At 44.0% G+C, this 72,089-nt stretch overlaps 1 protein-coding gene across 3 annotated transcripts; it reads right to left on the reverse strand.

Annotated features, from left to right (window-relative positions):
• Window positions 1-7,998: 7,998 nt before the first annotated feature.
• Window positions 7,999-48,171, reverse strand: LAMP2 (lysosomal associated membrane protein 2). Of its 3 annotated transcripts, none has more exons than XM_045994941.1 (9): window positions 47,947-48,171; window positions 36,343-36,461; window positions 35,475-35,688; window positions 30,696-30,854; window positions 29,400-29,587; window positions 28,285-28,407; window positions 24,050-24,113; window positions 23,374-23,538; window positions 7,999-10,362 (listed from the first exon to the last, which is right to left on the reverse strand). In XM_045994941.1, the coding sequence occupies exons 1-9, from the start codon at window positions 48,008-48,010 to the stop codon at window positions 10,220-10,222; spliced, it is 1,239 nt and encodes a 412-aa protein (XP_045850897.1). In that variant the 5' UTR covers window positions 48,011-48,171; the 3' UTR covers window positions 7,999-10,219. The 3 variants fall into 3 exon arrangements, with proteins under 3 accessions (XP_045850897.1, XP_045850898.1, XP_045850899.1); XM_045994942.1 differs by lacking the exon at window positions 7,999-10,362 and adding an exon at window positions 11,665-13,116 and having other exon boundaries at window positions 47,947-48,170; XM_045994943.1 differs by lacking the exon at window positions 7,999-10,362 and adding an exon at window positions 17,692-20,153 and having other exon boundaries at window positions 47,947-48,170.
• Window positions 48,172-72,089: the final 23,918 nt, after the last annotated feature.

Raw genomic sequence — 72,089 nt, forward strand, 5'->3', positions numbered from 1 at the left:
GTGGTTTCTGGATCAGCAGCAGCAGGATGACCTGGGAACTTGTTACAAATGCAGAAGTCCAGGGAGTGAAGCCTAACAGGTGTTTCTGATGCCCACTGAAGTTCAAGAACCTTTGCTTGTAATCCATACTGCAACGTGAATAAATCACCCAAGATTTCATTATGGTTGGTACATTTAGGGCTTCACAACTCACTCTGATGTCCACTGGAATGTCTCTAGGTCTGCCTGAAGGCAGACTCATCCTTGGGCATAGCTTTTCCATAGCCCAGTGTGATTACCCAATATCACAAGACTGACTTTTTTCATAAAAACCTTCATAAATCTTTGGCCAGAATTACTGAGGTTGGTTCTCAATGATCCCTTCATTCTGGTCTTGGCACATTGTGTAAAGCCAGTAAGTCTGGTTTAAGGGAAGAGCCTGGGCTTTGGGGCCAGAGACACCTTGGTTCATGTATACCCGTTCTGCCATTCACTAGCTGTGTGACCTTGAACAAACTACTGAATTTCTCGGATCCCCAAAAAGTGTTGTCTCCCTTTCCTACCCTCATCGTTCTGCTCTGTGATGATGGGGTAATGGGTACAACAGATACCCACCGAGTACCTCCGAGTACCGCTGAGTGCCTACCATGTGACACTTCACGGCCATTATCCCACTGTGACTGTCACAGTTCTGTGACGTAATAGATTCCTCTACTAATAGTTCTTCAAGGAGCATATTGTATTCCCATTTTACAGATGTGGCAACTCAATAACTTACCCCAAATCATTCAGCTGGGAGTTGGTGAAGCCTCGGTTCTCACTCCAATCTGCCTGGCACCAAATTCCATGTTTTTCCTACTGTAATACTTCAGTGCCTCAAACTTCTACCCTTCCCAGTCAACAGCAGTTAAGAGGGTCTGTCAATGCTTGGACTGACAGAATTAACTACAATGAAAGGACTCAAAGTCACAAAGGCAGTCTGGAGGGGAAGGAAGTGGGTGGAGACGGCAAGAGTCCAGCTTTGGTGGCCAGGAGTGTTGGTGAAGGAAAAGAAGGTACTGGAAGAAAAGGATTGTGGACATACCTCCTAGAGGCGTCAGCCTGGTGGAACCTGCAGAGACAGAAGTCCGGAAGATGGAGCAGCATGCAGTGGAGACTTGTCCCCAGCGCCACCTGCACAGAGCCCCTGGCCAGCTACACTTCTACCCCCGTTCACCTTTGCTGCAGAAGGAATGGCTCCAATCCCACCCTTTCTGGTGGCGGCGTCTGCAGGCAGCATGTAGAAAAGTGTAGAGATGGGGAGAAGCAGCTTTCGGATACCACAGGAGGCAACGACAGCCTCATGAGAAACATGCCTCTGCATTGCCCTGGAGGGTGACAGAGCTGTGCACGGAGCGCAGTTACAGGCCAGGTGCCCAGACTCAGGAACAGGGTGAAATAAATGCATTTTTCTTTGAGTTAAATATGCTCTAAGGGGCACCTTGGTGGCTCAGTCGGTGAAGCTTAGTCCCTAAGCGTCTGCCTTCAGCTCAGGTCATGTCATCCTGGGGTCCTGGGATCGAGCCCCACATCAGGCTCCCTGCTTAGTGGGGAGTCGGCTTCTCTCTCTCCATCTCCCTCTCCCCCTGCTTGTGCACTCTCGCTCTCTCAAACAAATAAAATCTTTTTAAAAAAATAAACGTGCTACAAATGAGGGGAAAGTCCTGGTAGGAGTGGAGGCTTTGTCCTCTCATCTAACTTTCACCTCTCTCACATGAACTGCGCTCGGCTCGGAGCAGAATGCCAGAGAGCACCATGGAGATCCCAGACCCACCACCCTCTCGGGGAATTATCTTCCTGAGGCCCTTTTCTGATTATCAAAGCAAACTCGGCTGACCCAAAAAGAAGCATCAAAAGCTGTTAAAACTGCCCACAATCCCCAAACCTGGAGGTGACTGCTGGTTATACTTCAATGTCTTTGTTTTATAGCCACGTAGGCATATGTACACGTCTGCACATACAGACCTACCCAACAGGATAGGGTACATGCTTTTTTCTGGAGCCACCTTAGCTACAGAAGTAGTAGTTCCAATCCGGACCCTTCTTGCAGGGGACTCTACACTCAGCGTGGGGGAAGGTGGAAGAAAAGGGAGAAGCACATATTGGGGGGCAGGGGAGCAGTGATAGATACAGATAGATAGATAGAGATTTATTTACTAAAGCAGAATCGTGGCACATCTTTTTTTCCAACATTTGTTTTTTTTACTTTACAGTGGTTAAGACCTGAGCTGTCTCATATTCATGTTGAGAATGTGATTTCAAATGACCATGAAACATTCTGTCACGTCAACATTTCAATTGACTTAACTAGTCCTTCTATCTCACTGGGCATTTAGATTATTTTCAAATTTTTATTATCACATTCAACATGATATCAGTATGCACAGGCTTCTGAACCACGTCCAAGAGTGAATGTCACCGTTAAAAATATCCTAACTGGGGGCGCCTGGGTAGCTCAGTGGATTAAGCTGCTGCCTTCGGCTCAGGTCATGATCTCAGGGTCCTGGGATCGAGCCCCGCATCGGGCTCTCTGCTCCGCAGGGAGCCTGCTTCCTCCTCTCTCTCTGCCTCTATCTCTGCCTACTTGTGATCTCTCTCTCTGTCAAATAAATAAAAATAAAATCTTAAAAAAAAAAAATATCCTAACTGGTTTGAAGATCTATTTCTTTGCCTACCTGGACAATGGAACCTTTTTTCAAGTTCCTTATTCAGTTTGTGTTTCTTCTATCATGATTTAGCTATTCACATTCTTATTCAAGTTCACTCGTGGAATATTCCTCTTATCTTGTTTTGTGTTTGATAGTAAGGATAGTAACCCAACCCTTTGTCATACTTATGATCTAGAGTATTTTGCCTTGTTTGTAGTTTCTCTTTAAATTTGTGCTAGGTGGTATTTTGATGATCAGAAATATTATGTTTTTATATATATATATTTTTTATGTTTTTATATATTGAGATCTTTTCCACTGCATGTTTTCTTTCTCCTTTATTCTCAAGAACGTCTTCTTTATTTTGAGGTAAGATCTACAGCCATCTGTATTGGATTCTATATCTTTTATAGTTTTCAAAAATTTAAGTCTTTAATCAACCTTGAATTAATTTTGGTACGTATCGTGAGGTAGGTGTTTAAGTGTAATTAACCTTGTGTCTCAGCTTCAATGTTTACTCCTTCCCCACTGATCTGAAAAGAACACCTTTATCAAACACACACACATACACACACACACACACACACACAGTTTGTATGTTACCTGTTAAAACTGCTGGTCTATTCTTATTCCCATCTAACATTTTTTTTAATTAATTAATTTATTTTTATTTGTTTATTTACAGCATAACAGTGTTCATTGTTTTGGCATCACACCCAGTGCTCCATGCAGTACGTGCCCTCCCTATTACCCACCACCTGGTTCCTCAACCTCCCACCCCACCCCCCCCCCACCCCACCCCCGCCGCCCCTTCATAACCCTCTGGTTGTTTTTCAGAGTCCATAGTCTCTCATGGTTCATCTCCCCTTCCAGTTTCCCTCAACTCCCTCTCCTCTCCATCTCCCCATGTCCTCCATGTTATTTGTTATGCTCCACAAATAAGTGAGACCATATGATACTTGACTCTCTCTGCTTGACTTATTTCGCCCATCTAACATTTGATTCTGGCCTTTTAACACATTAATAAATGCAGTGCAAGTTATCACTCATCTTTTTCTAAACTTTCCAGGGAGTCTTCACCTGTGTATTTTCTCAGTTGAAACGTCGTAATTTAACACTCTGTTCCTTTGAGTCCCGGATGTACTCCCCTCACTGGATTCTGAGAGACTTACCCTGTCACTTCGTAATTCACTCCTCTTTTTTAAAACCTAGTTTGAGTGAATTTCCATTCCTAAGGTTTTCTCTTAGCCCTAATCTTTACTTCCTGTGTCTGTGATCTTGTCTAAACCTTCAACATCTATCATCTTTAGAAAAACCTTGCTCTGCATCATTAAACAAAAAGTCCATGTTTACTGCCTTACTCTTTATTTGGGGGCATCGTGCTATTTAGCTCTCTTTAAAGCCCGACAAGATGGGGGCACCTGGGGGCTCAGTCAGTTAAGTGACCCGGGGTCCTGGGATGGAGCCCCATGTCGAGCTCTCTCCTCAGCAGGGAGCTTGCTTCTCCCTCTCCCTCTGCCTGTTGCTCTACCTGCTTGTGCTCTCTCTTTCTCTGTCAATTCAATAAATAAAATCTTTAAAAAAAAAAACCTAAAAGATGGGTAACACTATCATCTCCATTTTACAGATGGAAAAACTTTGGCATAGAGGTTAAGTCCAAGGTCATACCGCCACTCTGTGGTAAGAGCCAGGATTCAAATTCTGTTCTCACACACCTACAATGCTCTACCATATAGCATTTAAACGAAACTGAAGGCTAAATATTGTTTCCTTTAAAAGTGAAAATTAGAGGGGTGCCTAGGTGACTCAGTCATTGGGTGTCTGCCTTCGGCTCAGGTCATGATCCCGGGATCATGGGATCAAGTCCCCCATCAGGCTCCCTGCTCAGCATGGAGGCTGCTTCTTCCTCTCCCATTCCCCCCCTCCCATTCCCCCTCTCTTGCTCTCTCTCTCTCCCTATCAAGTAAATAAATAAAATCTTTAAAAAAGAAAGTGAGGGGCGCCTGGGTGGCTCAGTGGGTTAAAGCCTCTGCCTTTCGCTCAGGTCATGATCCCAGGGTTCTGGGATCGAGCCCCGCATCGGGCTCTCTGCTTGGCAGGGAGCCTGCTTCCTCCTCTCTCTCTCTCTGCCTGCCTCTCTCCCTACTTGAGATCTCTATCTGTCAAGTAAATAAATAAAATCTTAAAAAAAAAAAAAAAGGAAAGAAAGTGAAAATTATAGCAACCAGAGACGGACTTCTGGTTTTGGAACTGAAAATGACACAAGAACCAGCAGGTCATGCCGAAGGGAGGCTGCTATGGCAGAGGACTGATGGGCTTCAACTACTTGGGTCTGAATCCCAGATGCGTTCAATGGATGAAAGGTAGAGGGTAGGGGCGCCTGGGTGGCTCAGTGGGTTAAAGCCTCTGCCTTCGGCTCAGGTCATGATCACAGGGTCCTGGGATCGAGCCCCGCATTGGGCTCTCTGCTCAGCGGGGAGCCTGCTTCCTTTCCTCTCTCTCTGCCTACTTGTGATCTCTGTCAAATAAATAAAATCTTTTAAAAAAAAAAGAAAGAAAGGTAGAGGGTAGAATCCATGTCCAGCACTCTTTCCCTGGCACGTGTCAAGTCTCATCTTCATCTGCATCTGTGCATTTTTATACCTTTGCTACCTTTTCTACCTTTGGCACCAATGGGGTCCTCACAACCAGTTTATTTTTTTATTTTTTGAGATTTTCATTTATTTATTTGAGAGAGAGAGAGCACAAACAGGGGGAGGGGCAGGGGGAGAGGGAGCAGCAGACTCCCCGCTGAGCAGAGAGCCCGATGCAGGACTCCATCCCAGGACCCTGGGATCATGACCTGAGCCAAAGGCAGACGCTTAATAGGCTGAGCCACCCAGGTGCCCCTCAAACCAGTTTAAGTGGCATATTTATCTTACAACGGACTGCATCTTAGAATTGATGAAATAAAATATTAAGTGCATAATAAATGTTTAGCTCGGACACAAGATGACCACTCATACACTCAAGAACTATTTATTCCATGTGAACTATGTGCCAGGCCCCATTCTCAGGACTGGGACAGAGTAGTAAACATAGCAAAAATTCCAGCTCTCGAAAGTTTCCCTTGTAGGGGTAGCCATCCATGAAACATAGATTCACAAGCAAAATGTGTGGTTTGCAGATGGTGACAGATGAGCGGTAAGTGATTCAGAGGAAGGGGAGCTATTTTTACGGTGGTCAGGGAATGCTGCACTGACTGGGGGACATTTGAAAAGAGAACTAAGTGGGATAGCAAGGTGAGCCTTGAGGGGAGCTAGGGGAAGATCTTTCCAGGTTAAGGCAGAACGGGTGCCGGGCGGTGGGGGGGGGGGGGTTGAGCACCCTTAGGGACTTTGAGGAATAGCCCGAGGGCCAGTCTGGCTGGAGCTGCGTGAGTACAGAAGAGCAGTGGATGAGCTGAGAAAGGGGGGCACTGCAGAGGCGGCTGGAAACTTGAAGCATGTGGGTACAGACTTCCTAAAATCCTCTCACAACGGCTCTGCATCTGCGAGCCAGAACCGCATATCGGAGCTCAGAACCACCTAGAAAGGACTGCTGGGTGTCATGGCTACAGGGCACTTAAAGCTGGGGGACGGCTTGGGGGAGGGATGGCATTAATTTAGGCAAAGCAAGGAGAGAGACAGTTCCATTTAATCTCTTAAACACACTAATGCACAGTCAAAATGATTCACGGTGCAGAACAGTTTGAGGGCAGAACGATGATACGTGATTAGAATAAACTAGACGAGGCTCCTCTGGAAGAAAGTGACATTCAAGGCTTCCCATCATTAAGGAGGCACAGCACAAACGGGCCTTGGCTTGATCTTTCAAAAGCCGTGTGGCCACAGCATCCGTCCGCCCCCTGAGTGGGCTGGACAAAACTCAAGTTATTTTAAGAATATTGAAGAACATTTCTAGGATGACCACACACAGGACAGGAGAGTACAGGAGCCAGATTTCTCTAACCATTTAATATAAGGCATATGGTGGTTGTTGTTTTTTAAAAATCTATCATTCCCTAGAAACCAGAATGCACAGTGGTTAAGAGCATGGTCTTTGAAGGCAGACAGAGCGGAGCTCAAATGTCAGGTTCGTCACTGACTTCCTGTGCGACTTTTGGTTAAGTAGCCAAGCTCGTCACGTCATCTGTGAACTGGGAACCACACTGCACCACCTCAGAGAGCGGCTTCGAGAATTAAACGCAGTAACATGTGTCAAGTGCACGGCTCCGTAACGGCTAAGAGCCACTACAGCTTTTTCCTACTACAAATGCGTCGTGTTCCAAGAGGCCTCCCGTACCTTACGCAGATCTCTTGTAACACAGGGACTCAAGTCTACGCCACCATCAAAATACACACAGAGAGTAAAAGCAAAGAGAAAAGAAAACATTTCCTCAGAGTCCTAAAGACAGTTCTAGACAGAGGAGACACACTGGGCTTAAAAAGATGAACCCCCATGTTGACTTTTTCTCCTCTGAGATACACAGTAACCCTCCCCGCCACGTAGGGAGAACCACTCTGCTGTCAGCCGCGTCCAAGAGCTTGGTTTTTTCCCGAGGTCCCACAAGGTGCAGAACTGTGAAGATGGCTTCTACCAAGAACACCCTTGCCAGTCCCTCAAATGCAGGTAAGGCCTTTCTCTTTTTTTAACTTAACAGCCATTAAACGTCTAACAGAAAGCAAAGCCCTATTACTCAGGAGCTACAGCTAGAACTAGTGTTCAATTCCATTTGCCACCCGCAACGCGCCCAATGTAAAAAGGAATGTGTTGTCATTTAACCCAACGATAGAACATGTGGGCATCAGACTGGGTCACAAGAAATTTAAAGGAATCTGTGGAAAATGGGTGGTTAGCTTCTCCTCTGCTGCCCCTGCCATATCCCCGAGGTACACCTTGCTCGGAATGGAATGAACTTCAAAATGAGTGCTGCTCGTTAAGGAAAAACAGAACATGCTGGAAGTCCATTTATTCAGAAGCTCTTACATTTGTTTGATTTCCACATTTTCTTTTCAGTGTTTTCTTGGAATTTTCATGACCACATAGGCCCCCATATTTGAAGTGTCTACACTAAGGGTACCTAATGCCTTCTTCCCGGTGGCACTGGGTTAATTAATTTGCAGACCTATGAAATCATAGGATTCCTACTGACAATCCCAGAGACTAGAACTTGAGGAACTTAGATCATGCAGATCAATCCAAGCTCTTAAGGCTGAGCACACGGAGTAGAAAGGAAGTTATCCGTAGTGATATGGATTGTGAAACCTTTATTATCTCTGAATCCACTGGTCTAAAAATCACACAAATCAGATTAAACAGGAATACCACAGTATGCTTTATTTTGCCAGTATCCATTAGTTCATTAAATTGATATAGCCAAAACTTTCGTTCACAGCAAACATCAGTTCTTCCAAAGAAACTTAGGCAAAAAACAATCCTTTTTGCCCGTGAGTTCCAAGTCCTACTGTGTGATCCACCGTCATACTGACGGAAAAATTAACTCAGTGAGCAAAACTAACTGAATCCTCAGTTCACAGATCTGGGGGCTTCCCATATTTTATTGGAATTAAAGCAGCTTTTGTTTCAACCTTTCACAAATATTTTGCATTTTAATCTTCATTCTCAAGCAAGAATTAAACACATCTGCTAATTACCTAAGATAAAGCCATGATACCTAATGAAGAATTAGTGCTCTTAGCCTCCTACCCAGAAGGTAGAAAACTTTTAAGTGAAGCCTTCATTTTCTATGTATCTGAATTTCCAGTTCATACACTTAGCAAGGTCACAAGCTGATTTACATAATCTGGCTTCCCAATCATCTCAAAAATATTTATTGAAATGAAGTTCTTTACGGTGCCATCATTTTGACCAAAGAACAAATAATCACAGGAGAACATTTTAAAAGAAAACTTTCTATACTTAGCAAAGAGAGGAGAGCTTGAATCTGCAAGTCAGAGCTGGAGCGTTCTAAGGGAGATGCAACTGAGCAGTCTAACCCTATGCCACATTGGAAGAGAAGATCTTGATGAAATCTCTTCCTTTTTAACCAAATTTTCTAATTCTAGTTATTGGCAAAGAGTTCTGGCATCAGTTAACAGCAACAACGCAGTGGCAAGCACTGCACTGGGCTGAGAGGTAGACTGGGACTTAATCCTTGGATTTAATAGCAAACTAACTTTATTTAAGGTTTAGGCTTTATTTTTTAATCCATGGAACACTTCCGAAGCAAAGGCAGATCTTTGGAGACTTCTGTTTTTAGTTAGAGAAAAAACAGCCCAGTAAAATCAACATCTGCCTTATACTAATAACAGGTATGCAAAGTAGCCATTTGGGCCCTAGAGAAATACAGCCCTGTGAAGGGCAATTCAACAGCCCAGCCAGCCAAGTGGCCCTGGGATGAACAGTCTCCAGTACCTTACTCCGGAAGCCAGAGCCATGAGAGGTCCCTATAGGGATAGAAGTCTCTATCAAGATCAACAAATTTACAGTGTAATCGCAGTCTAGCTTTGGCTAGGCAGCCATCTGACTGATGACACTTCAGGGCCCACTAGCCTCTAGAGTTAGCACTTGCTACTGCAAGAAAAAAAGAAATCAATACATTAAAAAAAAGTCAATTAGAACTTATTCATATAGGGAATGGGAGAGTGCAGGAGACCCACAAAGTATTGAAGTGTTTGGGGGGTTTTTTTTGGTGGAGTCGATGAATTCACTTTCTGAGTAAGTTAAGGCTCTAAGGGGAAAAAAATCTCAATTATAATCCTAAAAAACCATAATCCATCCTATAGCAACACTTAAAAAAAAAGCTGAGGATCTTACTTCATCCTTCAGCATAAATATCAAGTCTGAGATAATCAATATATTCCAAACTCCAGAAGGCAAAAAGAAAAAAAAAGACATCCTTATTGAAATATAGCTGCCACTAACGGTAATGAAGAAAAGAGGCAGACTGTTGCTATTAAGCACATTTTGTGAAGCCATTTCTTTCTCGCCTTTTTTAAACAGAAAAATACTAAACAGATTTAAATAATCCTGATAAGGAGGTGAGGAAAGGAAGTCTTATTATGAACCAAATTTTATGCTTGCCACCAATGAAAAGGAATTCATGATGTTCTTGAATTTACTTCCCCGAGCAAGTTAAATTCTCTAACAGCTTTGATTTTGTAAACACTGTCAACCCAAGTAGCAAAACACAAGTAGCTGCAACATATGAAACTGTTCTTCAGTCAAAATGCTTTCGTAATTGAATCCAGAGGCTTAAAATCATTATTTACTAAAAAACAAATTCCAAGCCACAACTTTTCTTCTGATAACACTTTAGCAAAGGAAGAAAAAAATAGAAAAAAAAAGAAGAAGAAATTGGTCCTAATACGTTTTTTTTTTTTTTCTTACGGAAGTGCTACTCATGCCCAAGTTAGCTAGCAATTCACTGAGGTCAATCAGATCTTAAACAATTGGCTGCACAGAATTTCCTGGCACCTAGCCAATGGAAATGTAACTTCTGATAGCAAAAAAACAGCACTAGATTTAATTGATTACACAGATTGATAACCAGTACGACTTTTCCTTCTTCCAATCATATAGGAGATAAAGACAACAATTATAAGGAAGCCCAAGGCCACACCCACTGCAACAGGAATAAGAAAGTTGAGGTCAGAGTCAGCAGAACATTCTTCAGCTGTTAGAAAAGAACAGAGAGCAAGGAAGTTAGTAAGGCAGGCAATTAAGCAAGCAAGAAACAAGCATTTCAAAAGTGAACACAGATTAGTCTTTAACAGCATTACCTCTATGTCCCTATTTTCTCATATCCACCCAAATATTTCTAAGGAAACAATCCTCCAGTATCTCCCATTATTACTACTTCATCTCAGATCACACCTAATTTCCTCAGTACAAAAAGCAGAAGTTAAGGGATGAACAAGATCCGTGCTCGCCTAACATGGGAAGATTGTTTTGTTGTCTAATGACACTGTGGAAAAGAGCCATCATCTACACTTAGCACCCGCCTGCAGGTTTTCCCACTCCATTCCTTCCTTGCCACAATTATCAACATATAAATAAGAATTCTGCAGGAGTAATAAAATTTAAGTTGAAAAGGACTCAGGATCAAGAAAATGCAGTATAGTTCCCCCCCTCCCCACAGGGGCATTAGGTTGCCAGCTTATACGTGATTATTTGTAGCTGAGCAGGGACCTAGAAGAGTAACAGAATCCAACACATTGTAGTCCATCCCGGGACTGCCAGGAAGGCAGTGTGTATGTAGATTTTGAGCTCTGGACTCAGACAGAACCAACTTTGCATCTCGACTACTTCAGTAACTAGCTAAAGGACTTTGGTCAAGTTACTGAAACCGGGCTTGTGCTCCTCATCTGTAAAAGCGGGATAATCATGCCTGTACTTAAGGTATTTGAGGACTAAAGACAATTCTATTTCTAAAGCATCTGTCACACACCAGGTGGTCAACAGGTGATCTTTCCCTTTTTCTTTCCTGCGGTGTCTGTGATCCCATCCAAGGGCTAGGTTTTGAAGTAGCAAACAGAGATCAAAAGCCAATATTCAGTACTTTCAAAAATTACTTAATTGACATCGTGTTAGTTACCAAAAGTAGTTAGTACAGAAGCTCAAAGCCCCCTTCTGATCTCCTAATTTCACATTTAAACTAGTTTTACTAGTGAATGACTAGATTTCCTTGGGATAATTGCTATCAAAATGCTAATATGGTGTTGCTGCCCACCAGACATGTAACCTCCATGAAGTCACTCCCTTTCCCGTGAAATTACAGGGTTAGAGTCAATAATCTTTAACACCCTTTCCAGTATAAGTCTAATGCGATGCACAAGATGTGGTATTTGGTGTGATTTATGACTGGGTGATAACTTGCGCTTTTTCCTCTAATTTTATCTTTTGTTCCTCCTGCACTTTTGTCCTTCATTAAAAACACAACACAAAACAAAAAAGAGTTGCTAAGGTTCCAAGTACATGAATTTCAGGAACGACCATAGCCTTTATTGGAAGGATTCACCGTATTTCACGGAAAGCCTTCAGAGAAAGATAGCTGGGTACCAAGATACTGTAATCAGTGGGTTACAGAAATTCTGAATAAGCCAATATATACACAAAAGGAATTAATAAAATAATCACTTCAATGTGAATGTCTGCTCCAATCCATTGATTAAGCTTCCTTCTCATTTGTCTATACATTCAGTATCTGAGCAGCCCTCATGGCAAGGAGGATGCTTCAACAGAGGCTGATTATCTAGCTCACTTTCATGCCAACAGCTTTTCTCTACCCCCCACCATCTACGCTCTGCCCCAGGGGGGCCTTCATGAAGAAGCAAGCGCCTAGTTGCTATGCTTCACTGCCTCCCTTCTGAGATTGCTGTTAGCTTACATTTCATAAGTAGCAGTCTGATGACAACACTAAATAGATTTTAATGCTCTAGAGATCAACAAGATGAGGTAGAGAAACACAACACAATCTGTCCTAATTAGTTCATAGAATATTTCTATCTTTCAATGCTAATCAGGCATCCAAAGAAAAACACAAGGGGGAAAAAGGCAAGTGGTTACATATGCTTGCATCTTCTCAGTCTCTACTGCTGAAAAAGAAACAATTTTTCTAAAACTCTAGTTCTGAAGCCAACTGAAGTTCTGCTGTGGCCCCTTGGGGTGTTTTTTACCTAGGGAGAAAATCACAAGCCTGAGATACTGACTCCATCCTTAAACTGAACTCAAAGGAAACAGCAAAAGTCATATAACCTAAAAAATATTGATGGTCCTGAGGACAGTCAACTGAAAACCAAGTCTGAGCATATCTGACGGGCACTTATGTCACATCGACATTTATTTAATGAACTCTATGCAAAAGTACTGTGGTGAGCTCAAATCAGCATAGTTCTCATACATTGAAACAGAACACCGGTGGTGAAACAGTATTTATTAATTCCATTGAGAGACAACTGCATATTTTCTTCTTGTAATGGTCATGTTTGTAACTTTAAGGCATCTTAGGATCAAAATCTGGCCGAGGCCTCTTAGGATAGACCTTAACACACTGCACACCGATGTGTTTTTAACCAGTTTGTCTTCAGGACCAGTGAATACAGTATTTAATTTTCAGCTGAGAAAAGAGAACAGTTTTTATTCATAGAGACTTCTCTCAAAATGCTGGGACTGATTTCAGAATCACCGTTTCAACATTATCAATCTTAAAGAGCAACGTGTTTCAAGATGGAGAGGCAAGAAAATCTCATGCGCGTGTTATTGTTATGTCATCAATGAGACTGCAGGCTCTAAAATTGCTCATATCCAGCGTGATGGCGCTTCAGACCAATAAAGTAAGCCAGCAACACTAGAATAAGTACTCCTGCCAAGGCTGCTCCCACCACAATGGGCACAAGGAAGCTGTCGTCATCTGCACTGCAGTCTTGAGCTAGACGTGGAGAAAGGACAATTGAGAACAGGAACAATGACACAATTTCAAAGCCGCAAATGTTACATTAACACACAACCTTGCCTTTGACACCACGGTCATCAGGCTTCGGCCTTCCTTACCAGCGAATGAAAGGTTCCACGAAAGTGATCCTCCAAGGAACCAAATTATACATTTTTAGGTACCCCCACTCCCCACCCCCCACAAAACACAGTCATTTGGGATGAAAGACAGATTTTCAATTGATCACCGACTTCCCGGATTCCTTAAACAAAAGAGAATGGGTCAATATAATGAATCTTTCCTTGATGATCGTCTGTGGGCTTTCAGGGGGCAAACTGTTGATCACGTAGCAGCAGCACAGCACCCAGAACACCGCCAATCGTGAGGTATTCGTGAAATGAACCAAACGAACGGAACACCACCAAGCGGACATGCGAACTCCGCGCCCCGCACTCGCGGGTCCTTCAGTGGAGAAAGGGCTAAGCCAGCGCGGCTGGAGTGACCGCTTGCATCCAGCATGAGTCAGACAAGAGAAGCAGTGGTTATGGTCTTGGAAAGGTGCTGTCACAGGGGAAGGCAAGGCGCAAAGCATCATGGAAGCATCTCGGAGAGACACTCGACTCAGCCTTGTTACACAAGACATACTTTGAGAGGGGACAGTGTAGCTGAGCTGTTGAAGACGAGCAGGAATTCACCACGCAGGTAATGGGGGAAGCACGTTCCAGGAACAGGAAATAGACAAAACTAGCCAGAGGGGAAATGCAGGCAGAGCTGGCATGGACCGAGGGGTACTCATGGCTGAAGAGGCAGGAAGAGGGTACTAGGACCAGCTCACAAAGGCACTGTAGGCTCTACATATGTCCGCCTTACACTGATGGAAGGAGAGTACGGTGGGATTTCAGGCAGGGTATTTGTTGCGGAAGTCATTCCAACAGGAGACTGGAAGCGGGGCGGTGCCTCTACTGCTAGCGGCCAGAAGACCAAGACTACGGTCCTGACCTGGGTGAACGAAGTGCAGATGCAGAAAGGGACAAACTAGATCCAATGAGAAGGCAGAACGGACCAGATGGATGTTGGAGGAGTGGTGCGAGGGGATACAATGGCTTCCAATTCCCCACTTGACTGACTGCATAGGTACCGGTGCCGTTCATCCCGATGGGGAGTACGGGACGGACAATGTATGGGTTCAGTTTTGTTGGTAGTTATTGGTGTGTAGGAAGGGTCAGGAGGGATAAGTGCAAGAGGGAGACGTTCAGTTTTGGACCTTCTGGGCTTCAGATGCCTGTGTCCCAACCAAGTGGTAGTGAAAAGATGATGAACCTGAGTGGTCGTAAAAACCAGGGACGCGTTTGTTTCTCAGCAAGGCCAAACAGAATCTAAAAAGGCTCAGAGACACAAGCCTCAGGGACACTCCTATCTGAGGAATAAAGGAGCAAGAAAAAGAAAAAGGCAAGTAGACAATAGTGCCACAGAAGCCAAGGAAGGGAGTTTCGATTAGTTCCGGGGGGAAGAGAGAGAGCTATTAGAGAGGCCACGGGGTCTGGCGATATGGAGGGTATTGGCTGTGAGGCAGATCGCTGCTGGTTTAGGAGCAAATGGGAAGCGATCGTTTAGGAGACCAAGAACTTGGGCTGGGGAACATCCAGTGGTCATCCCGAGAAGTTTAGAAGAGAGGGCACGAGGGAGGGAGTCAGAAGGTGAACAACAGGGTCTAGAAAGGATATCTTCAGGGTGAAAGAGATTCAGATGCGTTTGCAGAACGAGGGCAAGAGCCACAAACAACGGACCGAAGCCAACAGTACGAGGTCTCCCGGGAGGTTGGTGATACGGGGCCCCAGTAGCAAAGCCAGGGAGAGTGGAGAGGAGGAAGGGCTGGCACCTGCAGATGGAAGGCAGCTGGGATGTTGAACCCCCACTTCTGATTCCCACGTGCTTGCCTCTCATTGCCCTAGTTCTCCTCCTAGCTCACAATCTACCAGGGGTGGATAAATCAGATAATTATGCTTATTAGAACTGTGTCAAAGAAAGAATGAATAGGCTGCCAGGCAATCCTGATTGTGCCCGCATTTAAGAAATGTGCCAGGCTTTTGCTAGCCTCTGCATAATAATTGGGAACAAGATGCAATCCTGGAGTTTATGGACTTTATGATAATCGGCTTTGGCTGACAGCTCAGTGAGCTTTTTTGCTTGCTTCTTGGTTCTTTTAGAAATCCAGCTAGCGGAGACTGCCAGATGTGACTTGGGAATACTTGGTGTTAAGAGGACCCAGTTAGCGGACTCCTCCCCTTCAATTTCCCAAATTACCACCCACCACATAAACCGTTAGGTGACACGAACCATAAAGTATTATGCCTTGGATTTAATGTAACTTGGTTTTTAAAAAATTCATTAGTAGATTAATTTCTTGTTCTGGCAACGGATTCACAGTCCTCCTTTTCCCAAATTGGGTATTTGACCTAGTACTGAAACAACTTTCATAAATACTGCCAATAAGGCTTTCATGTAAGACAAATATTCCCAGAGTAGAAAAAAAAGGCAATTCCACTAATACAAAGATCTTTCTAGATGCTGTCACTTACTTAAAATGCTCTCAATTAGTATGTGAAGTATTAATTTATAATAACTATTGATTTTATGAATTCAACCTTTAAAAATTCTTTAGGTAATGGAAAGACATTTTGGAGAACAGTAATTTTAATAGGATCACATCCTGAGGAAAAGAAAATCTCATTCTTTAAGTCCTTTCCACCTGATTTGCATAATGTACACTGGAAACCAAACTAAAGTATTGGGGGGCGGGGAAGAACAGTGTATTTGTGTAAGAACTTAATGATTAATTACGGAAGCAGTGAAGATTTTTAAGGATGAAAGTTTCATGGCTATTGAAATGTCAATGTAAAGTTTCATGAAGATTAAAAATACTGTTAATCCTCATTTTTCTGTTAGCTCAGAAATTTTTCAGATACAATTTTCAGTGTGAGTTGGAAAGCTGAAATACACATTTGTAATAAAATATGAATTTTTTTGCCAATTGTGTCAAAATTTCTATTTGGAAGAATCAGCATTAAGAATCATATTCTTGGGGCGCCTGGGTGGCTCAGTGGGTTAAAGCCTCTGCCTTCGGCTCAGGTTGTGATCCCAGGGTCCTGGGATCGAGCCCCACATCGGGCTCTCTGCTCAGCAGGGAGCCTGTTTTCTCCTCTCTCTCTCTGCCTGCCTCTCTGCCTACTTGTGATCTCTGTCAAATAAATAAAAATAAAATCTTTAAAAAAAAAAAGAATCATATTCTTGGGGTGCCTGGGTGGCTCAGTGGGTTAAGCCTTTGCCTTCGGCTCTATCAAATAAATAAATAAAATCTTAAAAAAAAGAATCATATTCTTATGTGACATCTTATTATATACCTTTTAGATCTGCAGTCAAACTGAAGTATAGGACATGAATCTGAAGCTACTCAGTATGACCCAAACATGTCTTTTACTAGTTTTAAAAACAAGATATGGTAATTATTGATGCAAAAAGTTAGTTACCAGAGTAAAGGAGATGGGTGGGAGATGAGCCCAAGAAAGTGTAACCTTATCTACTTAAAGAAATGAGGATGAAATGCTATCATCTTCAAAATGAGTCTTACAAGAATTCTTCCTGAAACATGCAAGAAACTTCAGATGACACATTTACATTGTATATAAAGTACGTTCTTGATTTTAACTAGTAGCTTATCAGATTCCTTCTAAAAATCCTCAAATTTTCATTGTAATTTAAACTATCACTCACAGAAATTAAGAGGAACAGGGTTATAAAGACCTCAGTGGGCCCCCAGATGAAGAAACGGAGACCCCAGAAGTTAAGCTGTTTGGCCAAAGTCACATGGTGGCCAGTCGTAGAGCTGGGAGATGTGAGGATTAACTGGCAGTCAGGGAGCTTAAGTGGGGAGGCCAAGGGAAAGTTACTAGCCAGGCTGCCAAGTTTCTGTGTGTGGGAAGCTATGGGAAACTTGGAAGGTTTAAGTTGTTTTAGGGTGATCTGACAGTGACTGCACACAATCCTATTTTGGTTTAGATCCACAGCTAGGTTGGTACGGTGGCAATGCACACCTATCAGGGATCAGCCTCAACTGAGAGGGGCTAAGGAAAGTGAACAAAGGGATACTCTCAAGCTTTTGCTATGAAATACATATTCTAGATCACTGGTTTTCTGATCTACATACCAGATGCCACCAGGGAGCTGACACAACCCCCCCCCAAAACACATGCGCACCCGTGCTCACACACGCAGGCACATGCTTGTACACACACACATGCCCAGACCTGCTAAGTGAAATTCTCTAGGAATGGAGCCCGGCATGTGCCTTTTTCTAACAAGCTTCCCAGGTGATTCTTACTCTAGCCAGCCCATTATCGGTATAGACCCATCTATGCACAGGACCATTTTTCTAGATGGTAGCACACAGAATATTCTGGAAATAATTTAGTTCCACTTCTAAGCTTTTCTAAAGTTCTCCCTTTTGGAGGAAATTGTCGTTATGTAGCATACAAAATTTTTACTTTAACCAACAGGAAAAAATGTGAGCAAATATCCTTAAGAAATAAAAGAATCTTTATTGTTTGTTTTAGAAGCAATGTTAAGCAAATGGACAGGCAAATATCTAAAGAGAAACACCATACATCAACTAGTGGTTTAAACATTTGAAGAAAAAAAAAAGCCATGAAAAGTATTTACATGGACCAGTTTCTTTATACAAATGCTAAAACATGAAAAACACCCAGAACCAGATAGCAATGTTAGACCATCAAGGTATAAACCCAGTAAAACAAACAAAACTACAAAAGGTACAAAGAACATGTGGCTATAGGAAATAATAGTGTGAATAAGAGTATATAAACTGGCCCATGTAAAATACAAAAATACTCAATGAAGTCAGAGTTTCTATAAACAGTGCTAATTAGAGGTATTTTAATATGAATTAGGTATATAATCTAAATGTAAAAACTTTAGAAACATGAACAGCATTAAGCTAGTCCCACCTGCTTGTGCTTCCAATTTTTATTTTCCAAAAAAAAAAAAAGGGCTGCTCTGTTTCGACTCATGAGAAGTATCTAACATATATATTCTTCTAAGCATTACTCATTCATATAAGGTTAACAATCCTACACTAGAGCATTACTTAAGTAAAAAATAAGTTTTAAAAATCAGATTTATATTTAGTCCTCAAAAGGTGCCTTAAGCTGGCAATGCAACTCAATGTAGCTGTAGGGGAGGGGCTGGTCAGGAATCAGATTCCCAGCCAGTTAAGTTTCAGGCTACTCTAAGCAGAGAGCAAATTTAAGTGGAAGAAAATGTTTACCGCTCCAATGTAACTTGAAAGATACTTACGGACATACACATGCTAGCATGCAACTGCCTGTGTGTGTGTGGTGTGTAGAGCTAGACTACCAAATTAATTCAACATAGTAATCGTTTGGAACCCAGATGTCCCATTTTCTAGTGAATATGGGGGCACATCATCCCCCAGCCCCAAAACACAAGCACCTTCCATATAGGGCTGCGTATTAACAACTCTTTAATATTTACTCAGTCATTCCAACACCAAAAAAAAAAAAAAAAAGATCTCCTGGAAGCAGCGCGAAATACTTGATGTTTCGCTTTCTCATATAAACATTAGGTAGTGCACAGTAAACGGACAACTGGTGCATCTCCCAGGGCACAAAACCGATCACAAAGTACATGAATGAATAATGATTCTACCACAATGAACAATAATAATGCTAAGTTTTGATTAGCACAGAACCATTTAACAGTGAAAGCCAATTTAGTAAATGCTGTAAGTGTCAGTACAAGCCGGAAACAAAGAACAACTTTTCAATGGGATAAGAGAAGACCAAGACTTTTGGGTTAGGTGTTAGTTACGTGCTAAGTAGAAGTGCGCTTCTTTAGCAGAGTTCTAGGACATCCTGGCATTTCTTCTTTAAGAAAGAGAACAGGAAAAGAAAGGAAAGGAAAGAAAAAGAAAAAAAGAGAATACAACATCCTACCACCAGCAAAGATACTGCAAAGCTGAAGAGAAACTACATTCATTTTAGCAGTGTACCTAAAGGCCAATTGACAGGTACGAAGGACTAATGCCCCAAATTGGCATGGCCTAGCAATCATCCTCTAAAGCACCTAGAAAATGGATTGAAATGCCCAGCTGGAATAGTCTTGTGTCTTGCCATTTAAAAGACGGAAAATTCCAGATTTTTTTAAAGGATTAAACAAGATTAACACCTATTCCAAAACGTATACAGCTTTTGTACCTTTTGTCATTACAGCCACATTAAATACAAGTATATTCAAAAGGCATTAGAAAAGCATTCATTGCTAAGAACATAATACCAGACTCTCTGCGAATCTACTGGCGGAACTCTCATAGGTCAAATAGGCAGCAATGCCAAAGTTGCTAAGTTAACCTGCAAACAGAATCACAAAAAAAATACAGAAGGAGCAAGTACAAATCCACTGTAGGATGCACAGTCTCAATTCTGACTACATGCAGCGGGAAAAAATCTCTTTTTGAAAACTGTTTTTCCTAAACTGCTTCTAGTCAGAATACATAAAGTGAAAACACTGAAATCCTAACTCAAGAGAACAGAATGGAGTCAATCATCCAGGGGACTTTACATATGCTTTTTGCCATAGAAATTAACAGTTTTAAATTCCATGGTTGAGGAAACCAAAATCAGGTGACTAATTTGTAGTTGATATTTTCATGGTGTTTTTATTTATTAAGTTTGAAATCCCCCATACCACCCACTCTAAAATGAGAACTGCAACTAAATATACCTGAAATTGAACAGTACTACATGTTGGAACTTGTACTTGCTTTATTATTTTGTAACAGAGATCACATATGGATTAGTATTACAGAGTCTGATATCCGGCATAGCTTTTTCTTCTGCCAATTAGGTAAGCAATCACTATAACGATAATCAAGCCTGAAAGACCAGCACCAACTATAATTGGTATTAGAATGGTGTCATCGTCCAGCGAACACTCCTGGGCTGTAGGTGAGAAAAAGTGTGTAACAAATAATGAGTATAATAAAAAGTGAATGTCCAAAAGTAAAAGATGCTGATTCAAAAGTCAGAAATGCTCTTACAAAATCAACTTTAAGGAATTAAGACAGGTATATTTCAATGATAAAGCTACCAAAAAGTATGGATTGCTCTATAATTAAAATCCTAAACTTATTTGTCTTTTCTTTTGTGTATGTATATTCATATATATGAATACATACATACCCATTTATATCTAGGATTAAATACATATGTATGTGTATGTATTTCATATTCTAATCCCTTCCAGAATAAAGGAGTGAAGAGGGGCATCCAGGTGGCTTAGTCCGTTAAAGCGTCTGACTCTTGGTTTTGGCTCAGGTCATGATCTCAGCGTCCTGAGATCCAGCCCTGCATCAGGCTTCGAGCTCAGCAGAGTCTGCTTGAGATTCTCTCCCTCTCCCTCCACCCCTCACCCAGCTTACACGCATGCTCTCTCTCAAATAGATAAATAAATACAATCTTTAAAAACAATTTTTTAATCTTTTTTTTTAAAAAGATTGTATTTATTTATTTAAGAGAGACCAAGATAGCAACAGAGAGGACAAGTTGCAGAGGAGAGGGAGAAGCAGGCTCCCAGCTGCACAGGGAACCCAGTCTAGGGCTCTATCCCAAGATCATGACCTGAGCTCAAAGCAGACATTTAACTGACTGAGCCACCCAGGCACCCCAATAAATAAATAAAAACTTTTTTTTAAAAAAAGGAAAGAAGGGGCGCCTGGGTGGCTCAGTGGATTAAGCCGCTGCCTTCGGCTCAGGTCATGATCTCAGGGTCCTGGGATCAAGCCCCGCATTGGGCTCTCTGCTCCGCAGGGAGCCTGCTTCCTCCTCTCTCTCTGCCTGCCTCTCTGCCTACTTGTGATCTCTCTCTCTGTCAAATAAATAAATAAAATCTTTAAAAAAAAAAAAAGGAAAGAAATGAGGAGAGCTAATTCTAACCCATCTCTACATAGTCAGATTAGCCTCTTAGTGCTAGAGTGAATGTCTTTTGGGAAACTGAGAACAGATCAGAAAGGTTTCATCAGGGGCTTAGAACCATGCTTACTCTGGAATCTTTCAGAACAGAGAGCAAACTACAGACTGGAGGCCCTATCTGGCACAAGAGCTAAAAATGGCTTTTCTCCATTTTTATTTAAATGGCCGGAAATAAAAAACCCAAAAAACAAAAGAAGAAATTCTGTGATACATGAGCATCATATGAAATTCAAATCTCGGCAGCCATAAATAAAGTTCTATTGGAACCCTGCCACACTCATTTATTTATTGCCTGTTTAGGGCTGTTTTCGTGCTGCAACAGGAGAGCTGAATGAATAGTGGTGACAGAGCCCTTATGGCCTCTAAACCTGAAACACTTCTGTCCATGCCTTACAAATGAACTCTGCGTACCCCCGACCTAGAGTGTATGATCTTAGTAGCTAAAGAACTCAAGAAGCGGGGACCTCTTTTACTGATCTGTGTTGTGTTTACTACGTTTATTAACCTGGCCAGAGCTGGCAACCCACAGGGGCTAGCTTTTCTATTTCCAGAGAGTCGTCTGATCCAGTAAAATCCATTCAACGCTCTTTGACCTGACTACAAGTCTACTTCCTCCTCCTGCACAGTCAAGCATCAGCGGTGTGTGTGTGTCTTATCTACAGGTACCCACGGTCCGGAACCTAGCTCCACGAACACATTACACGTTCATTACCAGTATCAAATGTTGCATATTCCTTTGGGTACCATTTTTAATTTGACATACATAACAACCAAGGTTTCAAATTCGAGAAAGAACACAGCTCATCGCTATTACGGCTGGCTAAACAGATAAACAGACTCGAGCTGGTATCACGCTGCAAATGATTTTCAATTCTAAACATCAATCTGGACCTAAAATTAGGGTAATAATGGAGGGGAGCTTGATAAAGACTCAAAAATAAAACTATGAAAAGGATTAAAATAATTGTAGTACATAAGCAAAACCGACACGAGGGAAAATGAATTCTTGAAAAAAATTTCCAAGTGTGATTAACCTCTCTTGTCACGAGAATGGTAGGATGAAGATCCCAACTTACCAGGGCCTAACCAGGTCAGGCTGGGGACCCAGAGCCACCCAAAAGTGGCCACATAGCTCACGGCAGCACACAACTGCCGCACTGCCTTCTAAACCATAGAATTAATTGTTAAAAAGGAGGTGGATGGCTTGAAAAGCTCTGCTCAGCAGAGCTGTGATCCACAAAGCCCCAATTTTAAGTAAGCAGTTTAAAAGGACAAGTCAATTAAGGAATTTTATGGACTTTTTTTTTTTTTGCCTACGTGCAAATTTTAATCTGGTAATGGCAAATGCATCTTTCATATTCATATAAACACACTGCCATGAGCCCTCCACAGAAGGTTTCGTTAAAAATCTAATAGATACCACCATGAGCCCTGAGCAGATCTTCCAAAAAGCCTCATGCACACTGGTGTATGCTTTTAAAATGCTCCAAGTCACATGGGATGGCCAAAACACTGTCCATGGTATTTGAGGCTTTGCCTAACTTTCACCTCTGTCTTAACAAAGTAAGACCAGACTGCTTTTATTTGTGTATGAGAATATTTCCAGGGACGCCTGGGTGGCTCAGTTGGTTAAGCAGCTGCCTTCAGCTCGGGTCATGATCCCAGCGTCCTGGGATCGAAGTCCCACATCGGGCTCCTTGCTCCGCAGGGAGCCTGCTTCTCCCTCTGCCTCTGCCTGCCACTCTGTCTGCCTGTGCTCACGCTCTCTGACAAATAAATAAATAAAATTTAAAAAAAAAAAAAAAAGAATATTTCCAACAAGAAGAGGGCCCCCAGACAACAGATCCCAGATGCTCAAAACTGCCATCCTTCCTACAAACTAAAACCCAGAAGGGAGTGTCTATGAAGTGAAGCTCACTGAAAGCTTCCATCAGTTTTGAGTTTTAAGAACTTGGTGGTTGCAAATGGGTTTCCGATCCCCACACACAAAAAATCCACTTTGAGCAAAATGATGGGCCATACACGGAGTTCACAGAACTCGCTCAAGGCCATGGGAACGCTCCAACAGAGTCACAAGAGATGAATTCATATTTCTCTATTTCAGTGCTTAAATTTCCATGAGTCAAAGGAAAAGCCACCTATTAGTCAACATAAGAACATAAATTATTGGTAAAACTTGCTCAGCTCTTACCTGTAGAGTATTTTCCTTCCATCACATTGAAAGGCTGAACCCTTAGATCAAAGGTATTTATCTGAAATGCTCCAGACACTGAAACGGTCTGCTCTTTGTTGCACATGTAAGAACTTCCCAGGGGGGCATCCCAGTAGCTCAGATTGTTATTTGCGATGCTGAAAACTTGAAAGAAAAGTCAGGAGTTTTTTTGTTTGTTTGTTTTAAAGTAGGCTCTACACCTAACATGGGGCTTGAACTCTCATCCAAGATCAAGAGTTACACATTCTACCCACTGAGCCACCCAGGCGCCCGTTAGTAACTTCTTATTCTACCAACAGAAGAAATGGGACAGTCATCAGAATTTTTCAGTGAAGTATGGGAGCCTGGGGTACAGGGTCTACCAAAAAAAAGCGATTCTTAGGATCACTAGGTTTCCCATCTTTCTATAGCTGTTCCTGTGGTCTAAAAATCAGTCATCCTTGACTCTTATCCACCCTATTTGAAAACAAGGGAGACTGAAAAGATAAAACACTATAGTTCTCAGTTACTGATTTTCAGTTGTGGTCAAGGGACCATTTTCACACAGATTCTTCTGTTCCATGAAATAAAAGGCACTATTTGGTAACAAAACAACTATGGTTTCTATGCCTTCAGTGTAACTCACTCTCTTTCCCAAGGCCAATGCTTTGCTTACCAGAGCCATTAACCAAGTACAGGCTGACATTCACTTCCTTCAGATAGAATCGGTTTTCATTTTTCTGTTAGAAAAAGAGCTTCCAGTTAATCAACACATCACTACTGTCTACAGGAACAGTTAGTATCTCCAGATGAAAAGCAACCAAATATTATTACCCAGAAGATAAAACCAAGGATTAGACCCGGACCAACAGAACGAACTGCAGCTAAGCAAAAGTGACCGAATCCCTTTTTCCCTCTGTGTTTTGCCTCCAATTTTCAGACCAAGGATGTAGTCATGTGGTTCTTCGATTCTCAACAATTCGTTGCCTCAGTTTATTCCTCCTGTCACTTCCTAAGCCCCCACCCCCTCTAGCCTGGATCCTGACAGTCTCTTAACTGGGCTCCCTCCCCGCCTTGCAGCCTCCCCAGCTGGAAGCTCTCCTTGCCACTATTATCTCGGTGAAGCACGTGTCTGATCAGCCCGTCATTCTAATTATGTCAGTGCTTAGCATGTACAAGGCAACATATCCAAGTGCTCCAGGGAGCTAGCCAAGTGAACCAGGCTTGGATCCTGCCCCCACCGTGTTTGTAATCTGCCAGGGAAGATAGGATAAATACATAAAGAAATAACCATATTGCAAAAAAGACAGCAATCAATTATAAAATCAGAGGAGATAGATGACTTCCATGTAGGGGAGAAGCAAAGCGATGTAAGCTTAGGAATGCGCCACTTGAACTCTGCCGAGTCAGGAAATGAGCAGGAAAGGGTATTCTGGAAGGCAAGAGCATGAGAAAAAGGTATCCAGAAAATAAGCATCATCACAAGAACGCCAGCACTTGAAAATTTAGTGCCAAGTGATGTTCCTAAAACTTTACATATAAGGTGCCTGGGCAGCTCTGTCAGTTAAGCCTTTGTCTTCAGCTCGGGTCATGACCCCAGGGTCCTGGAACTGAGCCCCGCATCAGGCTCTCCACTCACTGGGGAGCCTGCTTCTCCCTCTCTGTCTGCCTGCCTGTCAAATAAATAAAATCTTAAAACATTTTTTGAATATTTTATTTATTTGACACAGAGAGAGAGAGAGATCACAAGTAGGCAGGCAGGCAGAGAGAGAGGGGCAAGTAGGCTCCCCACTGAGCAGAGAGCCCAATGTGGGGCTCGATCCCAGGACTCTGAGATCATGGCCTGAGCCGAAGGCATAGGTTTAACCCACTGAGCCACCCAGGCGGCGCTCCATAAACAAATAAAATCTTTTTAAAAATTTTACATGCGAGGTATCACTGAATAATTGTAACATGTTAAGTGATTTTCCCCAAGACTATATGGTCAGTGGTCAGCGAGGTGGGATTTGAACCCCGGAAGCCTGGCTGCAGAGCTGAAGGGCCGGTTGCTACTGGGCTTTCCTACCTCACAGAACACGGCGAGGGAAGCATGGGCTTCTGAAGTAAAGGGAAAGGAGGAGACATAAAGTCAGACATGCAAGATCCGCTGCATGGCGGGGTGGGGGGCAGCTTGGGGAGAGAGATTTGAAATAACCTGCCGTGGAGTTTAGAGGTTATCTTGTCGGTAGAACAGAACCGCTGAAGCTTTCTGAGGACCAGGGAAAATTAAACAAATGCAGAAGAACCCTGAGGGAGGAGAGGAAGAGGACAGACGAGTTGGGAGGCTGGGAGGTAAGAGGTCACGCAGGCTGGACTCCGAGCAGAGGCAGTGGGGAACAAAAATGGAAGGGACAGACACAGAGAAATGTCAGGAGGAGGCACAAAGGAGGACTTGACCACCTCATTACACCTTTCCTCACCTGAGCCTATGTCTCAGCGTGGCATTCAAGGCTCCTTGCAATTTGTCCCCACTACTTTCCCATACATGTCTTTTCCTGATTATGGCACGTGCCTCATTCGCCAAGGTGGTCTTGATTGCATTCCTTTTTCCACAAATAATCTGTACTTTTCTGCTTCCTCCTCTTTTCCCCCTGTGTACAAACCTATCCTTGAAGGTCCATCTCAAAGGTCATCTCTTCTATTAAACCTTCCTCACTCTCCTCCACCCAGAATTAGCCACTGCCTCCTCTATGTTCCCACAGACTTTGTCTTTTCTTCTGGTCTATCATTCATCCCAACTGGAATGCACCTTCCACCGATCTCTAACTGCCCACAGAATCCAGTTCAAAAGCCTCAGCATAACATTCAAGATCTTCCACAGAAATGGTCATTATTTGTACACTCCTATCTTTACCACTGAACTGCAAGATCTTTATTACTACAGGGCTTCTTCTTTGAATCCCACCATGGCATCCAGCACTCAACACACTCAAACTCAAGAAATTGTCCTTAGAAGCGTCTATCATGACAGGGTTGAAGATGGGCCCCAGTGAGGTCTGGTGACATTACAGTGTTTCTTCATTTTTTAAAGTGCCTATGCCATGGTTAAAATGCCACCATTTTGGTTTCTTTCATTTTTTTAAAAAGATTTATTTATTTGAGAGATATAGACAGAGACAGCAAGAGAGAGCAAGAGCAGGGAGCCTGATGTGGGGCTCGAGCCCAGGACCCTGGGATCATGGTCTGAGCCAAAGGCAGAAAAGGCAGATGCTTAACCCACTGAGCCTCCCAGGTGCCCCAAAATGTCACTGTTTTGAACTGCAGTTAAAATAACCTGCGGGGGCACCTGGGTGGCTCAGTGGGTTAAGCCTCTGCCTTCAGCTCAGGTCATGATCCCAGGGTTTTGGGATCAAGCCCCACATCACATCAGGCTCCCTGTTCAGTGGGGAACCTACTTCTCCTCTCCCTCTGCCACTCCCATTGCTTGTGCTCTCTCAAATTAAAAAAAAAAAACCTTTAAAAAAATAAAATAAAATAGTCTGTTGGGAAAATTAAATATTGTAATTATTAAATATTTCCCCACAACAGTCAGAAGAAACTATGTTCCTTTTAGGACCCGACCACAGCTAGAAAAATCAAACTCAATCGCTCCAAAGGGAAGGACCCTAAAACACTACTTTCTTCATTCTTATAGTATAATCTCTATGAGGTAACTTTAAAAGAGAACATGTCCAGGGAGGCCTGCTCTTACCTCATCGAAAAGGGCGAGCCTGACCAGACGTTTTTAATACTAATCCTCTGGTCATATGTGTACTGTAACAGAGGAAAGCTTTCAATGCTGGTAAAGGGAAGATCCTTATAAACCTTTCTAAACTGTAATTGCCTGATACAATCCTCAATTACTCCACATATATTCCACAGAGAAAAGGGCTTCAGACTGAAGACACTAAGTTCAGACTTGAAACAAACTCCACACACCTAATTTTTTTATGTATCAGATGTTGAGAGTGTTTCTCCATCCTAGATAATATAATCTGATTTAACTGTTTTTTAATCTACCTATACAATAACTCTCAGTTTGAGAACTGCTGGCAGCTTAACGTTTTCCCTGATGGCTGTCCCCTTTCCCATTCCCATTTGCTAAAACATGTGTAAACACACACACACACACACACACACACACACACACACACACACACCCTCAAAAATTATGAGGGTAAGAGCTGCTTCTGAGAAGGGAGAAATAAAAGTCCTCAATGATGGACTAGCAATGATGCTAGCAAGAAGAAGGAGAGCACACAGGCTTAACCTGGAACCTTCTCTTTAGGGTTCAGCCCTTCATACAAGCATGAACAACAAAAACCCAAATGCTACCATTATAAACTACGTTGATTTAATGAATTTATGCATGGTAAGTACTTACACAGAGCCTTGTGGGTGGCAAGTACTCAATAAACGTTAACTATTATTATTCCTGATACTATGACAAACAGTACAGCCTCCAAAAAGCCCAAAACATTCGAGTAAACAAACATGAGTTTTCTAACCAATAACAGAGAAACGTATTAGGGAAATTACTTTTTATCTTTTATAATATGTAGTATATAAATATATACACTTTATTATTAAGTATTTCTATAGTGGACAGATTAGAGAGGATTTTTTTTTTTTTGATGTGGGTTCATTCTTGCTCCTACCCTCAAGTCTATGTAAGGGCAGAATATTCGCTTCTGGTGAACAGGAAGCTAAGAATCCAGCCCACAGACCCCCGAGGTGACTGAGGGATTAAGAGGGTCGATGGCCCATACTTTATCATGAAGCAGTGCTGAAATGGAAAACAGAGCTAAATCCCCTGCTACACACACAGCTATTTAGACTTTCAGATGTGTTTCTAAGAAAACGGCCCAGATCTCAGGGAAATCTGTTACTCACCACAGCGAAGACAAAGTCAAGATACTTGATGTTGCTGCTGTTCAGGCTGAGCAGGGCACTCCGAGGCTGGCAGCTCCCGGTGAAGTCCGTGGTGTTAGGGTTGATGTTAATAATTGAAACCACCTGGAGGGTAAGAATAGGGAGAAAGGTACAGCTTACCCAGGCGAGTCCCCAGCAAAACCTTATGCTCTAATAACTTCGGGGGGGGGGGGCGGGGACAAAAAATGCTTTTGTCTGGATACTTAAGTTTATGGTGTCTTACTTTCAAACGAAGTTGGCCCAGGCCCTCAAGCTATGACTCAGACAACTAAAAAAAAAAGGAAAGGAAAGAAAAACAAGAAGGAAGCTTCCTCAGTAATGAGCCAAATGAAAAGACACATTTTTATAGAGCACAAGAGCCATCTGTGCCGTTTATTGAAGCCGCAAGACTCTGGAAATGGGACGCGTCCGTCGGCACGCCCCCTGGAGGCGCAGGGGAACACTGCAACCACAAGCGCCGCGGCGGACGCAAGCCTGGGGTGCGCAGCCACCGTCTTGAGTCATGGAGAAACAGCTGCACTTTCCCCAAGTCAACCTACACTGTGTTCCAGATACAAATGTGAAGGAGTGATATTTTAAACGGACTGAAATAAAAATCAACTGTCTGTACTCCGATCTACTGATGGTAAACAGAATCTAAACCCCAAAGAGTCCCTGAAACGGCTAGGTTTCCCGCTGGCCAAGAAAACCCCTTGCCTGGGACATTAACTCTTCGTGGTTACAGTAACTCCGAATTTATCAGCCCTCAACAAGTCAACATCAAATCTCCATTTTAAACAGAACTGGGGGCGCCTAGGTGGCTCCATCATTAGGCGACTGCCTTCGGCTCAGATCATGGTCCTGGGGTCCTGGGATCGAGTACCGCATCAGACTCTCTGCTCAGCGGGGAGTCTGTTTCTCCCTCTGTCCCACTCCCTGCTCATGGTCTCTCTCTCCCCCCTCCTCAAATAAATAAATTTTTAAAAATCTTTAAAACAGAACCAGTCTAGCAACAGTACTCTTGGGCCAGAGGTAAGATACATCGCATCTGAAAGGAGATATGAGGAGAACGTATCAATAAACACAGAGAACTATACCTTATTGTGAGTGAAGTTCAGCTGCAGCCCCATGGTAGCCAGAAGACAAGTACCATTGCTGTTATTAACCGAGTAGGATCCCACCTCTGGTTTCTCCTTTGGGCTGGGTGCTGTGGTGGGGGATGGCGCAGTGGTGGGGCTGATGGGCACCACAGTGGTGGAAGTTCTATCTTTTTCACACAGAAACTCTAAAGAAAACAAACAGGACAAAATAAACTGAAGTGGTCTTTTTCTTAATTCGTAAGGCCAGGAAAGAGCAAACTATTTCTCACAATACAAGTTCAAAGGGTTATATTAGGGGACTCGGGCAGAGGTTCCCAAACTGCTGCTTCAGATACTAACGGGTCTCTCAGAATTATGACACACCAGACACATACAAATGCTTTCTCTAGGGGTGCCTGGGTGGCCAGGTGGGTTAAGCCTCTCGGCTGAGGTCATGATCTCAGGGTCCTGGGATTGAGCCCCGCATCGGACTCTGTTCAGTGGGGAGCCTGTGTCCCCCTCTCTGCTGCCTCTCTGCCTACTTGCGATCTCTTGTCTGTCAAGTTTAAAAAAAAAATGCTTTCTCTACTTCATATTTCAGCTACCACACACTCATCTTTTTGGGTCCTGATGTCCCTTTATTCCCAAAGAGTGTCACCTGCCTCTGATGTGAAAATGAGAGATTTAAATCTGAAAACATCTCCCTCCTACCCTCTTCTTTCCCACACACAACCACTAGAGGGAAGGAGAAGTGTTCACCAGAGGAACGTTTAGAAATCACTACAGGGTTCAAATACAAATAAACTTTCTATTTGTATCACCCCTTCAACAAACCAGAGGCATTTCAACCTCTTCCTAGGAAGGGCTGGTCGATTTTCAGAGCTGGTGAATGAGAAATTATAACATTTCCATTAAGCTATACATAAGTTATAAAAGCAGTTTATAAGTAAACTCAAGATTCAAACACAAAAATCTCATTCCTCAGCTGTGGTCTTGGATCATCAAAAGCTGAAGAGCTGATGATCAAGCTATCTGAGGATCTGTTCAAACGAAGACTGGGTTTGATCTGCTGGAAACACTACAGGTCAAGCATCTGGAAAAAACCATCCCCACAACGTGTGCATCCTCAACTTGAAATTGCCAAGTCCTAGAGGAACAAGAATTATGGTTATCTGCAAAAACCTTATGGTCCGGTGTAAGCTACAAGCAAGTCTTAGTGTAGAAATGCTTCCAGATAACAACACGTCAATGAAAGCCAGCTGGTATACTCTAAGCTTAAATCGGGATCCAAGCGTATCTGTTTGAAGAACTCACCTTTTGTGCTCACTGTGCCATTCTGGACAAAAGCCTGTACGTGAACATCCCAATAGTACTGGATGACACCACTGTTCTCTAGAGTTGATAAACTATTGCATCTAAACATGTCGTTCAAAGGAATTCTGAATCCCACAGCGTCACGGACGGTCAAAATTCCTGTAAAACAAGATTAACACTAACTGTTTCCAAGAAGGTAGGAGAAAAGTGATCACAGAAATTTATCAGCAGACTCTCTCCTTCTTCTTCCCGCCTGCCTCACCGCATTCACATGGGACCGAGGACACGGCACGTTCAAGAAATGGCAAATTCACTGGGGCTGAAACAGAGCGGTAAGAGGGAAAGCCGTGATGGGGGTTAAGAGGGAAAGATGAGTCACAGGTGGCCACGCGTTGAAGGAAACTGGAGGAGTTGAGGACAGGTTAGGCTTTATTCTGTCAGCAGTGGAGGGTGAGCTTCAGTTTTTTGTTTGTTTGTTTGTTTTTTTTGTTTTTTAAATTTTTATTTATTTGACAGAGAGAGAGAGATCACAAGGAGGCAGAACAGCAGGCAGAGAGAGAGGAAGAAGCAGGCTCCCCGCTGAGCGGAGAGCCCGATGTGGGGCTCGATCCCAGGACCCTGAGACCATGACCTGAGCCGAAGGCAGAGGCTTAACCCACTGAGCCACCCAGGCGCCCCGAGCTTCAGTTTTTAAAGCTGGAAGTAAGGGGGCACCTGGGTGGCTCAGTGGGTTAAAGCCTCTGCCTTCGGCTCAGGTCATGATCCCAGGGTCCTGATCCCAGGGTCCTGGGATCGAGCCCCACATCTGGCTCTCTGCTCAGTGGAGAGCCTGCTTCCCTTCCTCTCTCTCTGGCTGCCTCTCTGCCTACCTGTGATCTCTGCCTGTTAAATAAGTGGATAAAATCTTTTTTTAAAAAAAGCTGGAAGTAGGTAACACACATATAATTTATTCTAAGGGAGATGACAAAATTGCAGGGAATGGGCAGGGGGAACAACTTCTGAGGGAAGTCATTTAAGAAGGAAAGTAGTTAGAAGGCTGCTACTCTGGCTGAGGTAAAAGGTGAGGGGCTGCCTAAATTAACCCACTGAGCCACCCTGGCACCCCAGGGGCTGCCTAAATTAAGATGGTGAGAGGCAGAAGACAGACAGCAAAGAGGCCAAACTGAACACACAGCTAACATACGATCAACAGGGCTTTGCAACCAAAGAAGGAAGGAAAATGGACTCGTCAAGACTTCAGCGTAAGTCCTTACTTTTGTGCTACTATCCCGAAGTAAGTTACAGTTACTAAAATGAGCTTCTGGAACCTCTTCCTGGCTAGCATTTTAAGACTACTCCATTTTAGGGTATCTTCAGAATGTGAAAGGAGTAAGTTACAGTCAGTCTGTACAGAGTTTTTATTATAATGCCCATCGTGAAAAGACTATGACCACAACTATCCACACCCAAATGGCTTAGTTTCTTCCGGAGAAGCATCAAGCGAGGGAGGGATACAAGGTCCTTAACAGGGGCTGCCTTCAAGGCCTCTCCATGAAGTAGCAAGACAGCTAATTAATGCTGTCATGGCACCCCCTAATGGCCAAAGGGGGGAAAAATTTAAGCCAAAGAACTAGAACATTTTTTCCCCAAAACTGGTTCCTCACTGTTAACGTACGTGAATAGGTATTTGAACTGTCATATATAAACAGACCTCAGAAACCATCTATAGACATACTGGAGGATCTACTATGAAACGATTTTTTTAAACTATGTATTATTTATGAACATGCACCGATTAGTCCAACATAAACAGACCAATAGGAAGGCTCCACCCCAAGTTCGTAAGAGTGGCTGCCACTTGGGAGGCAGAGAGGAAAATGGCTCCGGGGAGTGAGGACAAAGGAAACCTCAAATGTATCTGTAAGGCTTTATTTCTTTAAATAAATAAAAAGATGAGGCAAAATATGAAAGAAATGGCATTTATAAATTCTGGGTGACAGATACATGTAGGTCTATTACATGATGCTCTGGACTTTTCTGTATTTTAATCACGAAAAAAAAATTTAAAAGAAAACAGCAGCTTTCAAAATTACTCCAATTATCAGATGCCTAAAAATAAAACACTCAATCATTTCAAAAACAACAGTCCATTTAAGGAAACCATTTTAAATTCCAAACAGTTTCAAGTATCTTATTTCACAGGCGTTGGTCATTAAAAAAAAAAAACTGCATTCCTCGTTTAAAATAAAAACAAGGAGAGTGAGATATTAATTTTAGAGTCCACCGTTTTTCTATTCAAATCTGTCACATCTGTCCTTTGATCGCCACCCCCTTGGTCCCGGCACTGGTCTTACCATCTCCTGGTTACTGCAGCAGCCCCTTAACGTGGGCATCTCTGCCTGCGGTCTCCTCACTTCCCAATTAATCCTGCAGAACATTCTTTATAAACTACTGTCTCTGCTTTTGTTATGTCATTCTCCTGCCTAGAAACCTAAAATGGTTCCCCAGTGCCTACGCCAACGTCATCAAGCTAAATGCCTTTCCTTGGCTTCCAAGGCCCCCTATAATTTAGACCCGCTGCGCCCAGCCAACTTGATTCTCCTGCTACACACACAGCCTCTATTTTCATCAGGAAGCTTTCCAGCGACTGCTGCTCATACTATGCTTCCCCCTGCTGGAAAGCCTCCGCTCAAACTCCCTGCCTGACTCAGCTCGTCCTCCTCACTCCTCCAACACCCGCCGACCTCTCCACCTCTCTCCTCTGCTCGTGAGCAGGTGACTGGTGAGGACACATTCAGACCACGCACTCTTGAACCACAGGCCCTCACAGATGGACTCAGGAAGCATATGGCATCTGCAAGTTTACTCTGTGCCCGAGTGAGAGGGCCAGCAGGCTTCCCTCATGTCCACCCCCACCAAACAAAACCCCGGAACAACAACAAATAATCACACTGATCCCAGCCTTTCTACTTTTGCCATCGAATTTGGAAAAACCATCTTGCTTTGTCTCCCCAACTTGTTTTACAACTCCCTGAAGGTGAGGGGCAAATCGCCGACTGGTTGGAATGGACAATGCAGGGCGCAAAGCTAAATACACAAGTAAACCAGTAAGAGACTTCCTCTAGTTACCCTCTCAAACGAGGAGTTTAGGAAAGAGAAAACTAGGACTGATTTCCAAGTCTCTGTCCGTGTTGCCTCCCAAGTTTTGTATGAGCTCATTCACCTCTGGGTCCTGAAAATAGGGTCTTTTGCTCTCCGTGCCTCCAGTGAGTCTTTCATCGCCAGGGCTTGCAACTAAAGACCATCTGCATGTGTTTCTGGGGTTGAAAGGAAATACTATCTGTGAAAGCTACTTACAGACACCCTGTTGACCCAAATCTCCACAGAAGGAAAAGAAAGGAGAATTACAACCCCAACTACACTGGTATCTCCACTGTCCGTGCCCTCAAAATACTCAGTACAAAATAAAAAATCCAGCACGCATTTCAGTTCTAGGAGTGACAAGAACGCCTTATTGACAACGCTTTTCCGAGTTGGTCTGGACCTAAAATTGTCTCAAAATAGCAACATTTTGCCTTTCATTTTGCCTTAAACTAATCATTTACTTTTCAGTCCAAATCCTATCTAAATGGTAAAAAAAAAAAAAAGATCTGAAGATGAAGCATTTCTGCTGATCTCAGGTTACTGAACTTGTACAGATTTAAAATCTCTATGGGGGGGGGGGCGCCTGGGTGGCTCAGTCATTAAGCGTCTGCCTTGGGCTCAGGTCGTTACCCCAGGGTCCTGGGATCTGGCCTGCATCAGGCTCTCTGCTCAGCGGGAAGCCTGCTTCTCCCTCTCCCACTCCCCCTGCTTGTGTTCCCTCTCTCACTGCCTATAAAATCTTTAAATAAAAAATAAAAAATATCTATCCGTAAAGGGTTTTCTCACTCATTCAGCATTTGTTGATGACCCTCTACTGAATGAAATAAGTAAAAAGAGTAAAAAGCCCATAAACGCTGCAGCTTAACAGACTTTGGTTCCAACACCAGCTCACCACTTACAAGCTGTGCGACCCCGGGGAAAGTCGCTTAATCTCATCAAGACTCACTCCCTTTACCTATAAAGCTGAGGTAATTTCTACTTCCCAGGCTTGCTGTTACGGACTGAGACGCACCCAGTCACACACTGAGGGTACTCCAGGGTACAAAGTAAATACTCGAAGAGGGACAGCAAATTACCATCACCATGTCAAACACTGCCGTCCGTACATGGGGTGGTGGGGACACAAAGACATGAACTTTCTGTTCTAGTTAGGAAGACACACGTGAGTGCAGATGATTTTTTAAAATTATTTACATTTGTATTATTTTCTAAATGTGTATATAGATACATACACACACTTTTTAAAAAGATTTATTTATTTATTTGAGAGAGCATGAGCAGGGTGAGGGGCAAAGGGAGAAGCAGACTCCCCGCTGAACAAGGAGCCCGATGCGGGGCTCGATCCCAGGACTTCCGGACCATGACCCGAGCCAAAGGCAGGCTGCTCAACCAATTGAGCCACCCAAGCGCCCTACATTTGTATTAATATAAGCAAGAGAGGGGCGCTGCGTGGTGCAGTCGGTTAACTGTCTGACTCTTTTTGGTTTCAGCTCACATCGTGACTTCAGGGTCATGAGATCAAACTCCACATTGGAGCGGGGAGTCTAACTGGGTGTTTCTCTCTCTCCCTCTGCCTCTCCCCCTGCCCGCACATTCTCTCTCAAAGATTAAAAAAAAAAAAGAGCAAGAAAGCATAAATCTAATTCATAAGCTTACCTTTATCTTTAGCATCGGGAAACGTCACCTTATCGCTAGTGTTGTAGGAAAACGAGATGCTGTCAATTGAGTAAGTAGACTCCTCCTTAGTAAAATTCACAGTCCAGGAAAAACCAGATCCAAACTGCACCACTATTCTGGGATTGTTCTGATCATCCCCACAAATGCTTCCATTGTATGATGCAGTGCTGAAGTCGGAAATGGTTACAGTTTTCTAAAAGAAAAAGGAGTGCGGGGGTAAGGAGGAAAACAGGCAGTACTGAGCACCAATCATCTGTAGAGGACGTGCCAACTGGGTCTCTGTCACGGGCCCCCGGCCCCGCCCCCCACCCCTCACAGCCAGGCTTCCCTTGACCTGCCCCATTGCCCAAACCAGTCTCAAATTCTTCACCTACATCCCAGTCCTCTGGACAAATTCATGTATGTCAGAAAGGAAAAGGGAAAATTGACCTGAACATGTGCTCTTGATTAAAAAAAAAAAAAATTAGGTTATAAGCAGGCAGGACCTTAACTGAAAGAAAATAGGAAGGCAAAAGGATTGAGAGGCTACCCCTCAAAGGAAATTTTAATAGCAAACTATTAAAACTGGGAAAGCTTTGATGTGTCTGTTAGATGTAGTCAGACCTCAACGCCACAGTCTTTGGATCATTTACCCTTCATCAGCTGCAAGAACTCCAAAGAACCCAGGAAATAAAATATTCCTTCCAACACTGAACAGAACACCTTCAAGTATCTACGTGGTTTGTTTTTTTTTTTTTTTTAGAAACCGACAGAATTTAAATGTTAAGCCCGTTAACATATGCAATCTTATTTCCGTGGTAGAACTGAGTTCCTGCTGTAAAACTCAAAGAAAAAAAAAAGCACTTACGTAAGTTTTGTTTGTAGTCTCATAGCGTATTGTAAAATTCATCTGCCATTTTGCATAAAGGCAAACAGCTTTTTCTGAGTCTGTCACATTAAATTCCAATGCATAAGATGAGACCGCTCCTAGATTAGAAAGAATCATACTGTAAAATTGTACCACAACAACATACCTAAAAGAAAAAGCTCCATGCACCACTCAAGTTCAACCAGCTCTAAAATGAAACAAAAATCTCTGAATATACATGGCATCTTGGTAATGGTTTTTCTTTGTATTTTTAGCGGAATCCTATTGATAAAGTCAGCATCACCCGTTCCAGAAGGAATGGTTACTTGACCTACGATGCTTAGGTAATGGCACTGACCGGTGACATTTGCCCTTTGCCTCCGAACAGTCATATACACACATTCCTCTGTGCCTTGCTAGCATTGCCTGTCAGGACTTTGGTTTTTAAGGCAAATGAGCTTAAAGGGGAAGACTGGGCAGGGGTGTTAAACTGTCCCTCTCCTTTGCAACAAGGATAGAACTAGAGGGTATTATGCTAAGTGATGTAAGTCAGAGAAAGTCAAATACCGTATGATCTCGCTCAGATGTAGAATATAAAAAACAAAACAGATAAACATAGGGGAAGTGAAGGAAAAATAAAATAAGACGAAATCGGAGAGGGAGACAAACCATAAGAGACTCTTAACTGCAGCAAACAAATGGGGCTGCTGGAGGAAAGGTGGGTGGAGGGATGGGGTAACGGGGTGATGGGCATGAGACGGCCCTTGATGGAATGAGCACGGGTTGTGATATGCAACTGATGACCCCCTAAACTCTACCCCTAAAACCAGTAAAACACTATGTTAACTGACTGATTTTAAATAAAAAGAAACAGGGGTGCCTGGGTGGCTCAGTTGGTTAAGCCGCTGCCGCCTTCCGCTCAGGTCGTGATCTCAGGGTCCTGGGATCCAGTCCCAAGTTGGGCTCCTTGCTCGGCAGGGAGCCTGCTTCCCCTGCTTCTCTCGCTGCCTCCGCCTGCCACTCTGCCTGTTTGTGTGTACTCTCCCTCTCTGACAAATAAATAAATCAATCTTTTAAAAAAATAAAAAATAAAAAAAACAAACAAAAACAAAAAAATCCTGTCTCCCTCAAACCAGCCAGTGAAACTTTCTCTGTCAAAATAATGATAGATCGGATGTTCTATGGTCTTGTTGCTTTCAACCTTGCCAAAAGCTATGTGACCTATGACACACACAGATGTCTTGGCAAACTATTTTACTCTGATAGGAAGGTGTGGGAGAGCTTTGTAAGCGGGTGTACCATGTGACCAAAAGAACAGAGTTTCAAAGGTTGTTAGGTCTAAACGCAAAAGGTTAATTTTTTATAAATGTAACATCCATTACTTTTATTTTAAAATCCAATCGATTAGGAAGGCTGACGAATCTTTTGATATGGACTCAGAGACATTTCCCATGTTTGGAACCTGCTACCTCTTTCAGCAGAGAAACCCTACAGGGTCAAAAAAAGCCTTGGGACTTTTGAGCTCACGTGGCTCTGATCTATAGCAGGATACACTCAGGGACATTACCTGTTAAGCTGAAGCGCCCAAGGACTCAAAATGCTATGTGCCAGCAAACACACCAGCAGCCTAAGTGACTGACAACCATTTAAGGGTTTTCTGCACTGTCTCCCACATTACCCAAGGGGTGAGCTGTTTCCTGTTAAGACACTTGCGTATCCTTTAATGATACCTGAGCAATGCGGCGTCATCTGCAAGCAGGGACATGCTACGGACTACAGAGCAGAAAGTCCTAAGAGGAATACCAAGAAGGCATGCCTCAGCAACACCTTTCAAGTTGTACACAAAGGCCAACCGCTGTGATGCTCCAGAGACCAGGCTGCCTTGCCAGCCCGAATATTATGCTAAAGCTTGTGGTTACCGAGTGCCTAAATGTATTGGTTAAGGCTGGAAAAGACCTTGAGAGGCCTAAGTAGGTTTCATAGCCACTTTTCTTTTTTTTTTAAAGATTTTGTTTATTTTATTTGACAGACAGAGATCACAAGTAGGCAGAGAGGCAGGCAGAGAGAGAGAGAGGAGGAAGCAGGCTCCCCGCTGAGCAGAGCCCGATGTGGGGCTCGATCCCAGGACCCTGAGATCATGACCTGAGCCAAAGGCAGAGGCTTTAACCCACTGAGCCACCCAGGTGCCCCGCATAGCCACTCTTTTCTAAGTATGATATGGAATGGAGGAGCTGTCAGCCCTAACCCCAGCCTACCCAGGAGTGGGGCTGAGGACTCTGGTTTCTAATGCTGCCATCAAATGGAGGCCTGCTTTTTACAGGCTGTCTCTCTGCACCTCATTTCAAGTGCCCAGCTTTAACATAACCTCCTTGTATTCAAAGGATTCAAATGGGCTGCAAATAACCAAGAAAAGCCTCACATTCACTTTCCAAACTAATCATTTACTTTCCAAAGACATTAACGTGATGGCAAGAAAGTGGCAAAAGACGGTAACAGCCCCGCCGTGCCCACGTAGACCTCAAACTTCGTGAAGCAGAAGGCACAAGTAAGTTGTGGTTCCAATGTACCACTACAGGAAAGTCAAGATAGTCTAGCTGCTGACCTGAAAATGAGAACTGAGAATAGCCCTGAGGGCTCCAGCACTTTCTGTTCTGGTACCCTCGCTGCCTTTCTCCCAGTGAGAGCTACTCCTTTCACAGAGCTTCCCCCACTCCCTTCCCTCTGCCTCTCCCAACTGCACTGGAAACCACTTTCACTCAGTATCTATCACCTCACACTCAATGATTCCAAAACTGAAAGTCAGTCTTCTGCTTCTTCTAAGCGGGTCCCCTTCTCAGCCTCTCTAGCTCTCAAGGAGATGGGACCCGGTAGAGTCATTCAGGCACAGAAGTTTGGGAATTAGCTTCTACTTCATTCCCTTCCTCAAGGCCTACTGGTTTTTTTCCCCCTTCAAATCCTCTCTTAAATCCAACCTTGGCCTTTTATTCCTACTCCCAATCCACCGCCCCACCCCTCAATTACTACAGATGCCTCCCAGCTGTCCCTAGAAATGCTTCCTGATTAATGGTCCTTAAATACCTCTTCCTCTCTGGACACTTGTTCAGAAACTTTTACTAGCTCCAAAACTCCCATATTAAATTTAAACTCCTCCACCTGACTTTCAAAGTAATCCTTAATCTCATCCCACCCCATTCCTTCAACTTCTCTCAAACCATTTTCCCAGAACACACCCTTTAATCTGGTTAAACTTGTCCCGCTGGACCCAAACGCCATGCTTTACTCAATTTCTACCCCTAGGCTTTGACTGTCCCTACCACTTGAAATTTACGGTTTTTCTACTGACCTCCGTGTTCACTTCAGGAAGGATATTCCTCTCCGTCTGGCTGCCCCCGAATACGAAACCCCTCTCGCTCGACCCTGCCTCTTCCTAACCATTTCTGGTCAGTATCACCACCCACTCTAAGAGCTGAAAATGCCAGATACTCACCATCCCGTCCTGGCCTCCCTGGCGGCAAGGATGGGCATCTGGGCTCGGCTCCGCCTGACAGAGGCATCCACCCCAGATTTCAGATAGGACAGCGGTGGAATCAGAGCCACGAATGGAACTATCTCCCTCAGGCGGAAGCTGCCACCACAGGCAGGATCCAGGCGGGACAGCCGGTTCAGGTTTGGCGCCCTGGGCGCCGCTCCGTGGTGTGATTTGGGAACCTCAACCAGGCTTCAAGATACACAGGCAGGGGGGCACCCGGGTGGCTCAGTGGGTTAAAGCCTCTGCCTTCAGCTCCGGTCATGATCCCAGAGTCCTGGGATCGAGCCCCGCATGGGGCTCTCTGCTCAGCGGGGAGCCTGCTTCCTCCTCTCTCTGCCTGCCTCTCTGCCTACTTGTGATCTCTCTGTCAAATAAATAAATCAAATTTAAAAAAAAAAAAAAAAGATACACAGGCAGGGGGCGCCTGGGTGGCTCAGTGGGTTAAAGCCTCTGCCTTGGGCTTGGGTTATGACCTCAGAGTCCTGGGATAGAGCCCTGCATCTCCGAGTCCTGGGATCAAGCCCCCATCCGGCTCTCTGCTCAGCAGGGAGTCTGCTTCCCTCCCATTCTCTCTGCCTACTTGTGATCTCTGTCAAATGAATAAATAAAATCTTAAAAAAAAAAAAAGATACACAGGCAGGAGTTCTGGCGATTCTGACTTACCTGATACATGTTTTTTTCATCAAGTGATACTGTACCCATGTGCGACATACACACAGAAGCGTGCACACTGCAACACACGAAAGCAAAAACGCACTAACACTAAGAGGACAGCTCCAAGAATTTTCGCAAGCTGAATCCACTTGTGTCAAGAAACAGAACATTCCAAGAGCCCCGTAAGCCCCTGCTGTTCTCCCTTCCAGGTGCCTTTTTCCCCCTCCCAAGGGCGACCACATTCCTGACTTCTAACCGTATTAGATTAATTTTGCCTGTTTTTCAACTTGCTATCAGTGAAATCATTCACCCTGTTCTGTGTCTGGCGTCGTCGACCGCGCCTAATGTCCTAATGTCCGAGCCATTCACCCAGGCTGCTGTTTGTTAACTGCAGTCTGTCCCAGCTCACTCTGTATGTGTAGCTTTCTGTTACTGGGCAAATACTCCCCCTGCTGAGAGATGGTAGATCACAGATGGCACATGGATGGTTTCCAGTTTGGCCTTACCACACGTGGACACGTTGGCGAACACATGTGCACATGTACCTGCTGGGTGTATATCTAGGGATGAAATGGTAGGACCGAAACCTACACATATGCCCTGGTATCTTTTTAATAAACTCCTTTTCTGCTTAGGATCGATCAGGTTTTATTCCTGGTGCTTACAATGAAGAACCTGGACTGGGGCACCTGGGTGGCTCAGTCGGCTGGGCGTCTGCCTTGGGCTCTCAGGTCATGATCAGGTTCCTGGAATCGAGCCCCGGAGTCCAGCACCCCACTCAGCCGGCTTCTCCCCTCCCTCTGCCTATTTCTGCTCTTCCTCTGTCTGTCTGTCAAACAAATAAATAAAATCCTAACAACAACAACAACAAAAAGAACCTGGACAGATTAAGCTACCCATTTTTCAGCAGCCATTTTTCTCCACCAAGATCTCCTTAACTGTAAAAGCCTCATGGAGCAATCATACATGGTGTATACCCCTACCTTTCTGTATATTTTATACTATCCTGAATTATTCAGTTATTTTATGCCTGTAAATCCTGACCCCTATATTGTTACAAGCTCTAGAACAGCAGTTTCCAACTATAACTTCACAACAAACTGATGTGTCATGGTAAATTATAGTATACAGCAGGTAATTTGTTAACTAATAAAAAAAAAGGACCTTAGTCTGTGAATGGATGATATATATGTACTTAAGATTCCCTTTTGATAATGTCTCCACCACTCATTTGAATTCCAATATTCTTCCTTCCCAACAGAAGATCTAATCTATGCCGCTGCTCCTGGGAGCATGCCCCTTAGATGAAGGTCATCCATCAAGGAGGCCATGGTCGGGAGACGTGTCTATCATTCTCCCTCCATCTTCTATCATTCCTAAGAGTGTGGAATACATATTAGTTTCTCAGTAAATCCTGGTTGATCATATCAAGATAAAAATACCCTGCAATAAGGTCTAAAATATAGTGTAATTATAAAAAGGCCAGTGTTTCAGCTCTTCCAAATCATGAACCTAACCTACGTGGCTTCTAGATACTCCCTCAACCCCCAAGTCAAGTATTCACCTCAATAAATTGTGACATGAATTTCAAGCTTGGAAAATCTATTTCCTATAAGGCAAATTGATAGTTGAAACATTTACACTTTGCTAAAAAAGTCTCCGGCAAACCACGTCTATCCTTGTTGCTGTATTTGATTTTAGCATAGCTAAACCATTTTTGTTCAGGTCTTTATGACACTAAAAAAACCCTACAGCTGTGTCAACTATACTCGAATTTAAAAATAATAATAAAATAATTAAATTTAAATATTTTTTTTAAAGATTTTATTTATTTGACAGAGAGAGATCACAGGCAGAGAGGCAGGCAGAGAGAGAGAGCAGGAAGCAGGCTCCCTGCCGAGCAGAGAGCCCGATGTGGGACTCAATCCCAGGACCCTGAGATCATGATCTGAGCTAAAGGCAGAGGCTTAACCCACTGAGCCACCCAGGCACCCTGAATAATGTTTTTTAAAAGAAACCCACCCCGCTGACTATATCCTTGAGTGTGTAATTATAGAGCTGGGAGTTTATTCTCCACAAAGAAAAAGGCATGCCTCAAAATCAACTTTTTCCAATTTAAATATCGTCTCAATCTTATTTCCAGAAAGTTCGTTTATAGGTCCTTTTAGAACTCATCAAGTTTTCTCGCCAAGGTCAGATGCTGCAAAAAGTGGCTAGGTTTTTACAAATCTGACCCGAAGTGTACTTGAAAAATAGACATTTGCAAACAAAGGGAGGGGTGGGGTGGGAACATAATAGCAGTGGTAAAACAAAACCAATAAAAAACAATGATCTAAGAGCCAATATAATGAGGCGATCAAGAGCCCCATCCCTGGCACTGAAAAGCTAGAATTCAAATCCAGTCACAGTCCAATTTACTAGCTGTGAGACTCTAGGCAAGTTATCCTCCCTAAGAATCGGGAGCATTTCTTGAACAGGCTCTTCGAAAGCATGCAAGCCCTTCAGAGCTAAGCGAACTTGGCCAAGCAAGTTGGATACGCCAGCTTATAAGCTTCCCTTCTAGTAAATATAGTACCTAAAGGAATCCTTCCCAAATTTTAGTTCTAAACATACTTTCATCATATTAACTTATGAACTCCTGAACTCAAACTCATCAGCTCAGAATGAAGTTGGGCAAAGGGTCTTAAAAAAAAAAAAAAAAAGACATAGGCACACAGTACTTATTTATTCTTTCTTTGCTGTTCCCGGGTTTAATAAGTCAGATTAACTATTCCTCATTTACAAGTCCTCATTGATGCTTCCTAATACAGGTACAACTACCCTTCCCATTGCTGATACTCTCGATTTCTGGTAAATCTCTTTTAAAAAGAAAAATAATGAAATGATTTTAAGCTACAAAATAATTTATTTTTAAGATCAGACAGTGGGTAAGGAAGTAAGATTCAACACTATTCAACTAATGGAAAATGCGCATTGCTGAGTGGAGTGGTGTTTGGCAGACCTCCAGAATTCTTCTGCAATGCCCAGCAAGATACCAACAAGTACTCCTAAAGCACACTTTTGGATCGCAGGCGATCTCTGATCACTTTAATATGAAATTATGATCGGAATGCTTTTGTCACTGCAGGAGAAGAGCAGACTTCCTGCACCAAGGATCACTTGAGTCAGCTACAATGCTACGAAATAATTGTCAATCGCAAATTCCACTCAAGGATACAGGAGAAGAAAAGTCACTCCTGGGAAACATGTGAATATATTTGAATATAATCCTATCAGAGGTGATAACCAATGACTAATGGACAAATAATAAGCCTGTCCTTCGAAGTATCTCTATTATAGCTAAAAACAATTTTAGCAGAACCTTGGAATCAAAGTTACCAGTTTAACGAAATGTGGTTAAGGTTAGAGAGCGATGGCCCGCTTACCTTCTCTCAGATCACCTCCAAAAACGGGAGAGACTGGTTCTTTGTGAAAACCTTATTCTCCTTCCCACCAAGGACTTCTTAGTTCTCCCTGTTAACCTTGCCTCTTATGGAGGTATAGCTGAAGGGATACGGAGTAAGATACTAGCATTCCACATGGGATCGATCACACATTAGTAAAACGGTTTGTAATTATCTGCACTGCTCGGCACCGATCTTCAAGTTCTTAATCCAAAGACACAAAAAACACTTCTTGCAAAACATAATTTCACGGAAGAAATAAGCTGGTCTGACAGTCCTATCCCCAGTGCCCACCACCGAACAGCCTCCATAAAAATCTACTGAGGGTTAAAACCATGTACCAGGCGCTGTGCTAAGTAGGCAATGGGAAATCACCGTGCCTAAGATAGTCTTGGCTCTCAGAGACTAATGCCTTAGGGGAGACTGGACTGGCAATGGGATTTTTAAAAGAGTGGAAAATAGGCCAGCCTAATAACCTTAAGAGCTTGGGCATGGCCAGATTTATTCCTTCCTATTCCTCCAGATGGTCACCTGGCCGGCCTCCCTGCAACACTCGGGTCTCTGCTCGTGGGGCCTTCGATAGATAACCGTTTCCGGGAGGGAGGGCTTCTCCTACCTGTAAGTTCCACACTCAATATTTGTATGCGGTTTCTCCCACCCAGAAAAGCACCAACCCCATAAAAAACGGAAGTCAAACTAGTTGTAAAAAATCAGTAACTACAGAAGAATTCTGAAATCTCTGATGCCACAAAGAAAAAATACTTAGACAATGATGCTAGGCAATGATTTTTACCCACTACTCTCTTTATGATGCATCCTAGAGCTTTTCTTCAGGAAACTCATAGACCTTTTCTACAGAATGTTCTCTCGTCAGCTGTACGTCATTCAAATAAAGAGCACAACTTAATCTCTGTGGAAAGGACTGGTAACACATAACCCCTAAGAACGCCTAAGAACTCTTTTCTATACTGGCTCTAAAGCAGCTGTTTTTTTTTTTTTTAAAGTTTCTGTGGAGCTGGGATAGTTACAAAGTGAAACTGGTACAGCTTGAGCAAATTCAGGACAGATCCCCCTTTAATGGTAGCCCAGAAGAGCACAAGATTCGCAACAGGTACTTTACAAATATTTACTGAGTTCTTAAAAACCTACTCTGGGTATCCACTTGATGGATGCAAAACTCACCAAGCAACTCAAGACTGGCTCAAGTCTTAAGGGAGAGAGCCACAGGGAAGGAGTCTGAGCTCCACTGAACCAGCAGATGCCAGAAAAAGTAGCTGTATGGACGAGATTTTTTTTTTAAAGATTTTATTTATTTGACAGAGAGAGATCACAAGTAGGCAAAGAGGCAGGCAGAAAGAGAGAGGGCGGGGGAAGCAGGCTCCCTGCCCAGCAGAGAGCCTGATGTGGGTGGGACTCAATCCCAGGACCCTGAGATCATGACCTGAGCGAAAGGTAGAGGCTTAACCCACTGAGCCACCCAGGTGCCCTGAAGAGATAATTTCAATTTTATCCTGCTATCGTCTGAAAAATCTCATCTAGGTACATTATGAACTTTTTACTCCACCAAACCCTGTTCTAAACCTGGAAGTGGAGGAAATCGATTTTGGAAATCTTCCAAGAAGATGAATCTAGTTAGTCCCGATCAATAAACGGCAAACTAGCAGAGAGCTGACAAGATTCTTTCATGTGCTTCTTTCTGCCTGTTTATTTTCTGCAATGAGCAAGCATTGCTTTTGTAAAAACAAAACAAAAAAGCTTTCATTAAAAAAAAAGAAAGACACACACAAAAAAACCTAATGGCACGAAAGCCAACAAGTAGGACAACTATTATTTTTTTTCACTTTCTCTAAACAATAACCATGTTGTGTTTGTGCAGATTCAACAGGCAGGGAAGTACTGATTAACAGATGCCTGGGTCAGATGTGTTCTAGCCACTGATAAGGTGCTTTTCGCTGTAAACAATCCTCTCTTAGGGTCACTGGCCCCTCACTAAGTGCTTCATGGTGGTGTCAGAGCTTCGAGCTGTGTTTGAGCGATGTCTCCCTGGCCCCCTTTCGGAAGGGCCATGAAAGTGGTCTTCTGTGCTATGTGGACAGTAGCACTGGATCGGAGATCCTGAGACATGTGGTATCAGGACCCCTTCCTCACTTACCCACTGAGGACTTCAAAGAGCTTTGCTATATGTGCGTTCTGTCTACTGGCATTTACAATGCTTGAAATTAAAAATGAGAAGTGAATGAAACACGACATCAGAGCAATCAGTGATGATGTCATCCCACATCGTGAAGCCTCCGGAAAACTCCACTGTACACGGGTGAGAGTGTGAGTGAAAACGACAAATAACTTCTTGGTGTTCTTTCAGAAATAAGTTTTTATTTGACAAGCACCCCTTCCCAAAGTTCCCTGAGAATCACTAGATGGGATCACCAAGAACCCTTCCCGCACAGTCACTCTGGAGCAAGACTGCTCAACTTTGGCACTACTGACGTTCTGAAGTGGGTCATTCTTTTTTTTTGGAGGGGGGGAGCCCTATGCTGAGCACTGTAGGATATGCTTAGTAGCATCCCTACCCTGTACCCACCAGATGCCAAACGTAATCCTCTGATGAGACAACCAAAGAGGTCTCCAGATATTGCCAATGTCCCCTGTTTGAGAATCCACTCTTTCAGGGCGCTGATTTTATTCTGAAATACGAACTGCAGAATGCGCACCTCTCACTGCCTTCTCAGACCCCAAATAGCTCTATTTCCTCGCCACTCCCATCTGGGTCTGTTCCTTCGGGTGTATTTGGTCACAAGCAGCATGTCAGTGGAGAGCAACCAGCACAGGATGAACCAGGTCAGGAAGAGACATTCTGGTCAAAGTTCACCTTTCTGGCATTACAACCCTGGGGACCCAGTGATCTTTGGGTGAGGGCGGGTAAAATACAAATCAGCCAACATTCATCCAGCCATTCTTATGACTGGGTAACAACAGTCTTTGGCAAGTTACCTATCTTCCTCCTCCAAAGGCCAGTTCTGTGCCACTGAGAAGAAAAAGGGCTTCTGAAGGCAGAAGGCACAACTCAGATACACCACCCCCAAAACCTCACAGCTGGGAGGTCCCCCAATCGAAATACCTGCAGACTTTTTTTTTTTTTTTAAGGCTTTAAGTTGTTGTTGTTTGTAATCAGGATCTGGCTGGGAGGAAATAGCAAAACTGACATGAAACCGACATCCTCAACACCTCCAAGTCAGACCTTCGCTCCCCATTGAAGTTCCCCCTCATCCCTTTAGTCTCTAGAGGTTCAGTCCAAGTCCCCCCCCCCTGGAAATTGCCCCGGGCCACCTTAGGTCCCTACCGCTCAAAACTCCAACTAACAAACTCAAACCCAGCATCCCCTTCCTCGTCTCTTTATTCACCCTTCCTCCACGGCCTCAAATTCTCAACCACAAACCGCTACCCCAGCCCTCTCGCTGTCCCCCCGACTCTACTTCGTATCTACCCATACCCCTCCCCTTCCCCCAAACTTCTTCATGCAGGCGACAGTCTCGTCCCTCCCCAATTTTCGCTCTCATCCCATAGTTGTCCACCATCTTCAAAACTCTTCTCTGGTCCTAAGAAACCAGGACTCTCCTAATGGTCTCGGCCACCCCAGAATCAATCGCACGTACGTCCGCTCTCCACTCCTCAGTATCTTCCCCAAGTTACTCTTCCTACCCAGGTCGGCTCCACGCCTCGCTCTTCCCCACCTACTCCCTTAGCGCCCACCCCCCTTACTTGCCCCTTCTCTCTCACGGGCCCTTCGTCCCCGCCATCCCTCGGTCAGGCCTTCTCTAGGTCACAGCTCGCCTCCCCGGGCCAAGCGCCGCCGCCCAGTGTCAGCTGCTCAGCCTCTCACCCCCGCCCTGCCCCGGACCAGTCTTTCAGGTTGTGGCCTTTGAACTGGGCTCCCCGGGCCCAGGCTGAGAGACACAGCAGGAGGGCCCGACAACTCACCCAGGACAAGGCAGAGCAGAACGAGCCCAGAGCCCGGAACCGGGGAGAGGCGGAAGCACACCATGATTCCGCAAAGCAGGCGGCGGCTGGTCGGAGTAGAGGTGGCGGCGGCGACGGCAACAGCAGCAACGACACCAGAGGAAAGACTTGCCGGAATCCAGCCCAGAAGACCACAGACCACCGACCACAGCACTGCCAACACCAGGACTCGGCGCTTCAGCGCGGGTCATAAGACTAGGGGCGGGGCTTTTTCTTGCTTTTAGCCAATCTCCGCGCTTGAAAGCGACAAGAGGGGTGGTGATGTAGGGGCCGGTGGGCGGGGCGATCACGCCCTGGCTTTTTGGTTCACAACCATTCTTCTACGCCTAAGAGATAGGTGCGGTCGGGCTTTTTCTAAGGCTTAAGAGCGAGGATTAACTTTTCGTGGTGTAGGTAGTAGAGTTCATTTCAGTTCCAACCCCTTGAGGAGGAAGAGAATAGTTTTGTTGAATTAAAAAGGTTGCTAAGCATCACAACGCAATATATATAAAAGTAATACACAATTATTCCAGGAACACTGTTGTTATCCCTGCAGTTCATGTGATTAGATGGATAAGGGAGCTGCGGGTAGTGCGTGGTGGCGGACCTCCAGACCAAGACGCGGCCTTGAAGATCGCCTAGTTACAATGCCCTGTTTTCGCAGATGGAGGAATTGAACTCAGAAAGAAGAAGAACCTTCTTTAAATACAAGAAAGAAAATAGGGAAGAGAAAAATAAGATAGGAGGATAAAGGGGGGGGGGAGATCATCATATTCCCACTACCCAGAGAGATGGTTATCTATCTGTCCTTCCGGTTGTTTTTCCCCATTTCCACACGTGAATATTCTTTAATGAGTTTGTACTAAACATACTATTTGGTACACTTGACAAGTGAGCAGATGAAAACTAAAATAGTCAATAAAAGAAAGCATTCAAAAACGACTAAAAAAACCTCAAGTTGAGATAAAGCACTAATTCTCAAATGTTAGTGTCCGAAAGAGTCATCTAGGGAGTTTTAATATCATACAGACTCCTATACCTCATTCACAGAGATTCTGAAACAGTAGGTCTCTGGCTGCCCTTGGAATCTGCTTTTTGAACAAACACCCCAGGTAATTCTGATTTCTATGGTTCCTGGGTACACTTTGAGAAACACTAAAAAATCGAGCTCTAAAAGCATCGATCCAGGAGATCTTAATCTGGTGTCAATGGATGAACTTGCCCAGACTGGGGGGAGGGTAGAGGAGACCGTCTGTGAATTTGCAGAAATTACTTGCAACATTTATGTATGTGTATATTTCAGGGGGGAGAAGGGCTATAGCTTTTACCCGGTCTCAAGTGGGACCTGTGAGTCCTCACCCTAACACCCACCTCTGCTCAAAAATTAGGAGTTATTGATATATCCTGTCACTTGCTTTAATATGGTTAATTCCTGAAAGTGCGAATACTTATTCACGAATGTCTTCTTCATGGATGCAACTGAGTCCTGAGCAGCAGACTTGCTCTATGAGAAACTAATGTAGGCTCCAGTATTAGGCAATGCTTTGAGCAAAGGAAAGTCATTTGACTGTCCTACCACCCATAAGACTTCAAAGGAGCCACGTCCTGGAGAATCCTTAATTGAGTGGAGTCCTTACAAGTTTCTCCACCCATTCTTACTGATGGACTCTGTCCCTTCTCCCTCAACTGTAAATCACCTAACTACAATGTTCAGCGAAACCCCAAGTTCTAGAAGAAGACACAAAAAAGCATACTGGAGAGAACATTGGATGGCCCATCAGAAGAGTCAGGGGTGAGATACCATTCCCGGGCAGCGTGACCTTGGACAAATCACTTCATCTCCTTTAGTGCATGTGCTGCCAACGTGAGCGCAGGTCACTTCATCTCTTTAACTTCTGTATTTTTGCCCATAAAATAAAAGTGAGACCAGAGCAGTTTCTCAATCCTGGCTGCGTTGGAATAACTGGTGGAACCTTAATTTGCCCCTTGGTCTCAGCCCTTGACTCTATTCGGTTTCAGTTGGTAGGGAGTGGGGCCTGGGCGTTGTTTTTTTTCTCAGAACTCCCAAGGTCAATGTTAACCGGCCAGAGATGATCTCTAAGGTGGCCCCAGCTAAGATTCGATAAGAATAAATGTTCATTGAGTGCCTGGGTGGTTCAGTTGGTGGCGACTGCCTTTGGCTCAGGTCATGATCCTGGAGTCCTAGGATAGAGTCCCATATCCGGCTCCCTGCTGGACAGGGAGTCTGCTTCTCCTGCGGACCTCTCTCCTTTTGTGCTCTCTCTCTCTCTCTCACTCAAATAAATAATAAAATCTTTAAAAAAAAGAATAAATGTTCATTTATTGAAAATATGAGGAAACAGTGTCACAATTAGTCCAATGTCTGATTTAATAAATCGTTGCCCTTAACTTTCTGCAGGTATCATCAAATAAAAAAATGGAAGGCAGTGAGATCTAAACAGCCTTATAAGCTAAACCTCTCCGTCACCACCTTTCCCCCTGACCAAAAATAAACATTAGTTCCCTGACTGGGACGTGAACCTCACGGGATAGTAAAATGTTTTTGAAGTAAGTAAATGGTGGGTGTGTTGTTAGAATGAATCAATGAAACATTCTCAAATCTTCGTTTGGTCCGAGCTTCCTTACTCACCACCATTCTGTATGAAACACTTGAGAACCACTCCCTTTCGTAGGCCCGGACCATGACCTCAGCCCAGCGGAAGGAGCTTAGCTTGTGTGTGGGACCAGCATCCGTGTTTGAGAAACTCTGCGAGATCCCTTCCCCTCAGAGCTTCACATCTGGTGTCATGATTATTGCTACTGCTGAATCCGGAGCGCTTTTATGTACACTTCCTCTCCTACCACACCGCCTACTTCCCCAGTGTGCAGAAATCCTCAGCACACCCTCTCCCACCCTTGACCCCCATAGGTAGTTCATGACTCTTTTTTTTTATTTTTTTAAATATTTTATTTATTTATTTGACAGACAGAGATCACAAGTAGGCAGAGAGGCAGGCAGAGAGAGAGAGGAAAGCAGGCTCCCGGTTGAGCAGGGAGCCCGATGTGGGGGCTCGGTCCCAGGACCCTGAGATCACGACCTGAGCCGAAGGCAGAGGCATTAACCCACTGAGCCACCCAGGCGCCCCATGTCTCTTTTTTTAAGTTTTTATTTATTTATTCATTTAAACAAGCTTTACATCCAACGTGGGGCTCGAACTCACGACCCTGAATTCAAGGGCCGCACGCTTGCTGAGCCAGCCAGGTGCCCCTGTTCCTGACTATTTTTATATTTTTTTCAAGATTTTATTTATTCATTTGACAGAGAGACACAGTGAGAGAGGGAATACAAGCAGGGGGAGTGGGAGAACGAGAAGCAGGCTCTCCACTGAGCAGGGAGCCCCAGGCAGGACTCGATCCCAGGACCCCGGGAATCATGACCTGAGCTGAAGGCAGGCGCTTAACAACTGAGCCACCAGGTGTCTCTATGACTCTTTAAAAAAAAAAAAATCTTCAGGAAGAAGATTTTTTATTTTTAAGTAATCTCTACACCCAGTGTGGGGTTCGAACCCACAACTGCGAGATCAAGAGTCGCACGCTCCACTGACTGAGCCAGTCAGCCGCCCCTGTGACTCTTTTGAGCAGCTTTAAGAGCTCATGACTTTATGGCCGGGGAGCAGGGCATCGCTGGCAAACACATCCCTAAGTGTGAACACTCTGAATGGCATGAGAAATAATGGTCCCGTCAGATTTGGTAAATGATAGACAATGAAATGTGTGGCTCAGAGGAAGGAAATAGATGTAAAGATACAGAGATTCAGAATGGGAAAGTGATGAATGTTTATGAAACACAGGGGATGCGGTCGATGGTATTGTGATAGTGTTGTACCAGGTCAGGTGTTAGCTACGCTCGTGGTGAGTGTAACATAACATAGATTTGTCCGATCACTATGTTGTACACAGAAAACCAATGAAAACTGTGTGTCAACTATACCTCAACTTAAAAAGAAAAGTTTTGGGACACCTGGGTGGCTCAGTCGGTTGAGCATCTGCTTTCAGCTCAGGTCGGATCCCAGAGTGCTGGGATCGAGCCCCCCATCTGGCTCCCTGCTCAGCGGAGAGCCTGCTTCTTCCTCTCCTCCCCGCTTGCACTCTCTCTCTCCCTGTCTGTCTCTCTCAAATACATAAATGCAATCTTTTTTAAAAAATTTACAAAAAAAAGTTTTCTTGGGAAAAAAAAGGTTTATGAAATAAATGAATGAGGGGCCCTGGGGTATCAGTGTCACCTTGCGGCCATCCTATGGTTGTTTTATTTGCTCTCTCGCTCTGCCATCTTTCCTTTCCCTAGCCCTCCTCCCGGAAGTTTCTCCTCCACTCCGTTTTCCATTTTCCCTCCCGCATGTCCCCTTTTCTGGATCATGCCTCCCAACTGTGATAATACGGTCCTCACTCAACGCCAACAGAGGTCACCGTGGACTCAAGAGGCTGCCAACCTTTGAGCCAGAGCTCTCTGGGTGAATGGAGACATGCTGTTTTGAGTTCTTAGTTTCCTCCAGCGGGATTCTTCTCGACCACCCCCTGAAAGGTATGGTTTCACCTGCTAAAACGAAATGGTTTGAGCACGCATCAAAAAACCAAAAGAACCTTTTAAATCACAGATGACTAAAAAAAATAATCAATCGATCAATCAATCGATCAATCACAGCTTACTGAGCCCCACTATGGAGTTTGAGCAGGTCTGGGGTGAGGCACAAGAGTCCGCTTTTCTAGCAGCTTCCCAGACGATCCTGCTGCTGCTGTTTTGGAAACCACACTCTGAATAGTGAGGTCCCAAACTCGCATCTGTGGCTACCTATCCTCCCAGGAGTGGAATTGAGAGGTGGGGGAGGGGGAGCTGAAGGGACTTTGATTAACTTCGGCAGTATTTAAAATTTTACAGCAATTGCATTGTTTTTGCAATAATGATTTAAAAAATTTTTTAATTTAATTTTATTTTGTCAGTGTTTCAAGATTCATTGTTTAATAATGATTTTAAATTAATGAATGCAAATTAAAACGTCAAAAATTTAAAAAGGGATAAAACCAAAAGGAAACATCCTTTCCCCATCCTTAAGCCCCAGTCGCACTCCTCAGAGTAATAACTGTTAACGTTATTTTTTAATGCTCTCAGGAAAAAATTATTCATGTACCTGCATATGCATTTATATTCTTTTTTTAATTAGACAAATAGGAGCATGCTCTACACATTGCTTACTGACTTGCTTTTCTCACTTAATGGCATATCTTGAAGATATTTCTTAAAAGCCATATAGCTCTATCGGATCCTTTCAAATGGCTGCTTAATATTTAATTGCGTAGCCATATCGTTAATTGGTAAAAACACAAATACACTTTAAAGCTCTCCCTTCAAACAAATCCCTAGATCTGTCTGCAGCACCACCTTGTGGTGCACATAGGAATTGCATCACAGAACAGCATCAATATAAGGGAATTTTAATAAACCATCTAGACTGAAGTCACTCGTTTGGAAAAGTGGAAACTTAGCACAAGATAAACATTGCTGGTGTGGCCAGAGCAAAGTGGGGTCCAGCAGTTGTGATGCTGAAGTGGGTTTGGGGAACCCATTCATCCATCAGATGACTGCAACCTTCATGTTTTGCACATCTGATATCCCTCTCCAAGCCCAAATGAAGACTTTCCCCTGTTCCCCCCCCAGCCTGCCTCGGAGAAGATAGGAGTATAGTCAGCTGATGGCAAGAAGTTGCTTCTTAGAAGAGGGTGAAGTTAAAACACTGGTCTCCTGTGTGTATCGCTTTACTCTTTTAGGGAGGGGCAGCTCTGACTAGGAAGGAAGAGCCGGAGCTCTGGCCTTGGACTGCCTCTGATGCCTGCTTCTTGCACTTCCTCACCATGGGACTTCTGGACCTCAGTTTCTTCATCCGTAAAATGGAAGTGATAACAGTGTTATCTATCACGTAGGATTATTATAAGGATTAAGTGAGGTACGTGGAAAACGCTCACATATAGAAAAGAATTAACAAATATTTCCAATACTGTGATCAGTGGTGGTCATTACAGTGTTCCCTTCCCTCCCTGTCAGCGTGTCACAGACCTAGGCAAGTTCTCCTTGGTGCTCACTGATTAAGGGAGGGCCGTTGCTATCCTTTAAATTCCAAAATTCCTTCTATCTAAATGTGACATATTTCCAGTGAAGAATATTTGTGAAACACCGCTAAACACAGAGAAAAAGAAATCAAAAGCCTGTAGTCCTCCTGCCTAGAACATTCCTTCTCTTCCCACCTCCTCCTATAGCAGGCTGGCTTCTGCTTCTCCAGGTGAAATGACTTTCTCCAAATTAAGTCTTTAACCTTCTTTAACCAGCTCAGGCTGAATTAGGGGGGTTTCACCAACGTGCTCCCCCTCCCCTATATCCTGGACTTCCCTCATCGTGGCATCCATCACACTGTAATTGTTCATTGGCCCAGACCCCACAGGAGCCAGCAAGTTTCCTCAGGGCAAAGGACGCGGCCATTTTTTTCACCAATCTCTTCTCATCGTAAGTGCTCGGTAAATGTATATTGGATTCATGAATGAATGGCAGATCTAATAATAGGTTCTGGCTTTTGGAGACTATACAACCTAAGTGCTGAGCTGGAGGAATGGTCTCCGCAGCAGAATACTTCCCCAGTATTTTTTCCATCTGAGTCACACCAGGGAAAGTGGCCGTCTTCTTTCCATTAGACCAACCAGCTGACAATCGACGAATGTCCGCCTTCCACCTTTACCACCTTCGCCTCGTCTCTTGGTCTCTCTCTTTCTGGGTCTCTCTCTCTCTCTCTCTCTCTCACACACGCTTACATGCCGCCTTACATGGCCCATAATCCCCACATTCTCTTTTTTTTAATATATGTTATTTATAAATTTGTTTTATTTAAAGATTATTTATTTATTTATTTATTTGACAGACAGAGATCACCAGCAGGCAGAGAGGCAGGCATGGAGGGGGGGGAGAAGCAGGCTTCCCGCCGAGCAGAGAGCCCGAAGTGGGGCTCGATCCCCAGGACCCTGAGATCATGACCTGAGCTGAAGGCAGCGGCTTTAACCCTCTGAGCGCCCTAGGCGCCCCTCCACATTTCTCTTTCAACACAACAGATTATGCGGGAGAGTGACCCCAGAACAGTATGACCCACAAACTGAAATGATGTATTGCTTAGGAAATAATGATCCATTTCCCTTCCTTTTCAGTAGGGGTTCAGAGGAGAAGGTTCCTATTCAGAAATCCTTAACCCCACCTAGTGACAGTATTCACGGTGACGACCAGCTTACTCTGCGCGTGTAACTAAGAAGGCCGCAGCTGGCTCTTTGGCATAAGATGGCGGCCCCTTGTTGCAGACCCTTGATTTGAAGCGATGGACGTGTTCAAATCAGAAAGGCCCTCGTCTGCGCCAGCCTCTTCATTTTGCCCAGGAAGCTCATCTTGCTTACCCAGGTGTGCAGCCAAATGGGGACTAGAACTCTCACCTCTGTACTTCTTGTCTAGTGCTCTATTCTTGGTTAGCTCACCTTGGGCTCTAAAAGGCCCCACTCGGGGTGCCCGGGTGGCTCAGTGGGTTAAGCCTCTGCCTTCGGCTGGGGTCATGATCCCAGGGTCCTGGGATCGAGCCCCGCATCGGGCTCTCTGCTCAGCGGGGAGCCTGCTTCCCTTCCTCTCTCTCTGCCTGCCTCTCTGCCTGCTTGTGGTCTCTGTCTGTCGAATAAAATCTTAAAAAAAAATTTAACTTAGTAAAATAAATAAATAAATAAATAAAAGTCTCCACTCATCGACGTTTCCTGTCAGTGAGAGAGGCCCGGAAAACTCGGATGGCGCTGCTCAGTGCTGATATAGAATTGATCAAACAGAGACCTTAGCACTCTTAGGAACTGGCCTGTGGGAGTTTCCTAGCAACTTCCCTCGTCCAGATGTTATTTACTCCCTTTTTCCAGCTGACTGTTCCCCTAAGCACTTGCCGGCTTTACCATGGGCTTTAAGGAAGGACAGCCCATCGGCCGACCCCCACACTAGGGATTGAACAGAAGTCCAGGAAAACAAGTCCACATCCCTTGGATTCCATCCCTTTCCATCGGCGTCTCTCTGTCCCCCAGACACAGTGGTTTCTGCGAGCCAGGGTGGCTTCCAGGAGTAGACATGTCTACCAGAAGACCTGTAAAGCAGGATGAAGTCACCAGCCCTCCAGATAAAACCTAAATGCTGGGCTTCGCAGGGCCCCACAGAGCTTTGACCCTAATGCTCCATCTTGCCCCCTGCTCCCACCGCACATTCGCTCACTCTCCTCAGCTTACAAACCAGGAAAGGTGATTTCTGATCCCAGTGGCCTTACTTCATCTCTTTGGCCGCTTAACCACAATTTACTGTGTTTGAACTCCTGTCAGTGTTTCTCAAAGTGTGTTCCATGGCACCCTTGGGTTCAGGGGAGGTATCTTGGCATGTGTAAGGAAGACAATGGCTCCAGTTTTCTTCATTTTAGAGCATAAGTTTTCTGGCCTTGTTGCTAGAAAATTACAAAAAAACACTGCACAAGAAAATCATCGTATTCACTTTCAGCTGTACTAGTCTAAAATCCTAGGTTCTTTCTCAGTGTCCAAGATAGGCCTGCCTTATGATGAAAGACTCTGGTGGATTTTGTTCTAAAACTAGAAGCTTGGGGGCGCCTGGGTGGCTCAGCTGGTTAAGCATCTGGATTCAGCTCAGGTAGTGGACCCAGCTGCATCGGGATCCCTGCTCAGCAGGAAGCCTGCTTCTCCCTCTTCTGCTGCCCCTGCTTATGTTCCCTCTCTCACTGTCCCTCCCTCTGTCAAATAAATAAAATCTTAAAAAAATAAAATAAATATAAAAATAGACGCTCAAATGAGAACACTCAAAGAGCACATCCATGAGTCCTCTAGAATCACCTCTAAGCTGGGGACGCCTGAAAAGGAATAATAGCTAGCAGGTGCTATATGCCTCGGACTGTTGTAAGCCTTTTCCATGTACTATCTCGTGGGATTCTCATGACAGCTCTCTACAGCAGGCACTGTTATCTCTGTTTTACAGACAAGGAAACTGAAGCACAGAAAGTTTAAATAACGTGCACATCTTTGTCAGTTTGAATTGCTATAATGACTTATCATAAGTTTTCATTCATTTGGTGCCAATGCTCATTGTGTCTGTGGCAGACATGGCTTGTTTCCTACTAAAGAGGTGTTCCCCCTACTTCTTTAGTGACACAACCTTGATTATGTTACAGGTGACAATATGCTGAGCTCCAAGAGATGAATCACAATTGTTTTAAGCCAGCCATGCAAGTCTTTGCTAGTGGTGGCTATAAAAGTGACCAAGTGACCTAGTTCTGACTGAGACAGGAGGAGGACCCCGAGAGAGCTCTGAAAGAGACTTTTCCCTCTCTGAAAAAGAGACGAATGTGACAAAGGCCTGCGTCCATCTGTTGCTTGTGATACTAGAGTCAGGATGCAATGTTTGGTGCTGTGGCAGCCATCTTGGAACCATGAGGGAAGACATCATTGTCGCCCTGAGGATGTCAGAGCAAAAAAGACAAAAATATTTTTAATATTGCTGAGTTGCTGCACAATTCGCACTGGGACTGCCCACCTCCCAACTTCTTGTTAAGAGGGATAATACATGTCCATACAAACTTAAGTCACTCTTCATTGGGGAACTTAATTGCCTGACCTGAAGTCATCTGAAAGTAGTGTCTTTCAGCCAGGAAGCTATCCATCTGTTTCACCATCATTCAGATCTTGAAATGTCTCCAAGATGCACCTCAAGCCCTACCTGCAGACCCCACCCACCTCTTTCTCTGTTAAGATCTGGACTAGTATTTACCTACCATGTGTCCTGTTGCTCGATATTTTATGATGACGGGGTTTGTATGACTTTTCACTCTAGGTTCTCCCGGGTTTGTTTGGACTTGCCAACTAGACACAGGTCCTTGAGGGTCATGCCTTCTAGTAGCTTATCTACCCCCAGCACAGCCAGCAAAACTTAACGCTGTGTCACACACATGGCAGTCACCAAATTTCCTTGCAGGAATGAAAATGATGGCAATTACTACTGATATTTTTAGTGCTGACTAAGAGGCACCTCACGTCTCTCCTCACAATAAGTCTATTTTTACTCTCAGACAAGTAACTCGAGGTCCAAAGTAAACAGGTGACATTTTATGAGCTCAAAGGGTTTTCTTGAGATTTGACAGGCGGCTAAAGATTATTTGACCCTCAAATCTCTACTGAAGAACATAGAAATCAGTGGTTCTCAGTAACGACTGCACGGTAGAATCACCTGGGGAACATTTTTAAACCTGCAGATACCAAGGTCCTAGTCCCAGAGAATCGGACTCAATAGGAGGTATGATCTGGACAGGAGAGATGGTAAGAGTTGAGACCCGTTGCTCTAGATCGCTCTGGGGAAGTCCTAAAGCAGGGGGCTCAGACTCTAGCGTCCATAAGAATGACCTGCGGTTTAATGTCAGATGATGATTCCTGAGTTTCACTACTGAAGAATGGGAGTCTGAGTTGGGCTCAAGGGTCTGCATTTTTACAGAATAGCCAGGTGAATCATTTGTATGTGGTCTGTGGGCTATGTTTTATAACCAGAAAATTCTGTGGTGTGTTTTTTACTTGCTTAAAAATAGACTTTTAGGGGCTCCTGGGTGGGTGGCTCAGTCATTAAGCCTCTGCCTTCAGCTCGGGTCATGATCCCAGGGTCCTGGGGTCAAGCGCCCACATCAGGCTCTCTCTCCTGCTCTACCTGCTTGTGTTCCTTTCTCACTGTATCTCTCTCTGTCAAATGAATAAATAAAATCTTTAAAAATATATATGTTTATGTATATGTATATATACATACACACACACTTTTAGTGGAAAATTAACAGAAAAAAAGTAGCTGTTACAGATCATTAAGGGGAAAGGGCGCCTGAGTGGTTCAGTCGGTTGAGCATCCAACCCTTGATTTCGGCTCAGGTCGTGATCTCAGGGTCCTGGGAACTGAGCCCTGTGTTGGGCTCTGCCCTCAACTTGTGAATGCTCTGTTTCTCAAATAAATAAAATAATCTTTCAAAGAAATAAAGTTCAAAGTCAAAGGAGGTGTTATCTCCCAGTGGATTCTGCCCCCGAGTCATGTACTCAGTTCTGGGTACCGCAGTTTCAGGACACTAAGCTAGAGAGCCTCCAGAAAAGGGAGACCAGGGTGGTGAGGAACCGGAAAATCTCCTCCTGGGCACATGCTCAGGCGGGACAACAGAAGTCTTAGCGGGAGTAGCAGTCTTCAAATACCTACAGGGCAAACACGGGGAAAGAGAAAGACTGTTCTCTGGAGCTCCAGAGAGAAAACGGGAAGGTTTGTTTGGACTTCCAAGGAGCCAGGATTCGGCTCAGTAGGAAGACTGTGGACCAGGAAGACCTTAACAAGTACTAACTCATAGTGACTTGCTGTGAGTTGCCCCAAGTGTTTAAAAGAAGCCGAAGGAGCATTTGTCCAGAAAAATGTAGAATGAGTTTCAGCACCAGCAGAAAAGTTCGATCAGATGACCTCTAAGCGGTCTATCAACTTGGATCCCGCAGCTTTCTGAAATTCCTCGTGCCTCAGAAGGAGGCAATTTAGAGCAGGGAATTTACAATAAATGAAAATCCCAAGGACAGTGATATCAGGAAAAGAAGAGAACCGCAAGATAAGGAATGCGGGCAGCCTATATAATGCAGAAAAGGCAGGGAAACAGAATCCGCCCCAGAGCCTCCAGGGGAAATGCAATCCTGCTGACACTTTGATTTTAGGACTTCTGGCCTCCAGAACTGGAAGATCATAAATATGTGTGGTTTTAAGCCGCCAAGTTTGTGGTGATCTGTCAAAGTAGCCAGTAGAAAACTAACAAAACAACATCTGTAGGAAAGACTCGCAGATTTTAGGGAAGGAGAGGTGGATCCCTGAATATTTTGCCCTTAAAGTTGACCTTCCTAAGATCTTGGTGGAAAATGTAGTTTGTTGTTTGAGGGTTTGGGTCGGTTTATTTGCTTCCTTTGCCACTTAAAAAGTCCCAGAATAAGAGCAAATGCCAGTTTTCGATGGTCTCCAGACAGGTTTCTCACATAGCCTTCTAGAAACCTGCCAGTCTTGGTAACAACTACCGGCCAGTTTGAGCACACGGCTCCGCTGTAGGAGCCCTGTCTGCCCGCCCCATGCCTTCCACCAATCACGTCTCAGGAAGCCCACCCAGCGCCTCCCCCTGGTAACTTCTTTCCAGCTCAGCCCGGGTTCAAGCCCTCATACCTCCAATCTGCCCTGTGGGCAGGGTTGTTTTCGTCCTTGCTAACACCTTGCTTTGTAATCCCATATCCAACCATTTACTGGAGGAAGCAATAAACTTTGCCCTTTCTCCCTGTGCTGGCCGCTTTGCTGTTCACGTACAATCCCACTCCAGGGCTTTATCCTGGCTGTTTTCTCCAGAACATTCTTTACTTAGATATCCAGATGATCAACTCTCTCGCTTCTCTTCCAAGTCTTTGCTTACCTGCCGCTTACCCTGATTACCCTAGTATTAACTCTTTCTCTCTCTCTCTCTCTCTCTCTCTCTCTCACACACACACACACACACACACACACACACACACACACACACACACACACTTTCAAACTCCCTTTTCTTGCCCCTTTTTTCCCAGCACTTGTCTCCTAACATAAAATAGAATGTCTTTATTATTATGTTTATCGTTTGGGGTCAGTCTTCCCCCACTAAAATGCTAAGGACCCAGGCGCAGGAATCTGTGTCTTTTCTGTTCCCTGAGATGGCCTAGGCACCAGGAACAATTCCTGGAACATACTAAATACTCGGGAAGTATTGTCGAATGCATGAGTGTATTCTCTTCTCTGTGCTCATGCTCGGCGGATCCTGGGGTAGAGCTGTAAGAGGAAGACGTTGTGTGGCTCAGGGTCGGCCTGCCCAGCGTGGCACACGGGCTGCATTTCACTCGGACTGGGTGGGCTGTTGACACCTGGGGGTGCGTCCCCTGGCGCTCAGCCCGCTTCTCCCCTCCTCAGCACTGACTGCTGTTCGAGCAGTTGCCCATTCTCCCCACACTTCTCTCCTCGCCTCGGTGGGCAGGAAATGAGTGCGAAGGCAGTTAAACCACTCCTTCCACTGATCTAGGCGCTTACAGATGTATTGAAGCGCTTTGGAGGGGCGCCTGGATGGCTCAGTGGGTTAAGCCTCTGCCTTCGGCTCAGGTCATGATCTCAGGGTCCTGGGACTGAGCCCCGCATCCGGCTCTCTGCTTGGCAGGGAGCCTGCTTCCTCCTCTCTCTCTCTCTGCCTGCCTCTCTGCCAAATAAAAAAATCTGTCAAATAAAAAAAATTATGAAGCGCTTTGGGGAAAACACAGAAGATGGTTAGAACAACAGGGTTGCGGGTGGTCCAACATACATTTGCAGGAAAACCTCCAACAACTGCCAAACTTAAGCAAAAGTTCCGGCGTGGTTTGCCTTACATAAACCCAATAAAGGAGAACCCAAAAATGTAGGGAGGGGAGCAGAACACAGTACCCCAAAGTCTGTCACTTGGGGATGTGGAACTGTTTGAGCTGAAGGCGATTAAAACCCAGCAAACTCAGGAAAAGCTTTTTACCTCTCCCCTTAACCACTTCAATGAATTTAAATAGGATGCCTGTACCTGTAGGAGAGCTGTTAACCTGAGATAACTTTTTTGTTCTTTTTGAGAGGGAGAGAGAGGGAGGGAGGGGCTGAGGGAGAGGGAGAGAAAAAAATCTTCAGCAGAAAAGCAGCAGTGCTGTCTTACAACCTTGAGATCGTGACCTGAGCTGAAATCAAGAGTTGGATGCTTAACTGACAGCCGCCCAGTCACCCCCAGGGATAACTTTTTCTATCAGAGAGATGTCTGGCATGGCAAATATTTGTTTACCCAACTTTAGTTCTTCTTAGGTTCCTGTGAATTGTCCTCCTCACCCCGCTTGAAGCCTGAGGCCACTACCCCCTTTCTCCTCAGCCAAGGATAACAACACCAGCCTCTAGGACCTGCCTGCGCCTGCAGGTCTCATATTTTTATTTGTTCATTTTCCTCCTATTAATCTGTCTTATGTCAATTTGGTTATTAGGCCAGGCCAAGAATCACAGAAGGGAAAAAGGGAAAAGTTCTTCACCCCTACGCCTGTAAGAATAGATTGGATCTGAGAGTGGAAAGAATTTACCTCTGGGTTATTTTAAAGAGTTTGCTCAATTGAAAATCTTGAGCCAGAATGTCTCCAAATGGAGGATTAGATGATGCCTGCTACATTAATACAGTGGACTATTAAATGGTTATTAAAAGTTGTGTTCTTGGGGAGCCTGGGTGGCTAAGTGGGTTAAAGCCTCTGCCTTCAGCTCAGATCATGGTCCCAGGGTCCTAGGATCGAGCCCCGCATTGCATCAGGCTGTGCTCAGCTGAGAGGCTGTTTCCTCCTCCTCTCTCTCTCTCTGCCTGCCTCTCTGCCTACTTGTGATCTCTGTCTGTCAAATAAATAAAATCTTTAGAAGTTGTGTTCTTAATATAATGGGAAGATGCCATTGTTGTAATGAGGGGGGAAAGTTGGATGGGAAACTGTATAATTATGGAGGGGAGGAATATTCGCCACCCCAAAACATCTCTTTAGCATGTGGATAATGTTAAGCTGATTATATTGAAGAAATGGAAGGCTCAAGAAGTTTTTCTTCTCTCCCTCCCCTCTAACTGCCTAAAAGAATTGAGATAGAGGACCCACTCCAGGAAGGGAAGAGTCCCCTTAGATACCTACATTATACTATGAACTTGGGGTGGTGGACACAGAGGAAGTTAGCAAAATCTGTTAAAATTTCTCTCCATGTCCCATTGTTTCTGCATGACCCAGGAAACATTTATTCACCAAACATTTATTCTTTTTTCGTCTTCCTAGGAATTGTCTTCTTCCCTTTAAAGATTCAGAAACTTAGTCCCTTCTCCTTAATGCTAGATGGTATATAAACCTCAATTGCGTAACTGCCTGGGGTCTCATATTTTTGGAGATAGAAAAGTGCCTGCTCCTCTTAACCTGCTCAATCTGTCTCTTGCCAGTTTAATTCTTAGACCAGCCAAAAGATCCTTGAGTGGTAGAGAATAATTTTTCTTTCCAACGATTGAAATTTTTTTTAATTCCATAATAAAGAGACTGGAAAGACACCAAATCATTAAGAGGAATTGTTCCCGAGCGTTGAGATTGTAAATAATAGCCTTTTTGTCTTTTGAATTGTCTGATTGTCCACATTTTCTATAAGTATTATTTTCATTATAAAGATTAAAATGAGGGGCGCCTGGCTGGCTCAGTCCGAGAAGCACGCAACTAACTCTTGCATCTTCAAGCCCCACACTAGGTGTAGAGGTGACTAAAGCAAATTAAAAAACTTGAAACAAAATAAAACAATAAAGATTAAAATAAACGTTTAAAAACAAAAACCAAGCTTTGTATTCTAAAACTTGAATTTACCCACAACTAACCTGCATTGTCGTTATTAGAGTGCATCTCTGGGGGAGGGAGAAAAAGTTCCGGGACAACTATTTATGAAGTCTTTATCTAATTCTTTCATTTACTTAAGAATGGATCTATAATAATCCAGAACTAAGGTAGAAGGGTGAAAGAAAATAAAAAGAAGCCCGATGATCCTTTGAAGAAAACGTGTAGCGATTATTTAAAACCCCTAGCTTCTCATTTTGGGAGCTTGAAACGAATTGGCTAAATGAATCGAACAACTAATTTATTTGTTCGTTGTATCGAATGGGAGAACTCCGCTTAAATCTTCGGAATTGGTAGGTAGCACTGTACAAGAAAAGGTGAAGGCGGTGATGACAAACCAATAAATTAAAGGAGGCTGTTTGGCGAAATCGCTGAGTCAAGAGTCCAGCAATCACGTGAAGTTTTTAATAAAAACGAAACTAAACCAGAAGTGGTGAGCTTTGCCTCCCTTCCCCACCCCTTCTTGGTATTGTTGCGGGCAAGGGGAGCGTTGCATATCTCCTCCGGTTTCTCCGCGGGCGGACCGGGCGGGCCGGAGCGGAAGGGGCGGTGGAAGTAGGCGAATCTGGGCCGGCGGGTGCGCCTTTGCACTTGTGGGTCGGCGTTTTGGGAACAGCGGCGCATCGATCCAGACGAGACATTGGCCTTTTGTGTCTCTTGCGTCTGGTACCTTTGGAGGGCCGGTTGCCGCTGTGGGAGGCTGCGCTCGCTGCGAGCGGTCAAGGAGACCTTGCTCAGCAAAGCGACTGTTGTACTTGGAGCGAGTGACTCCCGGAGGCTTTGCCGCTTTCTAGGCATTTCTCCAGGAGCTTTCTCCCCCTGGAGGCCTAGCTTCTAAATGCAGCATGTTTTTGCCTCGTGACGCTGTTTTATTCTCGGCTTTGGCGCCAAGAGTGGAATGCAATCCTTACCAGTTAATTATGGCTTCTTGGAGGAAAGAACAATAAAGTGTTGTCCTTTATGTCTAAAGTCGGTACTTCTGAGTTCAATCGCAGTAGTTGCTTTGAAGTCTTTACCCGGCGTACTTACTCACCTGGTACCCTTTATGAGCGCAGGAGCCTGCACCAAAGTGTGGGGCTCTCTTGGGTTGGCTCTAGTCAATTTCGACATAAAGAGACACCCCACTTGTGTCGCGTACGGGCATATGTCAAACCTCATCAAGTTGTACACTTGTATGTATAGTGTATTGAATGTCAACAAAGCTTTTAAAAAGGAACACATTCAGAGAAGTAATAAATGGTAATCAAAATTAACGGATAAAATGCAAAAATACATTTCTTTTATCAATGTCACTGAGTACTGAAAAAAATCATTATCTCTTGCCTTTTCTTAGTGAGTTATTATTTATTTTAAAGGCTTAAGTTTCTGTAAATATAGGCACATGGTTTTACCTGTGAAGTTTTTCCTAAATGAGGACATTTCATTAGTACTTTATTTGCTATGGTTGTGACACCTAAGAAAGCACAATGCCATTGGGCATCAGAAACAGAGAAGACAGGTGTCTGGGTGGCTCAGTCGGTGAGCCTTTAGCTCAGGTCATGATCCCAAGGTCTTCCTCAGTGGGGCATCTGCTCTGCTCCTTCTCCCTCTGCCCCTCCAATTCCACCATTGGTGCTTTTTCTCTTTCTCAATAAAACAAATAAAATCTTAAAAAAAAAAACAGAGAAAAAAACATCACTGCCCAGGGGCACCTGGGTGGCTCAGTCATTAAGCAACTGGCTTCGGCTCAGGTCATGATCCCGGGGTCCTGGGATGGAGCCCCACCCACATCGGGCTCCCTGCTCATCAGAGTGTCTACTTTTCCCTCTCCCACTGCCTGCTGCTCCCTCTGCTTGTGTTCTCTCCCTCTCTCTCTCTCCCTCTAAAATGAATAAATAAAATCTTAAGAAAAGAAAGAAAGGAACATCACTGCCCAGTAGAGGTAACACATGACCAGTGTCAAGAAACAGGCTAAAGAGTCAGGCTGTCCTAGGTCTGAACTCAAACTTGCCACTCAGCTATAGGAGCAGCTAGTTTTCCCGGGGCCTCAGCTTCTCACAGGGTCCTAAGTGAATCAGGATCAGCAGAGGAGGAACAGGAAAAGGGATCATTTGGCCTCTATTCTGGAGTTGGGGGGGGAGGTTGGCTCGAATCTGGGCTGCTGCATGGTAGTAAAGTCTTGTGGAATTGCTGGTAGAATAGTTATCACAGAAGTTAATCCTAAGTGAAGTCCATGGAACCCCAGTGCTAGAGGGTGGGAGCTGGTGAATGTCTCCAGAATCTGAAAACTCCCCAGGCCTTGAGGACCCTTAAGGAATAAATGAGATAGGAATGAGTGGGAAGGCTCAGAACAGTACCCTACAGATAGTAAGTACTGCATTCAATCAGCGGACTTATTTTTGTTTTGTTATTGGTGGTGGTAGAACCACGTAGCCCACAGTGTCCCTGTGAGCAGAGCACTGATGAAATAGACAACATTCCCAGCAGGAGCCTGACACGTAGGAGGTAAACTTAGTGGGTTTTAGTTCCCTTCCCCATTCTCTCTCCTTACTTTGAATTGTTCACCCCAAATTCAGGCCACTCCATGAAGCTCTCCCTGCTTCATGTCCCTGAGGCCAACAACGGGGTCTTTCCTGTGGCTCTGGGACAGGATATAGGTGTTATGGGGGTGGATTTTCCTCTACCCTTCAGAGTTTTGGCTGATACAAGAATTAAGTTGACATGAGATAGATTAACAGGAGAAAATAAATTTGATTATGTAAGTACGGGGAACCCACATACACATGAGATTCCAGAGGCACGCAAAAAAGAGGGATATATGTCATCCTGAACTAAGGAGAAGGGAGTCGGGCTCTGGGACTACAAAGGGAAGGAAAGCAACTCACAGGAAGATGACAAAGTAAACATTTGGTAAACAAATGTTAGCCGGGCCATCTCGAAACAATGGGACACAGAGAGGAATCTTAACAAAGGGACTTTTCTAAATTCTTCTCTGTCTGGGCCCCTAATTCGTAATATAGTGTAGTTATTTACGGTGGCCGCTCTCTTCTGGAGCAGGTCCCCTATCCCAAGTCCTTTAGGCAGTTAGGCAGGGAGGTCAGCGTTTCTTCTCGAGTCTTCTGGGACTTGTTTTCAGCTCGGAATAATCTGCAAGCCAAAGGGGCACACCTTGGCGAAGCACAGGGTAGCTAAGCTAAGTTGGGTCGCCCGTCATGGAGGGGGGCGCAGGCGTCTCTGTTTGCACTGACGTGTTACCCCGGACTTTGTGGACTTTAGTTGTGGTTGCTATAAGGGCAGGAAGCGGGGTGTGACAGATTGGGGTTTCCAGAAGCAGGTGCTGAGGTGGAATTTGGGGCACGATGTTTCGAGGTCAGTATCTATGACAGAAACGAGTGGGAGGTGGGATCGGGCGGAGGGAAAAGTTGAACAGAGATGTCAGCGGAACCAAGCCACGGCCGACTTCACAGGGAGGTCTCAAAGAAGTCTTGCCCATCAGAGTATCCCACAACAGGCTGACAAGGCTGGGTCTTTATACCTTCCTCTCTTTCAATCACGGGATGTGGACTGTCCCAGGAAGAGCATGACCCCACAACCTGGAGTGGAGGCAGACCCCAAGTGCGTGTCAGTTGGTGTCTGAGCATGCATCCCACACCTGGGCGCTGGGTCCTTCCTCGAATGGTGATCTGGATGGTACCTTCTGTGTCCACCACACTGGGGGATGAACCAGCGACTTAGTAACACATGCCAAGGAGCTGTGGTAAAGGAAGGACAATCCGAATGGGATCCCAAGTTACAGAAATAAATATAGGTATACTAGGTTTTCTTCTAGTTAATGTCCTGAACTCCCTGACTCTACGCCAGGAGTCCTTAAGATGGAGTTCAAAGGGGCTCACGACCTGGGATGGGAAAAAAAACCCAGCATCTTCATCCGAACCAGTGTTTTAACTGAAATTGAGGATTTCCTTAAATCATGGGTATAGGCAACAACCCACAGTAAATTTAGCAATACCTATGACTTAGTCACCAGTAGAAACTGTGGCTGTGTTTGATATCACATGACTGTTATTGTCAGTATCTGCACACCTGGTTTATGCTCAACAGTATTTCAACGTTGTTACTTTTTACATCTCTAGATCTTGCTATTTATTTTTTTAAAGATTTTATTTATTTATTTGACAGAGAGAGACACAGTGAGACAGGGAACCCAAGCATGGATAGTGGGAGAGGGAGAAGCAGGCTTCCCGCTGGGCAGGGAGCCCGACGTGGGGCTCGATCCCAGGACCCTGGGACCATGCCCTGAGCCAAAGGGAGACACTTAACCGACTGAGTCACCCAGGAGCCCCTAGGTCTTTCTATTTTATATGTTAAGAGAGAAGCCCATATTATATCACATATTATTGAATATTTTAATAATTATATTTTGATATAATTAGATTCCTTTGTAATCTTATATATATTATATATGTGTGTATATTTAAAACATTATTCTATGCCAGGGCCCATAAGCTTCATCAAATTCTTAGAGAGGTGCATGACACAAAACACATTAGGAAGTCCTGTAGTAGACGTCTACGCTGCTAGAGGTGACTTACATTAGGTAATTTATACACAAACCGTCTCCCAACCCCATAAAACACAACTACTCCCAACATTGCTCCCCATTATTTCCCAAATAAAACACATTAGAAAGAGAGAAAATTCTGCTTCAGGACCTTTAAGTCGTGTCATGCAGTTATTTCATTCACTCAGGGTTGTAGGTTCAAGCCCCATGTTGGGTATAGAGATTACTTAACAATAAAATCTTAAAAACACAAAAACAAAATCATTAGGGGCATATATATCTTTTCAAATTAGTGTTTTCATTTTCTTTTTTTTTTTTATTTTTTTTAAAGATTTTATTTATTTATTTGACAGAGAGAGACCACAAGTAGACAGAGAGGCAGGCAGAGAGAGAGAGAGGGAAGCAGGCTCCCTGACAAGCAGAGAGCCCGATGTGGGACTCGATCCCAGGACCCTGAGATCATGACCTGAGCCGAAGGCAGCGGCTTAAGCCACTGAGCCACCCAGGCGCCCTTTTTTTTTTTTTTTTTTAAAGATTTTATAGTGTTTTCATTTTCTTCGAGTAAATACCCAGAAGTAGAATTACTGGATCCCATGGCGTATCTATTTTTAAGCTTTTGAGGAACCGCCATACTGTGTTCCACAGCGACTGCACCAGTTCACGTTCCCACCAACCCCGCACGAGGCATCCCTTTTCTCCACATCCTCACCGACACTTGTTGTTTCTTGTCTTTTTTAGCCTAGCCATTCTGATGGGTGTGAAGTTTGTCTCACGCTTTTCAGCTTCGAACGAGGTATTAAAATGAATAGCTGTGCCAAAACAATTTGATTTGGGCTTAATAGATTTCCACTTTGAACTTCCAGTTTCTATAGTCAGTCACACAAGCTCTTGGTTCACCAGGTGGCGGGGTCAATGGGAAGTGTGGGAAATCACAGGGTTAGGTGTACATGGAGTACGTGTAGGGAATAGAGACTAAGCAGCCCTGCATATAGCACATAGAGAGGGCAGTCTGAACATTCTAGCAACAATGGTTATGCAATTTATGCATGGTATAAATCTACAGCTACCTATTTTACTCACTGATAGTGCTTTTCTGTTTTGCAGTAAATCCTCTTGGCAGTACTGAGCACAAATAAATGAACATATGTATTTATGAAAATGTAAGTACTGGATTTAATGATTTACATGTAACTCACCCAAGATGTCTGTTGACATCTGATGCCCATGCAGGCCACAGAGATAGAACTGATCACACAAAAACCAGAAGATACCTGTCCACTGACAAAACATCAGCATCTACCTCGGAAGTCAGTAGTTATCTCACCATGGAATATTACTCAGCCATTAAAAAGAACAAAATCTTGCCATTTGCAATGACGGATGGAGCTAGAGAGTACAATGGTAAGAAAAGCAAGTCAGAGGAAGACAAATACCGTATGATTTCGCTCATTGTGGAATTTAAGAAACAAAAAGGAAAAAAATAAGAGAGAGAGAGAGACAGACTCTTAACTCCAGAGAACACATGGATGGTTACCAGAAGGGAGGAGGGTCAGGGGGTGGGGGAAATAGGTGACGGGGGTGAAGGAGGGCGCTTGTCCTGATGAGCGTGGGAGGGGGGCGGGGGGGGACTCTTGAATCACTAAACTCTACCTCTAAAATTAATATAACACTGCATGTTAACTGTACTGGAATTAAAATAAAAAAGAAGTTGGTGGTTATTTTAATAACGTGCTCAAGGATCACACGCAGGTACAGAAGATTTACATATAATGCTGTAAAGCATAATTTTTCAAGATCAAACGGTTGTTTGAAACTCAATTGCTTATTTTTTATCCTTAATTTCCTTGTGTATGTATGAAAAATGAAATGGCAGCTATTAAAGTGTTGGCTGAATTTAGCAAACAAATGGTCCCATGATACCAACTTTACATCAGGGTCTCTGGGTGATTCAAATACAAGTTAAATTAATAATAGTGCAATGATTCCATCCAATGTGTCGGATCAAATAACAATTTTGGAAGTTAATACATTTATTTGGTTTTTTTCTGTGATAATGTGAATATAAATTCTAGCAGAGGAAAATGTGGTAAAAATAATGTTTTACTCAATTAAGAAGTCTGTATCACAGGAACATGGAGATTGGTCATAGTATACATATAATTGATAACTGCATCCAAACAAACTGTAATATTTTTTCAAAGATTATTTATTTGAGAGAGAATCCACGCAAGAGAGCGAGCAGGGGGGCAGAGGAAGAGAATCTTCAGTCTCCCCCCAATCATGACCTGAGTCAAAATGTAGAGTCGGAATCGAAGAGTTGAAGGCTTAACCAACCGACTGAGCCACCCAGGCTCCCCAAACAAACTACAATATTATATATTTTCTCTATAGACACAATTAGTGTCTGAACATTTTTTGTATGTGACAAAGTTCATGTTGACTACCCCCCAAAATAAGAAAAACTTAGGGGTGCCTGGGTGGGTCAGTGGGTTAAGCTGCTGCCTTCGGCTCAGGTCATGATCTCGGGTCCTGGGATCGAGTCCCGCATCAGGCTCTCTGCTCAGCAGGGAGCCTGCTTCCCTCTCTCTCTCTCTCTCTCTGCCTGCCTCTCTATCTACTTGTGATATCTCTCTCTGTCAAATAATAAAAAAAATCTTTAAGAAAAAAAAAGAGAGTTCTCCAAATTTCGAGGTCTTTTGTTCACCATCACGTGAAAATATTTAATCAAGATATTCAACAAGTAGAAGGCTAAAAAAAAAATCCCTTTGGCTTTTGAAGCTTTTAGTGAGTTGTGGTTAATGAAAACAGGAAGGCATTAAAATGTTTCCCTAAAAAAGAGAAACAAATAGGACTGAATCGTGAAATTCTGTAATTGTGCTTTGGGATATCTTGCCTTGTGAAAAAACACACTTGACTTTTTTTTTAAAGACTTTGTTTATTTATTTCACAGACAGAGATCACAAGTAGGCAGAGAGGCAGGCAGAGAGAGTGAGAGAAGGGGAAGCAGGCTCCCCGCCAAGCAGAGAGCCCGATGCGGGGCTCGATCCCAGGACCCTGAGATCGTGACCTGAGCCAAAGGCAGAGGCTCTAACTCACTGAGCCACCTAGGCGCCCCAACACTTGACTTTTTGATAGAGTTCTTATTTCTTAATTGAATAAAATTTTAATTGGGTACGTTTATATTCTGTACCTGAACAAAACAAAATTTGAGAAGGCCTATGATTTTCAGCATTCAGATGTGGTACAATTTCCAAAAGAAACATAGAGCCAACTTTTTAAATGAGTTTTGTCTTGTGAAAACATTTGTTGAAGAATGACATTTTGGGGCGCCTGGTGGCTCAGTCGGTTAAGCATCTACCTTCAGCTTCAGGATCCCAGGATCCCAGGATCGACTTCCCCATAGGGCTCCCTGCTCCACGGGGAGCCTTCTTCTCCCTATGTCTGCTGCTCTCCCTACTTTTGCTCTGTCTCACTCTATCTCTGTCAAATAAGTAAATAAATAAAATCCTTATAATAAAAAAGGTATAATTTTTAAAAGTATCATTTTTGTCAGAGAGAGAGAGCGAGCACAAGCAGGGGGAGCAGCAGACAGAGGGAGAAGCAGGCTCCCTGCTCCCTATGGGGGACTCTATCTCAGGACCCTGGGACCATGACCTGAGCCGAAGGTAGACGCTTAACCAACTGAGCCACCCAGGTGCCCCTAAAAATAAAATCTTAAAAAATAATTTTTAGGGGTGCCTGGGTGGCTCAGTCAGTTGAGTATCTGACACGATTTTGGCTCAAGTCATAATCTGAAGCATGTGAGATGGAACTGCAAGTCAGGCGTGGAGCCTGCTTAAGATTCTCACTCTCCCTCTCCCTCTGGCTCTGGCCTCCCTGCTCTGTCTCTCAAAATAATAATAATAATAAATTCACTTAAAAATTTTTTTTTAAGATTTTATTTATTTACTTGAGAAAGAGAGAGTGAGAGAGAGCATGAGAGGGAAGAGGGTCAGAGGGAGAAGCAGGGAGCCTGATGCAGGAC

This window comes from Meles meles, chromosome X (genome assembly GCF_922984935.1).
Source record: "Meles meles chromosome X, mMelMel3.1 paternal haplotype, whole genome shotgun sequence".
NCBI lineage: Eukaryota > Metazoa > Chordata > Mammalia > Carnivora > Mustelidae > Meles > Meles meles.

What these genes read in the sequence shown, in the direction of transcription:
- LAMP2 (XM_045994941.1), bottom strand. Translation starts at nt 48,010, where the DNA reads ATGGTGTGCTTCCGCCTCTCCCCGGTTCCGGGCTCTGGGCTCGTTCTG. An exon ending in TGAACTTCACTCACAATAAG is followed by an intron (nt 28,408 to 29,399) that starts GTATAGTTCTCT and finishes CTTACCCTCCAG; the next exon opens with GTGGTTTCAATTATTAACAT. An exon ending in GGAAGGAAAATACTCTACAG is followed by an intron (nt 10,363 to 23,373) that starts GTAAGAGCTGAG and finishes CTTTTCTAACAG; the next exon opens with CTGAAGAATGTTCTGCTGAC.